Raw genomic sequence first — 72,089 nt, forward strand, 5'->3', positions numbered from 1 at the left:
GTCGTGTACAGCGAAGCCCCTCTCTGATTGGTTGAGCGAAGCCCCTCTCTGATTGGTTTAACTCCTCACGCGCCAAGAAAGAGGCGAGTGTAATCGGAGGAGAGCGAAAATGTAATGTGATTGATTGATTGATTGAAAACTTTATTAACAGATTGCAGAATGGATACAGTACAGTACAGCTCAATACATACAATTGTTAAGGGGATGCAGACCAGAGAAAGACTTTCGTCTTGTTTCCATCAGGGTCCCCCATTTTCAATTCATCATAACATATTACATACATGACATACAGATAGACAGTACTGCTACATCTATACATTTATGACATACCAGATTTGCAAATACAGTACTGTTTGTGGTACGAAAAGAGTCCAGAAAAGAGAGTATATACATTTGACGTAGAAACTGTACATTGGAGGAGGTTGGGTAGGTGGGGGGGGGGACTGTACATTGGAGGTGGTTGGGTGGGTGGGGGGGGGGGATGTTATGTTCGAATCAATGTATATATTGAATGTAGAATACATATTTATCAAAACAACTACCAGATTAACTCATAACGTTATTAAGATTCACTCATAACGTTATATAATATAACGTTATATAATGTTATTTCGCGTTTTATTCATAACGTTATTTCGCGTGACAACACAGCCCAGCTGTCAGAAACTGTACATTGAGGGGGTTTGAATCAAAGCCCTGTCGAAAGTATTCAAGCTCTAATGTCTTTAACTATATGTTTACACTCCCCACTTACTGTACCATGTTCTACATATAGAACCTCATCTCATGCACCTTGTTGAGTATCCTGTTTCTTTTTCCTCATTATTATATTCAGAGTTAATTATATTGTTTACACTGTCTTTCTTCTATTATTACCCAGCCCATTTGATGTTCCCAAACATTTTGGGAACATCATATTCAGAAAGTATCACAGAGACTTCTATTCACCAAGGAATTAGTTATTATTAGTAAGACACAACATTTCAATCAAACATATAATAAAATGTGTTTCATCATACCAACTGATCCTGGTGTGACAATACCAAAATATAACATTGAGATGAACCCAGTTAATGCCTTAACTAGACAGTTACAATGTAACATTTAGATTAACACAGTTAATGCGACAGTTACAATATAACATTTAGATTAATTAACCCAGTTAATGCCTTAAGAGAGAGAGAGGCATGTAGTTTGCAAGAATTAATCTGGATACCAAAATCAGGACTGCTTGTTAATCTTTTCTTAACATGAAACGTCATTTGGACATTCTTCATTGCTAACTTAAAGGAAGTTCATTCCTATGCATTGCTACTTTTTGCTTGCCAATGAACACCTGTCTCAGCTTGCCAGCAAGCTGATGAACGTACGGTTATGTATATAACCATAGTTATATGAGTATAGTGACGCTCTGCGTCTATTGCAATACTCTTCATATCCAGTATTGATACTGAATAAATTCTCACATGCACCTTTACATACCATCATCTGTCTGGCCACACCCCCATCCGCTCCCTACATAAGCAGGGGTGTGGCCATACCATCAGCTCCTTCCCAAGTCTTTCACCACAAGGCAAGACCACGGGGTCCTCAGTGAGTCCGACGCAGAGTGTCACTATACTCATATAACTATGGTTATATACATAACTGTACGTTATACATCGTATAGCTCCGCTCTGCGTCTATTGCAACACAGGAACTGAGCAGACCGGAGCCCGACAAATGCACTCGCTGATGCCCCCCACAACCATCAGAACCCGGGGAGGACCCGAGCCCCCCGAACCCCCCTAGCGGAGGACGGGAGGGCGTCGGATCCGACTGCGCGAAGAGGAGACTTCAGCAACTCAACGCACAGGGTGAGCAGACCGTGGGGCGTACCCACGACTACACAAACGCGCAACCCGCATGCCACTAGGGAACGAACGGAAATGAACAAACCCCCGTTATCACCCCTAACATCACGGGGTCAAGAGCAAAAGCCCAACCCCGTGGCAAGGCCGTAGCAGCGGAGCGCGAAGGAGGACCCAGACCCAGGAAGGGACTGGACCCCCCTGGAAAAATTGGGCCTGGAGAGGCCAATGATGCCACAGCATCGAGACCTCACCAGGCGGTCACTAGTGACACCGCCCCCCACATCGCCAGTGTATTCGGACAGGGCCCATCCAAGAGCAGGCCCTTCCCCCCTATAGCACGCCGCCTAGCTCACTGAACCTGGTATACCCAGGCAGTCACCCATCCAAGTACAAACCAGGCCTGAACCTACACAGCTTCCGAAATCGAACGAGACCGGGCGTGTTCAGGTTGGTATGGCTGTAAGCTCGAAGCACTCAAGAGGCTACACCCACAGCGGGAGCAGGCAGCGCACCGGGGAGACGACCCCCAAAAGAGGTCGACCCCTCAATCCAGGCAACAGGCCACTCGACCTGAGCCTGGAGCACTGCGGACTAGACAGGCGCCAAAGGGGTCTGCTGAAACAGCACCCCGGCGGAAGGGGCGTATGCTGGCATTGTTGTGCACCATGTCACAGCCTCCACAAAAACCCCTCGACTCTCTAGAGGGGCCAAGGCAGAGAAGGCTGACATGATTGGCAGACGTCATGAAAAGTGCGGGGGCACACTCACAGGTAGACAGGGCCAAACCCGGCCTACCCCGAGAGTTGACTCCGCTACCAACACACCAGGGAACCAACCACCCCCTTGGTTCTAACATGAGGTGGTTGTTCCTATAACCCCTCAAGAAAAAAACTCCAAAACACAACTGCGGGTATACACTGGCTATACCGCAGTACAAGTGTTTCAGTTTTCAAAAAGGGGTTAACCCAGGCCAACGGGTCGACGGAAATAATGTCGAACCCGGGCCCGGCGGACCGGGACGTACACAGGGCTGCCAGAGGAGTTCTATAAGAATGACCTCAACAGCCCCCTCCCAGCCATGCTTAAGGAGGAGAAGAGAGGGGCATAAAGAATGGAGAAGGACCAGGCTCCCTTAGCGCAGCGCAAGGTACAACACAACATGGACCAAGCAACAATGAGGGGTAATATGTAGTAACACAACCACGAATATCTCCATAACGTCAAATAGCCCATGTGCTGCACACAGCAGCATCACACCTGGACAAGAGGCAGGGGAACTATGTGAGAATGCTGTTCATCGACTACAGCTCAGCATTCAATACCATAGTCCCCTCCAAACTCATAGCCAAGCTCAGGGACCTGGGCTTGAACTATGACCTCTGCCAGTGGGTCCTGGACTTCCTGACGGGCAGACCCCAGGTGGTAAGAGCAGGCAACTGCACCTCCTCATCCATCACGCTCAACATAGGGGCCCCCCAGGGCTGTGTTCTGAGCCCCCTCCTCTACTCCCTGTACACACATGACTGCGTGGCACAGCGGAACAACAACACAATCATCAAATTTGCTGATGACACAGTAGTGGTGGGCCTGATCTCTGCCAACGACGAGAGGGCCTACCTGGAAGAGGTAGAGAATCTGTCACAGTGGTGTCAGGAGAACTGCCTCTCCCTGAACGTCAGCAAAACAAAAGAGATGATTGTGGACTTCAGGAGGTCGGGGGTCAAGGACTACAGCCCCCTCAGCATCGACGGGGCACCGGTTGAGAGAGTGAACAGTTTCAAGTACCTCGGAGCCCACATATCCGAGGACTTGACATGGACCACACACATTGACAGTGTTGTGAAGAAGGCACAACAACGCCTCTACTTCCTCAGGCGCCTAAGGAAGTTCCAAGTCAGTCAGAAGATCCTTAGGAACTTCTACTCATGTACAATAGAGAGCATCCTGACTGGCAACATCACCTCCTGGTTTGGGAATAGCACTGCACAAGACCGTAGCAGACTACAAAGAGTGACACGTTCAGCCGAACGCACAATTGGAGGGGGGCTTCCCACCCTCCAGAACATTTACAACAAGCGGTGCAGGGGGAAGGCTAAGATAATTATTAAGGACTCGAGCCACCCGAACAACTGCCTCTTTGAACTGCTGCGGTCAGGCAAGCGATACCGGAGTCTTAAGGCGAGCACAGAAAGACTCAGAAGAAGCTTCTATCCCCAGGCCATCAGGCTGCTAAACGAACAATAAACACTATGCAACAACCATCAAATGCACACAGCACACACACCCACACGCACACACTCACTTAAACCACACAAACACACTTTATATTTATTGATAAAGGATTTGCACTACAACTCGTACACCTACTGTAAATTGTACCTAAATTGCACCTCATCCCATTTCTGCCTTGCACTATATAGTATTGTATATTAGTACACTGCATAGTATTGTATATTATATGGTAACTCAGTTACGTCTATTCTGCATCGAACATTGTACATATATCTATACTGAACACTGTGACCTCATTTTTTTTTTTACTTCTAATTTACATGCTATACTATGTTATTTTATTTCATACTTATATTGTCTTGCACAGTCTCTGGAGCGTAACAGTAAGAAGCATTTTGTATAAAAGTATTCTGTACTTCTGTATGACAACTATTAAAGAAACTTGAAACTTGAACTTGAACCCTGCAACACCCGGGCCGACCCGGCATTTTTCCCCCCGAAAAAAGCACAAGTCCCTCAGGGTACCAGAACAGCAGATCTGCGTCCCCGGCGGACAACGGGTTAACTGACCTGGACCGGTGCGACCAGAATCAGTCACGCCGCCATCCCCAACCCTAGGAGGGGGGTAGGTACGCGTGTCGATCCAAAGCATCATAGAGGGCGCCACCCAGACGGTCCCTTTCGTACCGCGCCTGGTGGCCCACCCCAAGGGCGTGAGACCCCTCTACCTATGCTTTGATCTATTCCGTTAACATCCCCCAGATATGAAAAAGAATTCGTCGAGACAACACTGGCGCTCGGAAGAGACAAACTCCATCCCAGTTGCCCCATAAAAACGCTGTTTTAATGATGAGCAACCAAGGCGCGCAAGCCCATGCGTGATTCCTATCAGAAGCACCCAGGGCCAGCACTATGTACACGTCGAGACCCAAAACACATCAATGGATAGTCTAACAAGACACCAGATACCGTTCCTCCAAGCCGCCTGGGAGAACGACAAGAAGCCGTTTTTTTATTTTTTATTTTCTACAGAAAAGAGAAAAAAATACGGAATACGGACATGGGTCCCATGCGACGCGGCTGAGGGAAAAACAACACCCCGTCAACCATACTTCATAAGAGGGGACGGGGAGCGATGTACCCTATGACGGGGGGAAACCCATGATTCAACAGACCTTTAAGGCGAGGAGTCAGGAATCCCTAAACAATACCCCGTCAACCTACTCCATAAGGAGGGAACGGGAACCCCCAGAGAAACTTCCCACGTGAGCAACAACTTGAAAAGTTAATGTAACATTGAGCCACGTGACCAAAAGGCTCAAGCTACATATATATCGAGCGTAGCAGAACTCTTAAGTTCCTACGCCCCGCAACACCAACTTGACAATAACAGTGAACCACACATGGGGCCTGTAAAGAACTCACAGAAGTCAGCGACCAATAGAAACGTGCTAGTGACGTATTCTATGGCGGGGGGAATCCCATGACTCAACCGACCATGATAGGTGAGGAGTCAGGGAATCCCCCCCCCGTGCCGTACTGACCAATCAGCGCGGCAGGACCGAATGAAAGAGGGCCAAGCCCCCGACCAATCAGAAAAGAGGGAAGGAGGGGTTTATCCGGTTACCCCCTCACGAACCCATACCCCGTATACGATAATAATAAACAGCCATGATGATACCTTATGTAGCCAGCATGCTAATGAAACAGCGTGTATCCTAACAGGATAAGCTAACCCAACGCACGCTAGCCACAGACGACAACACGTCTGCGAACAGGGTTTATAACAAGGCCAAGGTTTATGTGTAAACACGACATACGTGTTTTATGTTTCAAGAAACACAGAAGATCGAGAGAGAGAGAGAGAGAGAGGTCTATAAGACTGTAGTACAACTACACACACGAGTACTTCTGTAGGCCAACACTACAGTGTTGTGGCTCAATGCCACTGTTTCAATGTAACAGAACACACAACTAAACCTCTACCCTTATAGGAAGAAACATAATTCTTCAGGACGAGGAAAGAAAAAACCTTTCGATGAGTGTTAGCTACAGGCCTTGCTAAGCACACATATATATGTAGCGACCAGCTAAAGACTAAAAGTCTAGCTCTCCTATCAACCCCACAACTAGGCGAAGGTTCTACACATCGTATCCCCAACATATGTAGTGAATAAACACACAGTTTGTAACAAAAAATACAGTCCCTCCTAGGAGGGACTTTTTATTGTCAACAAAATCATAGTCGGGCCGGGGAAGGGAACAGGGGTAAACAGGGGAGGGAAAGTCACATCAGCGGTGCCTGCCACGAGCAGCTTGCTGCATGCCACCACGGGGAGCTTTAGCCCCGGAGGGACGGTACTGGGGTGCCTGGCCTCGACGATCCCTACCATCACCTCCGGGCGTGGGTTGGCAGGCTGCGGTGGTTGAGGCACCCTCTCTCCTCCTGGCCTTCTTGGCCGAAGGACCAGCAGTGGCGGTGGTAGTGGCGGTGGCAACGGTCACGGGTCCCCGACGACGTGGCCTCCGTCGAACTCCACCGGCGACATCGGGTGGGGGGAAATGGGGCTGGAGCACTGCACGCTCCTCCTCCATATCCCTGCAGGCTGCCGTCATGAGCTGCATCGCCGACCCGAAGAGCCCAGCATCGGAGAGGGGGGCCGTGAGCAGGGGAAGCCTCTTTTTGTCCGGTACTCGCGCCTGCTCCAGCCAAAGATGGCGCTGGGACAGAGTGGCCAGGGCGCGTATCTTCCCGGCGGCTATTGCCTGCAGCTGAATCAGATGCAGGATGGCTCCAGCCGCCTGGGCGTGCAGGACTTGTTGTTGGTCGTCCAGCACCGTACCGCCCGTCATCATCCCGGACATAAAACACGCTAGCTGCGCAATGTTGGATGTCGCAGCTAGGGTTTGAGTCCCGGCGATAAACGACTGTTCACTCCAGTTGGCCAACTGCCTAGCCGATTTCCCGTGGGGAACCGGCTTCCGCAACGGCTCCCAGACCACCTCAGGACAAAGGAGAGACGCCATCGGTCTATCAAGCCGAGGCACCCCTTCCTTCATTCCCTCGACCAAACCCGCCACCCGCGTGACTTGCACGTAGGCGGGGGTAAGACCAGTGATGTGGGAGACCACCTGTCCCTGACGCACGTAGGCCTCCATTGAGGGGAAGAATGGGCAGACAACGCCCGTCTCCCTCACAGGACGACGTTGCCATAGATGACCTATCAAGTCATGGGGACAGGGGCAGGCAGTGGCTGCGGCAGTGGCACGCCATTAGCAACGGCTGCTGCCGCCATGAGCTCAGGGAACAAGGCACGTAATTCCCCATGCACACCTTCCTCCACTAAGCTCGCGTCCCTCACATACGAGAGGCTACCACTCACTGTAGTGCCACCATCCGATGTGGCTGATAGCAGGGCATCTCGTCGGAGGTTCTAACCCAACACCAGAATACGAGGGACCCCAAGGAGACATACCACCCCCTACCACACCCTGAGGGGGAGAGTGATGCGTCCCCACCGGGGCTTCAAATAAGAGCGCCTCTGCTCCCACCATGAAATCCTCCGTTTCCATCGGCCACGGAGAAGCAGAAGCTCCCTCATCTGGCTCCAGCAGCTCACCAAAACCAGGCCGTTCGCCCCTGCAAGCCACCCTCCTACGACGGTCTCAGATCCTCTGCTACCAGAGGAGCCGTCTGCCCGTCGGCCGACGGCCCCCCGGCGGCGGAGGAACCAGAGCAGGAACCAGGCCATCTCACAGCTCCAGCTCACCAGCTCCTCGGAGAGGCAAGCTATCCACCGGACACCGATCGGGCGTGACTGACTGCCACGACCGCGGAGTCAATCCCGCCCCAAGACGCACGGCGGAGGCGGCAATGGAGAACCGCTGGTGAAGGGTGACGTTGCTAGTGCTACCCCCCGAAGAAAACATTATAACTTAGCTTGTTTCTACTTAAAATTGTGAGAGAGAGAAAAAAACAAGAGATAATGTTAACGCAGCTCCAACTTTCTTCAAAACAATCCAGCAAACTTCAAAGTGGTGTAAACAGGCACTTAACGTGGTGAAAATTGAAGAAGGAGCTGATGGTATGGCCACACCCCTGCTTATGTAGGTAGCGGATGGGGGTGTGGCCAGACAGATGATGGTATGTAAAGGTACATGTGGAAATTTATTTCAGTTCAATACTGGAAATGAAGAGTATTGCACTATGACGCTGAGCAGAGCTATACGATATATAACGGTAATGTTCGAAAAGGAGTAGGATGAAGTGTAAACTTATGTATTCCTTCCTACCCCCTTCACACTCTTATTACTATTATTATCTTATGCAACTCATATTAACACATTTTCATACAACCCAAATGTCCACACTATGAAAAGAAAATATCAGTAATGATAATCCCGCCTAGCACTAGAACCTGGACAGGGACGCCAGGGCTCAAGCGGTCGACACAACGCCTCCTCATCCATATACCTCTGAGATGTAATCCTTTTATATGTTTTTTTTAAGTCATTTATATTTGTGCTTTGTTTTAATTCCACACACAAACCATTCCACCGATTCACTCCACAAACTGAAATGCACATACTCTTCATTGTTGAATGAACAGCCTGTTTCTTGAAGTTAGACTCTCCTCTTAAATTGTAACCCCCCCTCTCTATCACAGAACATGTTTGGGATGTTACCTGGAAGTGAGTTGTTTCGTGCTCTAAACATGATTTGTGCAGTCTTAAATTCAGCCAGGTCCCCCGAGTTTCATGGCATGTGATTTTAAAAACAGTGTGTTTGTGGGGCGCCCCAGTGGCGAACCACATAGCACGCTCAGCCGCGACACGGGCGACCCGGGTTCGATTCCCGAACCCGTCATTATTTCCCGAATGTCTTCCCCCCACTCTGTCTCCCATTCCTCCTCTGTCTCTCCCTACTGGACTGCCCAGTAGAAATAAAGCGATAAAACGCCAAAAAAAAAATCTTTAAAACAGTGTGTTTGTGTGTTCCAGATATCCTACCTTATTGATAATCCTAATTGCTCTGCATAGTGGTTTTAAGTTGCTTTTATAAGTGTTACCCCAAATCTCCACAAAGTAGTTCAGATATGGTAGTACTAGTGAGCAATATATTATGTACAGTCATTTAAGATGTGTTTTGTTTTCCCTAATACTGCAGTGCTCCTTGCATTTTTTTTTTATGTGAGGTTTCCAGCAGATTTTGTGGTTCAGTATCACACCTAGACATTTATTTTCATACACTCTTTCAATGTTTACATCATCTATAGTCATTTGTACTTGCGTGTCTTTTACATTTTTTTTTTTACAATTACCAAATAACGTAGTTTGGTTTTACTAAAATTGTATTTATTAATTTACTCATTTCTGTGGTGGTGACCTCCAGAAGCTCTTGCAAATTTTCCACAGAACAAAACACATTGGTATCGTCTGCAAATAAAACAAATTTCTAAATATTTGATACATCATTGATGTATAAAATAAACGATAAAGGTCCTAACACTGACCCCTGTGGGACTCCACAGGTGATCGGCATGTGATGATTTATGGTCACCCATCTACACAAACTGTTGCCTATTCTTTTTTTTTTGTATTTTATTTTTTTATTATTTTTTAAACAAACACATAAACAAACATGACAACACAAGATAAGATATACAAGCATTAATTAACAGTGCACATCCAATGAAATCACCATTTAGTTAATTGTTTTATACAGGATATACCCCTAATACCTGCTATCTAATACCCTACACACATATGCTCTAGCTCGTACCCCCCCCTCCCGGACCCCCCATTGGATAATCCATCCATTATCACTCGCTCCTAACCAGACACTACCATTATATGCTAGCTTTTATTCTCTCCACCACTTCTAACCACATTGTCATTTTGGATTCATTGAGACCCAAAATTCTTGTTGTAGATATTTCTAGATAAATCACATCGAGATATGTAAGAATCCAGACCTTCCGGTTGAAACCATCGTGATGCTATCAGCTTTTTAGCCACTGTGATACCAGATAAAACCAATCTATAGGTACTGCATACTCAAAAACATCATTCAGCAGTAATACAGAGGGGTGTACAGGTATATTCAGAGTTAAGAGATTTGATAATTGCTGGGTCACTTCTTTCCAGAATATCTTAACTGGTGGTCAGTCCCAGTACATGTGCATAAATGTCCCCTCGTCCCCATTTGTACATAAGGAGCATTTGGAGTCTTGTTAAAGACCCATTCTGTTCAGTCTTATAGGAGTCAAGTATGTCCTATGAATATAGTTAAGATTGATTTGTTGATGGTCCAGGTTCCTTGATGCAAGTCGAACATTTGCCCAGGCTTCTTGCCAATCAAAATCTATTTCCAGGTCTGGTATATCCCTCCTCCAGACTGATTCTAAGTGGAGGGTTTCATACGAGGACGTTAGTAATTGATGATAAAAATCTGATACAAAACCTCTCGATGTCTCTCTTTCATAGAAGAATTTGTGGTATCTGTGGTGTACAATTGGTATCTTTAATGGAACACTGTGAGCCTTCAAACATAACAATAACTGTGCGTAAAGATAATATGTGGAACCGGTGAGATTACATTTTTTGTGTATTTCCTCATAACTACAAAAGCCCTGTTTGTTGAAAACATCTCCTAATGTGTGTATGCCCTGCTTTTCCCATCTAGGGAATCTTATATGTCGTTTTCCAATCAGGAGTGCATTGTTATTGAATAAGGGAGTATGATTATGCCATTTATGTGAGTTAGAATATATTTTTTTGTGTTTCACGCCATATCCGGATCACATGAGTAATAATGGGGCCAAATTTCAGTTTGCATTGCTTAATTGATAATTTGGTGTATACTATGCAGACCAGGCTGCAGAAACAAATTAGTGGGGGGGCATAAAATGTTCTCGGGGGGGCACAATGGTTTTTCAACACAGGTTCCCTTTTATACGTTTCAGCTGGGACAACGGCGCTGTGGCTTGCTTGGCGTTGCCCACGGTGCTGAACTAAACAGCAGAGAGGCCATTGAAAAATCTAATTTCTCTATCTTAAGAACATTCACTTATACAAAAACAGACTGAACGGATATATATAACAGACCTGCTGGGGCAGCGGACTGAGAGCAGGGGACACAGACAGGCTGGATAAGATGGTCAGGAAGGCTAGTAGCGTGGTTGGGGTGGAGCTGGACTCTAGCGAGGGTGGCGGAGAGGAGGAGCCTTGCTAAGCTCCAGGCCATCAGGGAAAACCCCTCCCATGCACTATACACAGACTTGGCTGACAGGAGGAGCATGTTCAGTGCTAGGCTCACACTACCTAAATGCAGCACTGAACGGCACAGGAAGTCCTTCATTCCGACAGCCATCAGACTATACAATGCATCACTGTGCCTCACTGCATCACTGAGCACAGAGTGACAGTTACCATCTTCCTGGACTCTTACTTTTTAAACAGCACTGTGCAATATTACACCTACTGTAGACTTCAGTATATTTTTACTGTATTTATTTACTGTATCTTTTATTCTATTTTTATTCTATTCTTAGGCCATTTGTTTTGTTATTCTTATTCGTGACTTGTTCTGTCTAAATGTTTAATGTTGAGTGATTTGGAGTGTCAAATTTCCCTCAGGATAATACATTTCTATTCTATTCTATTCTATATCTTTGAAAAGTCTCCATTTATTCAACACTTCTGAATTCACTGACAAACTGAACTGAACTGACAAAAATAAAGTGCATAAAAAAGCAAACAAAATTCCTCCACAGGCTACTCACCATCATTAGTAGAGCGGCAAGCGGCGTTTGGGGACAGAGTGAAATCTTCTTAAAACACTGCCCCTCCACTCATTCCTGAACTTTTTTGTTAAGTCCTTCTCAAATGCCAACTGAATTAAATTGGCCTTGCGTCGATGAAGCATACTAAGGCGATGTTCTGTAAAGATGTTCTTGAGGGTAGAAAACGAATTCTCACAGAGTGCCGTGCTAGCTTCAGTAGTGTTGTTGTTGGAATCAGTGCCCACTAGGGCTAAGCATTTGGATAGTCTACTTTGATTGACAAAAAAAAAAAAAAATCTCAGGGTGGGCACAGCTGACTCAGTGGGCGGGCCAGGCCCCCCAATGCCCGCCCATGGCGCCGGGTCTGATACTATGTCCTGCAGTCTATGTGGTGCTACTATATTTACTTCTAAATTCCTCCAGGATACTGATGCTTGAGGATAAAACCAGGTTGTCAGTGGTCTTAAAGTGTACGCCTTAAAATAGTGGAAAAAATCTGGAAATGCCATACCTCCGTCGGCTTTGTTTCTCTGTGCGGTGGATCTTTTTATACGTGGTGGTTTGTTATTCCAAATAAATTTGTATGTTGCCTATTCTGTATATCTATTCAACCAGTTTAACGCCACCCCCCCCCCCCCCTATACCATACATTTCAATTTTTTTCAGTAATATGTCATTATTTATGGTATCGAATGCTGTTGGTGATTTCTTCTGTTAACTCCATTAATGCCATTGCTGTTGATCTGTTAGCTCTGAAACCGTACTGACTATCTGTTAAAATGTTGTGCTTATTAATGAAGTCATCTAACCTTGAAATGTACAGTTTTTTCAATATTTTGGAGAACTGGTAAAGTAAGGATACTGGCCTATAATTGGTGAAGTGGTGTTTCTCTCCAGCTTTATATAACGGAATAACTTTTCCAATAAAAAATTTCGGAGGAAATTAACCGGTTGTGAAGGATAGATTACAGATGTAGGTTAGTGGGTTTATAATGCTGTCGATTACTTTCTTGATTAGTGTCATATCAATTCCATTCCAATCGGTAGATGTTTTATTCTTACACTTGCTAACAATATCTATGATTTCCTTTCCTTCTACAGTTTTCAGATTAATTGAGTTGAGATTTCTTGCAATATTCTCCTCAGCATTCCTGCCATCTTTTGTGTGTGTGACATTGATTTTCTCTGCCAAGTTCGACCCTATATTAACAAAAGTTGTTAAAACCCACATCATTCCTATTATTTAATGTCCTATCGTCGTCAGTAAAATATTCAGGGTAACTTGTAGTTGGAACTATTTCTAATAATACTGTGTAATATCTTCCATATTCCTTTAATATTGTTTTTGCTATTCTCTAATAATTTGGTATAGTATTCCTTCTTGCTTATCCTCATAATATTAGTTAGTTTATTTTTGTATTTCTTATATTTATGTTCTATTTCTGTCAAATCATTTCTGAATGCATTTATGGATTCATCTGTTCTTATTCTCCTGCGATTGATTATATGGTCCTCTCTCCTTCCCACAATTACAGTCATAGATCACAAAAACTGGCAGGTGGTCACTGATGTCATTCAAGAGCAGTCCACTCACCAACTGTTTTCCATGTAATTTGTGAATATATTAAAGTGGCACAATGTGCCGTTATCCTGCTTGGTTTTGTGATGGATATAAACTCAGACCATACATTGTGTTGATAAATTCATCTGTCATTCTGTGTTTGTTAGGACTTAATAAGTCAATGTTAAAATCCCCGCAGATGAATGTAACCTTCTGAGTCTTGGAAAATAACACCTCCATGCAGTCCTTGAATGTTTCAATGCTGGAATCTGGAGCTCTGTATACACAACTGACAATCAAGTTTTCTTTGCTTTTCCGTGCAGATCTCTACTGTTATACAGTCCATCAAGTTGTCAATGGTAGTTGACATGCATTCTACAATCTTTTATTTGAGGCAATTTTTAATATATAGGGCTACACCCCCACCTCTTTTTCCAATCCTGTTAATATAATTTAGTTCATATCCAGTCAATTCAAAAGCCCATGTCCCTGTGTCTCAGCCCATGTCCCCGTGTTTCGAGGCAAAATAATATATATATTCTTAACTTGTCTCTTTCGTCTCCCGTTCATGAATGAAGTGGATTTAATAGGGAACCCCGATGAGTGATTGTCTTTTCCACCTAGTCGACGTATTGCATGATCTATAGATGTTTATATACCACTTTAAACCCAGTACTAAATAATATTTTACTTACTGGTTTCTTATACTATGGGTCAGGATTGGAACCAAAATAGGTTGCTGGCCACCTTCTGGTGGGTCCCCACACCGCGTCTCTACAAATCGTAGCTCCAGTTCTGCAGACCCCTCTCTGATTGGTTGAGCTCCATTTCTGCAGCCCCCTCTCTGATTGGTTGAGCGAAGCCCCTCTCTGATTGGTTGAGCGAAGCCCCTCTCTAAGGTACGCGAGGGAGGTGCGCGTAAGGTTATCGAGGTGCTCTCGTCAAGAAAAGAAAAAGATGTCGCAAATGTAATGCCGCAAATATAATGTTATGTTATGTTGGCTCGCTGCGGGGAGGCCGAAGAAAAGTGTGGTGAGCACAGACCATCGCTATAGTTTCCCAACAGGAGTAAAGTCTGGAACGCACCACAGCCTGTCACAAGCAGTAGAGATGTGTCGTAGCAATCCGAAGTGACATTGACCACCAATATAGCATGTACATAAAGACCCAGTGCCTCATCCGGAGCTAACAGTGTATTGCACTATCACAGGACCTAGCATGTCCTACCATGCTCTGTAAATAACTTATGTACATATACCGATATGCCCTACTCTGTTTACTTGTTTTATTGCACAGTGTAGTTCTATTGGATTCTATTATATGTTATTACTATTGTATTATGCACATCGTTGCGGGCAAGACCACCCGCATTTCATTGTAAACTTGTATGCAAATAAACAACTTGTGACAAATAAAACTCTTGACTTGACTTGACCACCAGCCTCTCTCTCTTAAGGCATTAACTGGGTTAATTAATCTAAATGTTATATAGTTAACTGTCTAGTTAGGCATTAACTGTGTTAATCTAAATGTTATATTGTAACTGTCTAGTTAGGCATTAACTGTGTTAATCTAAATGTTACATTGTAACTGTCTAGTTAAGGCATTAACTGGGTTAAGTGGGGAGTGCGTCATGGTACAGTTTCAGTAAGTGGGGAGTGTAAACAAGTTGAACGCGTCACGTGAAATAACGTTATGTGAATAAACCTATAACGTTACAATGTACAGTTTCTGACAGCTGGCTGTGTTGTGAAATGTGCATAACGTTATGAATAAACCGCGAAGTCACGCGAAATAACGTTATAAACGCGAATCTGGTAGTACATTTATTTTTATCTTCTTGAGATAATAACATTACATCCGCCTTTTACCGCATGACGAGCTAAACCAATCAGAGAGGGGCTTCGCTCAACCAATCAAAGAGGGGGCTGCAGAAATGGAGCTCAACCAATCAGAGAGGGGTCTGCAGAACTGGAGCTACGATTTGTAGAGACGCCCCCACACCATAGCAGTAATATATTTGTGATGATCATATATATATATATATATTAAGGCTGTCATATATATATATATATACATACAAACAAACTAATTTGGGTTCCTGACTTGAGAAGTTTAAGAAACCATGCTTTACATTGTAATTACGGACAAAATAGGCAGCATTCCACATTCTCCTACAGTCAGAATTATGATGTTGCTGTTATGGTTTGAAACCGACCCCAAACGCAAACGGCACAGAGAGAGTTGTTTCAGAGTTAGCCAAAATCAAGGGCCTGTTTATTTACTGAGTAACAAGAAGGAATTAAGTGGTGAACAGAACAAACTGGGAAACAGGCATGTGAGGAATGTTTGCTGCTCTGCAGCTTCTCCCAGAAGGTGATGTTGTGGAATTTGTCCGTGACGTCTGAGCCGCTCTGCAGATCCTCCCAGCATATACTCCGGATGGAGGCGGAGAGGGAGAGAGAGAATCCGAGTTAGCTCAGCGCACAATTGAAACTGACAGGTGACTGGTGAGGTGAATTGTCCAAACAAATAATCCAAGTGACAGATCTTCGGTGTGAAACACACAGTGAGCAGTGTCCAGCCAAGTGACAGATCTTCGGTGTGAAACACACAGTGAGCAGTGTCCAGAGTGAAAACAATTAGGTAATCCAAACGTGTAATTCCAACAGACAAAAAGGTGAGAACAGTATGAACAAAAACAGGATCTCTTCGGTGCTTTACAAACACACAAAACGATAGATCCAAAAGACTGTTTACAAAAACTCACCAGAGCGCAACGCGTAAAGCGGGCAGATCAAATGAGGTGGCCGCTTCGTAACGGGGAAGCAGGTTCTCCAAACAGAATATTTCTCGAGAGTCCTGGGAAGCAAACAGAACAGGGAAAGCAGCGACGGGAAGGAACAGGCAAATGCAGGGAATGTTTCAAAACGATCCAACATCGATACTAGGGGAATCAGAGTCTATAAAGCCTCTTGGGGCGCTGATTAGAACACACATCAGGTGCATGATGGTAATTGATACTTGACTTAGAAGTGTGTGTTCGGCACGGACCAATCAACACAGAATCCTCACAGTACCTTAAAGGAACGGAGCGAGGCAGGGAATGCAATAAATCAACAAAGTACCTTAAAGGAACGGAGTGAGTGGGTGGGGAGCGGACCAATCATCACAGTACTTTAAGAAGCCCGTGGTGGGGAAAGAACCAAACCTCACAGTTGCCAGGCCGATACGTTTTCTTTTTCTTTCCCGTAATTGTGAATTCTGAGTAACATATGAGTAACAAATCTGTTTAATGTCCCAGGAGAGAAGAGTGTCTGTACAGATGGAGGTCGAAGGCATCCCAACTAGCTACTGCTTCGGTCAACCTCAACAAATTAAACCGTATTCCTTTTTTTAATGCTAGAAACAACAATAAAGCAATCTACTTCTCTCTTATTTTCCTATGTGCGGTGTCTTAATATGATACCCCCTTGCTTTGTTCTTCACAGGGCTTAGGCCAGTGGAGCACGGCCCAGTTCCAGAACTCTGACCAGCAGCAGAAGTTCCTATACGGTTGATGGGCGGCTTCAAGAAGGCTCAGCCCACGGGGCTAAATGAAGGGAAAGCGAACATGGCTCTGGGACAGTTTGAGAGTGCCCAGTCGCGACGCATGGACTTCAGCGGCAGGGGGGCGGGACTTGGATTCACTGCACCGTCCAATAAGAAGTCCTCTATTGATGTTGACGCGCGGCGATTGGTCCGCTTTGATGAGTGATTGAAGCGTGGGGTCCTGACTTGAACAGATATGTGTGTATTGTCATGGGATTCACGTTTATGTAGACTTTTATACTTGTGTACGTATGTGGGGGCTCAAGATACACTACACGACCAAGGTACCCGTCAAAATACTTCCCAAAGGGCAGTGAATACCACGATCACAACACCAGAGGGAGCTCCACAAATCATGTTAAACCCAGATTCGGCTCAAACAAGGGTGTTACAAAGGGTCAGATTAAACCGAATATATATATTTATTGCCTGAGATCCCATGTATAATATTTGTATATCGTTTGATATCCCTTGTATATTCTTTGTACATATACACGGAATATCCCTTTACCTGGTACAGGACAGACCATAATATTCGTTCTCCTATTGGAGGCGATCCCCTAGGCGCCACGGCCATAGCCCCAATGCCGAGTTCAAAGCCACCGCCAAGGCTTGTCTCAACATGCCCAGTTTTGCGCAGGAATACGAGACAGAAATGAGGTTGGCGCTAGATTATTCACCGTACGTATAAATACGTCGCAGGTGGATACAGCAGTAGTCTTGTCTTATCCTAAAACGTTCGTTCAACGTATCGTTCGTTCCTTACTAGTAAAGCCTTCATCACGAGTCAACGACCAAGTGAAGTGAGCAACCTTGCGTCTAAATAGAGCAATTATAACCGCATGCGAATAGGATAGTAAAAGTGTCAGAGCTTAGTGAAATAACGTCAAGTTCGACCTAGTTAAATGTGAAGTACCGTGCACAGGAGAATCTACACCGGTGAATGCAGAGCCTTTTCCGGCTGGATTATATTGATTTTGGTACCGTGGTTGCTGGAGCAGATAACCGTCTACCCGCTGCTGTGTGGGATTTACCCGTGAGGAGCATCACTCGAGCCCGTCTCTAGGAGAGGCTGGCTGGCTTTCACCTATGCTGTCGCGCATACTTGGATTATAGCTGCTGCTTTCGTCTGCCGATCAAGGGAGTAATGTACCGCCTCCCGTAGCTGGAGCTTATTGATTCCCCGTTGATCCAGACTTTTGCATTCGAACATTCCTCCCCCCTGCTGGCTTACAACCGGAGGGAACCCCCTTAGTATCTCCAGCTGACCTACTAGTGTACCATATATAATTCTTATGCTACCGGTGGTATTAATTATCTCCTGCGTAATATGCTCATGGACTTACGCTCTTGACCTATTCATGCACATTCTTCACCTTACAAGCGCAACTCTCAATCTTGATAAGTAATGTAAGATAATCTTCGTGCTCTTCTAATAAATATTCTTCTAAACAGTATTTCTTGTGAAGCCGTGTTATTGTGGGGGTGTTCATCACATATACCTGTGTACTGTATGGCCAGTAGTAATGTACATAACGCAGTAGTGGTTTAATGATACTTATTCAATACAGTCAGGGAATTGTACCCCTCAGTTACAATTGGTCCTTCGAGCCGGAGGGTAATTAGCGTAATATTAATATAATATTAATATTGACATGGCCAGCGGTGAACACTCCACAAACGGCTCTCCTAAGCTAGAACGCCCAACGCGCAGACGGCAGCCACCTTCTTACCTAGAGGACTACGCTGCCAGTCTACTACCTAGCTTTATAAAGAAGTTAAATACGGATAAAATAAATAAAGCGGATAGTCAAAGCATGTCAAACCCTACCGACCAGACGACCCTGCCAGTAGAGACCCCAGTGGGTTCTAACGAAACTGACCAAGCCCACGGGGGGGACCAGGGGGGACATGACATGACTACACCCCCAGACAACGACCACGGGACGGTCCCCGGAGAGCTCCAGGATAAAGAAAGCGCTCCAGGGACAGAACCCGACCCACTACCAGAAGAGAAGCGCGCCCAGGAGACGGACCTCGAGGCGCACCCAGAGAACAGATCTCCAACGAGCACTGCCAGAAGCCGATCACCTCCGTCGGTGTCTTCCCCCAGCGAAGCGGACAAGATGCTGGCGCAGGCATTCATCGCCACCCTGGCAGCATCCACCGAACGCGATCGACTTCAAGCGCAACAGATGAGCGAGCTCGAACAAGCTGCAGACCAACGAGAGCGCCTTCACGCGCAACTCCAAGCGCAAGCCCTCAGTGAACGCGAACATTCTGCAACCGAGCGAGAGCGCTTCCAGGCGCAACAAAGGAGTGAAGACGACCGCATAAGACTGGAGACCAGACGCCTTCAGACGGAAGAGAACATTGAAAGAAGCCGCGCCGATGCACAGCACGCCGCCGCCAATGCACAGCGCGACGCCGCAAATGCACAGCTCCACGCCGCCCATGCCAGCGCCAATGCACAGCGCGATGCCGCCAATGCCCACCGCGAAGCAGAGCGCGACGCCGCCCATGCCCAGCGCGAAGCAGAGCGCGACCGGCAGCAGGCGAAGATGGTAGAACAATTGATCGCCATGGCGACACCCCCTCTCTCCGCACGGAGCTCCCGGAGATCATCACGACAAGGGTCTAGGGCACATTCCCCTACCCGACCAAGCGACCCGGGACCCCGCCAACAGGAGGATCCTGTCCACGTCTCCGAACCCCCTCCCCGGCCGGTCCATACGAGACCCAGCAACCGGGAAGAACCGGACCACGCCGAGAGACTGAACAGAAGACTCCAGGACCTAGCAGAGGAAGAGGAAGAGGAAGAGGAGGAATGTCAAGCCGACCAGCAGCAACGTACTCTGGACCAGGAGGCCCAGTACAGCCCCGACCAGCAGCAACGTACTCTGGACCAGGAGGCCCAGTACAGCCCAGACATCAGCCCCGAGGCACTGCGCTACAAACCCCCGACTCAACTCACGGGTGAGTTTGACGCACCGTCAGCACCGAGGAACAGCACCTGGGTACCCGACCCCTGGTACCCACCAATTACCAGCCCACGACGACACGTACGGGGAGACTCGCCCAGGAGGCCTCTCCCCCAACGCTCACCGATGTGCCAGCCATCCATGGCATCGTACCTTGGCACACCGACGTTCCCGGACTTCACACACGAGAACAGAGCACAGTACACAGAGCTACGAATGTGCTTAGAGACAATGATGTCCGATGTCCCCGATGAGACGTACAAGTATGCTATCCTACTCAAGCACCTGAAGGTGCCCAGAGCGCATAATATAGCGCTGGCATATTCCAACTCAAGTACCCCATACACCGCGGCTCTAGTAGCCCTCGACCAACGTTATGGACGCATATGGGACTACGTGATACAAGAGATAAGAGACATCGACCGTCTCCCCCCAGCCAGAGACAACAGAGCATTAGATGACCTCTCTATCAAGGTACAGTCCCTGGTAGGGATGCTGGGGTCCCAAAAGGAAAAAGGGATATACGAACTGTACGCTAACTCTAATGTAGAAAGGATATTAGAGAAGCTCCCTCCCGCCCGACAAGAGCGTTTTCGGCGGCAGAGAGACCACCGTGACCCCAACGGCCCAGAGGCATCCCTCCTAGACTTATCTGATTTCCTCGCCAGGGAGGTCAGCTGCCTACGACTGGACACGTTCGTATGGAGTGGACCAAGCCCAAGACCAGGACCTCGGGGATCAAATGATAACCGCCGGTCGGTGACCGTTATGCACCAAGCCGAATCAGTACCGCAGCACAAGAACCACAACACCCCCTCGACGAAAGAGGAGTGGAAGATTGAATGCCAGTACTGTGAAGGGGAACATCGGCTGTATCAATGCGACACTTTCGGGAAGCTGACCACGGACGAGGTGAGTCAGTGGATCAAGGACCACCGCCGCTGCTTCCGCTGCGCGCGCAGCCATATGGCAGCTGAGTGCCGTTTGAAGAAGAAGTGCAGCAGCGCCCACCTGGAGGTCCTGCATGACATCAACAGGCGTCCGCCAGGACAACAAAGTGGGCCCGTCGCGGTAATGTACCAGGCCGAGGCGGTGGCACCAGTACAGAAGATCCACCAGACCGCCCCCCTGGTGTCCCGACTGCTACAGCAGACACTGGGAGTCACGGTGCTACTCGGACGACCGCGAGTCGGCACCACTCCAGAAGATCCAAAGCAACCGACTAACAGGAGTGCTCCACATTGACCAGCATAGCGGGACCCCCCGAGTGCTCATCAAAGTGGTCAGAGTGCTCCTGAGCTACGAGGACAAGGTCCTGGACACTTACGCCGTCCTGGACGATGGGTCTGAAAAGACTCTCCTCCTCGCTTCCGCCGCAGCCCAGTTGGGCCTACGGGGTGCCAAAGGTACCATGACCATACGCACCATCAGAAGGGACCAGAAGACCATAAAAGGTGAAAAGGTCTCCTTCAAGATAGCAGCGGTGGACCAGCCCGAGAAGCAGTATAGTATTACCAACGTCTTCACCAGCCACGACATAGGCCTATCACAGTACACCTACCCCATCCCACAGCTGATGGCGAAGTATGTGCACCTACGTCAACTACCTATACCGCTTATCGACGGCGCCACACCGACCCTGCCCATCGGCTCCGACCACGCGGACCTCATTCTCCCAATTGAGGCGGCCCACATCGGACCCAAAGGATGCCCAGTCGCAGTTCAGACCCGACTGGGGTGGACGCTCCAGGGCCCCCTCTACGGACTTGACAGTCAACCCACGTCTACACGCTGCCTACACACAAAGGCGAGCGACACCGGCCACTCCCAGCCCGTTGAGAGGCTATTGACATTAAGCGAGAGGCCTGTGAGAGAACCGTGGGCACAAGAGGGAGTTCGGAACTCCACCCCCCTCAGCTGCGCTCCAGACGTAGCTGACCTCGAACCCAGCACCCCAAGCGACTCCTTGATGGGGCGGCCGGAACCGGCCCCTCCTCAGACGGGGTACAGAGCAAACAAGAGAAACAGACGGAGGAGGTGGAGGCGCAGCCAAGCACCGATCAAAGCAGTCTCAGGCCCGCTTCCTCCTAATCCCCCTACCATCCCTTCCAGCCCGTCAGAAGCGGGTCAAGGACGGGGACAACTTAAAAGTGGACACAGTCGTCGTGATCATAGACCAGTCACTACCCCGAGCTGCGTGGCCGGCCGGCCGCATAAGCAAAGTGATCACTGGTGCCGACGGAAAGGTCAGAGCGGCAGAAGTGCTCGTCCAGGGGCGGACATACACCCGACCCGTGGCGAGGCTGATAGAGTTGCCAAGGCTCCCCGACTCTCCTAATGACGACCATGACCCACTGACTTTGTGAATTGCCCTACTCCTCACAATGGACATTGAGTAGTGGACAAGACGGTTAATCTGTCTCTGCTTATCTAATTAGGTGCGGACTAATTAGGAGGCGGCTGTTACAAAGGGTCAGATTAAACCGAATATATATATTTATTGCCTGAGATCCCATGTATAATATTTGTATATCGTTTGATATCCCTTGTATATTCTTTGTACATATACACGGAATATCCCTTTATCTGGTACAGGACAGACCATAATATTCGTTCTCCTATTGGAAGCGATCCCCTAGGCGCCACGGCCATACCCCCAATGCCGAGTTCAAAGCCACCGCCAAGGCTTGTCTCAACATGCCCAGTTTTGCGCAGGAATACGAGACAGAAATGAGGTTGGCACTAGATTATTCACCGTACGTATAAATACGTTGCAGGTGGATACAGCAGTAGTCTTGTCTTATCCTAAAACGTTCGTTCAACGTATCGTTCGTTCCTTACTAGTAAAGCCTTCATCACGAGTCAACGACCAAGTGAAGTGAGCAACCTTGCGTCTAAATAGAGCAATTATAACCGCGTGCGAATAGGATAGTAAAAGTGTCAGAGCTTAGTGAAATAACGTCAAGTTCGACCTAGTTAAATGTGAAGTACCGTGCACAGGAGAATCTACACCGGTGAATGCAGAGCCTTTTCCGGCTGGATTATATTGATTTTGGTACCGTGGTTGCTGGAGCAGATAACCGTCTACCCGCTGCTGTGTGGGATTTACCCGTGAGGAGCATCACTCGAGCCCGTCTCTAGGAGAGGCTGGCTGGCTTTCACCTATGCTGTCGCGCATACTTGGATTATAGCTGCTGCTTTCGTCTGCCGATCAAGGGAGTAATGTACCGCCTCCCGTAGCTGGAGCTTATTGATTCCCCGTTGATCCAGACTTTTGCATTCGAACATTCCTCCCCCCTGCTGGCTTACAACCGGAGGGAACCCCCTTAGTATCTCCAGCTGACCTACTAGTGTACCATATATAATTCTTATGCTACCGGTGGTATTAATTATCTCCTGCGTAATATGCTCATGGACTTACGCTCTTGACCTATTCATGCACATTCTTCGCCTTACAAGCGCAACTCTCAATCTTGATAAGTAATGTAAGATAATCTTCGTGCTCTTCTAATAAATATTCTTCTAAACAGTATTTCTTGTGAAGCCGTGTTATTGTGGGGGTGTTCATCACATATACCTGTGTACTGTATGGCCAGTAGTAATGTACATAACGCAGTAGTGGTTTAATGATACCATACTTATTCAATACAGTCAGGGAATTGTACCCCTCAGTTACAAAGGGACTAAACACGTTTCGCAATTATGCCACATCAATGTGGAACCAACGCCCTACCCACAGCTGTAAAGGAATGTGAATCACTACCCACTTTCAAAACCACTCTCAAAGAACACTTACGGGAGACTGCTATTCGAAACTGGCCCCTGTAAATGTCCTAACCCAACCCCCTCCAATGTACAGTAAATGACCAAGTATGGTTTTGTCAATATTCCAATGTACAGTTTTGCTTGTACAGTTGTACAGTGTTCCCCACACACCCCTCCTACCCAACCCCCCCCCCCTCCAATGTACAGCCCCCCCTACCCACCCAACCCAACCCCATCCCACCTACCCAACCTCCCCCAATGTACAGTTTTTACGTCAAATGTATATACTCTTTTCTGGACTCTTTTTGTATCACAAACAGTACTGTATTTGCAAATCTGGTATGAATTGAAAATGGGGGACCCTGATGTAAACAAGACGAAAGTCTTTCTCTGGTCTGCATCCCCTTAACAATTGTGTGTATTGAGCTGTACTGTATTGTACCCATTCTGCAATCTGTTAATAAAGTTTTCAATCAATCAATCAATCAATCAATCAATCAATCAATCAATCAGGAGGTAGAGTTGTCGTCTGGTAATTGGGATGGTTCCCTGTTAGATTCCAGCACTTCCCGGCAGCGCGTCGGTGTCCTTGAGCAAGACACTTAACCCCTTTACTGCTCTTGATGAACAGGTTGGCACCTTTCGTGATTGCCTCCGTTGTGTGGATGTGAGGCATGAGTAGTAAAGCGCTTTGGATAAAAGTGTTCTTTCTAGTAGTTTCTCAGGGATATGTATGTATGTGCTGGTGATGTTGAAAGTCCTTTTTATTTGCTCGCTGGAGTGCCCAGATGGAAAAACCACACATTTATTTCTGAATGTTCACACTGAAATTCCTGCCTATGACACTTGTATCACCTAAGCCACAGAATACCAGTCACACGTGTAGTAAATGTCATAGCAAAGTTGACGTGAAAATCAACTTGGAAGAAATTGGCTGGTTTTACCCAAAAGCCATGATGGAGGTTCCCTGTTTGATTCCCACTCCTCCCGGGCAGCGTGTCGAAGTGTCCTTGAGCAAGACACTTAACCCCTAACTGCTCCCGATGAGCAGGTTGGCACCTTACATGGTTGCCTCCGCTGTCGGTGTGTGAATGTGAGGAACAAAATGTAAAGAAACTATTTTTAGACAACATAGATGGTGTACTTTTAACACATGGACACCATATCTTGCTAATGATGACCAATGGAAATGTCTTATTACTCAATTCATTATATGCAGTAACACATGTTGAGTTCTTTCTCATTTTAGGGGGGAAAATCATGCTAATTAAGGATTCAAATGTGTTTTTTCCCGTGTCGATGTGTCCTTGAGCAAGACACTTAACCCCAAATTGCTTCCGATGAGCAGGTTGGCACCTTGCATGGTTGCCTCCGCCATCGGTGTGTGAGTGAATGGGTAAAATGTGAGGAACAAGTTGTAAAGCGTTTTGCTATATAAATGCAGCCATTATGATCAAATACGTTTGAGATGCAAATTTGCATGTTGCAACACTTCCCCATGACCATGTCACTAAGCATAGACTGTAAAAATGTAGACAAATGAGGTGTTCATAAATTCAATGTGATGAATAACTAAATACCAGTAGTTGGTCATTTACAGAGGGTTCGAAAAAAGTATTCTCAAAAATACTTTAGGGCAAAAGAGAGAGAATAGGGAGCGACCACCTGTCAGATTATGCAAAACACGCCCTCTGACATTTGGAGCCCTCTGATTGGTCGAGAGGTTTAAGGGGGCGGGACTTAGGGGTATGTCATACCTTATAAGGGTATATAGCAACGTTTGATGCCACGCCCACTTTTTGAGATGATTTATGACCCCCCTAGGGCTTCTCTGATTGGTCGAGAGGTTTAAGAGTTAAGTGTGTGAGAGTTAAGTTACAGAATATAGTTTTACAAGGTTGAATACATTTTGTGTATTCCAAATGCCAAATGTCAAATACATTTAGTGTATTTCTTCAGAAAGTGCATTTATTCCAAGTGGTGTTTGTGTGTTTTCTTCCAAGTGGTTGATCAATACCCTCTCACTAGCCTCTCGATCAGTTTGCAGTGTCTGAAGAAAGAATTCGTCCCCTTGCTCTGCTGCTGCTGCTGTTCATCGTTCAGTAGACTGGTTCTGACCGTGTCACGACTATGATAAGTGCAAGGTGTCGAGCCGTAAACGGAATATTTCACCCTCTATCTAACTGTAGCTTCTCTGAAGTGACAGCCCCCTGCGTTGTCGTGAAGGCGGTGGTGTGTGTGTGTGTGTGTTCGCTAGAGCGATTGAAAAAACACCAACAGTTTTTTTTTAGAAGGAGTGGGCTTTCCAAAGATAGCGAATGGGGTTGCTCCAAAACTAGAGTATTCACCATCTGCCAAAAGCCGATTTACGACCCGGCGACTTCCACCTTGCACTCACCCAAGGTGTGTGTCTAGCTATGCGTGTAAGTGTCTGTCTGTTTTCGAGGATAACCCCCTCCAACGCGCGCTGTATAGAACCATAGCCAAGACCATCACTAATAAATATGTAAATATGTAAAGTATAAATATTTCTCATAAACAAAATAAGACTACACACTAGTCTCTCATTGACTCTCATTCACCAACTAATTCTAAAATTCTAATTGAGCTATGCAATACAAGTCATGCAGCTCTATTTTGAGTAAGCTGTATTTTTTTTAAGTCTTGTTTGGATGCATTTGACCAGAATGCAGGACAGTAGTCCAGATGTGACAAAACTAGTGATTGTAAGACATGCTTGGTAGATGTGTCTGTTAAAAAATAGACATTCCATCTAATAATTGAAATACTTCTGCTCATTTTTTGTTACAATATTGTTAATGAGAGCTCAATGTAAACTCTCTGAGCAGGCTTTGAACAAAATAATTATATAAAAAAGTTATACGTGATAGTGTCCTGAAAAATATAAAGTGTTGAAAAGATCCATCTATATGGGTCAGTGTCTCTGTTCGAGGGGGTGTGTGTGTAGGGGCCCTGTTAGGTGTCAAAGTATAAAGAAATCTACGTTTTCAAGCAGGTAGGCCTAAAAAAAGAGGAAGTATGATTACTGTAACTGAGGGGTACAATTCCCTGACTGTATTGATAAGTATGGTATCATTAAACCACTACCGTCTTATGTACATTCCTACTGGCCATACAGTACACAGGTATCTAATGATGAACACTTCCCACAATGACTCGGTTCCACACCAAACTGGATTTAAGTATTTATTAGCAGCAATAATAGTACATAATATACTTTACTTTACTTTGGATGCGCTTATAAGGCAAAGGAATGTGCGTAGGCAAATCAATAACGAATGTCCATTCTCATATTACGCAGGAGATAATAATACAACCTGAATCTTAGGAATTATATCTATGGTACTCTGGTAATATAGCGGGAGATACTGGTAGGGTCCCTCCGGTCGTAAGCCAGCAAGGGGAGAGGATTTGTCGGTAGTAGAGTCTGGGTCAACGACGATAAAGAGACTCCAAGTACAGGAGATGGTGCAATAATCTCTTGATCCGCAGACGAATACAGCTGTTCTCCGTAGCATGCAGCTCGGCATGGAAGAAAGCTAGCCGGCCTCAGGCTTCTGAGAGGCGGGCTCGACGTGGCTCCTCACAGGGTAAATCCCACACAATTGTGGGTGTCGGCGATTCTCCGCTCCATCAATTACAGGACCAAAAGCAAATATAATCCAGCCGAAAAGGGCTATGCAGTCGTCGGTAGGTTATCCAGTGTACATGATCCACACGGTCCTCGTCTAGGGCCCCTCGGGTGAAAGCGCCATGGTAAGCAGCTCAGCCTGGATAAGCACTCTAGCTGGTACGAGGAAACGTTGGTGATGCTGGTCACTGTAGAACGGTAGCCGCACGATACACTATACACAAATAGACTATTACTGAATTAATAGAATAGTTCGAACTCGACGGTACAGCGTTAAACTCTGACACTTCAGTTATTAATTCGCACGCGGTCTCAATGCTCTATTTGGGGCCAAACAGGCCATACTTCACCGCACGTTGTATCGTGGGTGAGGCTTCAACTTATTGGGTAACTCTACTTCTGTATTCACCTGCGCCGTATTTATACGTCAGGTGAACAAACTAGTACCAGCTTTATTCCTGTCTCATATCCTTGCGCCGAACCGTTCATGTCCAGGCAAGTCCCCGGCGGTGACTTTGAACCCGACCTTGGAGGTATGGCCATGGCGCCTGGTGGACCGCTGTCCAATAGGAGAATGAAATATTATGGTCTGTACTAGGTTAAAGGGATATTCCGTGTATATGTACAAGGAATACACAAGGGATATCAAACGATATACAAATATTATGCAATATATATCAATCAATAAATATATATATTCGGTTTAATCTGATCCTTCGTAACAGCCGCCTCCTAATTAGTCCCACCTAATTAGATAAGCAGAGACAGATTAACCGCACTGTCCGCTACTCAATGTCTGTTGGGAGGGTAGGACAGTTCACAAAGTCAGGGGGTCATGGTCGTCATCAATAGTGTCGGGGAGCCTTGGCAACTCTATTAGCCTCGCCACGGGCCGAGTGTATATCCGCCCTTGGACGAGCACTTCTGCTGCTCTGACCTTTCCGTCGGCACCGGTAATCACTTTGCTTACGCGGCCGGCCGGCCACATAGCTCGGGGTAGTGACTGGTCGATAATAATTTATAATAATAATTAATAATTTAGGACCTGCTCCGAGGTCATCATTTGGCACACATGCGAACCATGCATACAATGCGTATCTGCGATTAACCCATAATAATGCGATAATCATGACGACTGTTCCTTCTGTCAAATTGTCTCTCTCTTTCACCCATTTCTGGCGGGTCTGTAGAGACGGTAGATAGTGGAGTAGGAAACTGTTCCAAAACTTGTCAGCCAATACTTGACTGTACCTCCACATTCTTCGGCCGTTCGCTTCTTCAGGCCTGTACACTGTCTGTGGTAGCGCGGGGTCCAGCCGCCCCATCAAGAGAGTGTTGGGGGTGACTGGGTCGACATCTGCTACATCACTTGAGACGTAACCGAGGGGCTTTGAGTTCAATACTCCCTCGATCTCCGTGAGGACTGTCGTTAGGACTTCTTCTGCCACGGTCTGGGCCCCAAGCACGGCGTACAGGGCTGTCTTTATTGAACGTACTTCGCGTTCCCAAGTTCCACCGAAGTGAGGTGCATTCGGGGGATTAAACTGGAAATCAATCTGATATGGAGCAAGGTGGGTCTTAAGTTCTGGGCCCATAGCTTGGAAGCTCTCTCTCAGCTCTCTTTCTCCGCCTTTGAAGTTTGTCCCGTGATCAGACAATAATATAGACGGTTTCCCTTTCCGCGATGTGAATCTTCGGAAGGCCATAAGGAATGAGTCTGTGCTCATGGTTGGAAGGAGTTCTATGTGCATCGCTCGGGTGGTCATGCATTTGAATACAATACCCCACCGCTTCTCGGTCCCTCTTCCTTTCTTTACATACAGCGGGCCGAAACAGTCCATACCGGTGGAGTGAAAAGGCTTGTCGCCGAGTCGGAGGCGACAGGGGGGTAGGTCAGCCATCCGGGGTATACTGGGCTGTGCTCGCCATTTACGACAGTCTAGACAAGTCCGCTGGAAAACGTCGTACTGCTTCTCTCCCTTGCAGTATCCAATAACGACGTCTGATCTCCGCGAAGACTCTCTCTGCCCCGGCGTGATGCACGTCCTCGTCGTATTTCTTTATGATAAGCTCTGTGACCTTGTGTCGGCTGTTTAAGACTATCGGGTACATCTGGTACATCCGGTAAGTCTGGAGCTCTCCTCAGACGACCACCCACTCTGATGAGATTATGGGCGTCGCTCTCGGGGGCTAGGTGGAGCAATCTGCTGTCTGACGGGACGGGCTTTGCTCCCTGTAGACAGTCTAGCTCGTCGGGGAACGAGTCTCTCTGGGCTCGCTGTAGGAGAAGAAGTTCTGCTTCTTCGCAGTTAGCTGCAGTAATGTCAGTAGTGGGCTGAACCTCGGGGTGGTGCCACAGGAATGTCTTTAGCTGCGCACTCTCAAGGGTGAGGCAGTCGTCTATGTTGGGGTCTGTGGGGACGAGTGTGTGTGTCAACCCACAGAACATAGATTTCTTGTTCTCTGCCTCCTCTTTACTCGCCTCCCGTGGGGTGGGTGTAGGCCACTCTTCTTCCGGGAGCTTGAGGAACTCTGGCCCGTCACTATATAGATTGTGACGGGTGAGGTCATCCAGGGACATTCCCCGGGTGATGACGTCAGCTGGGTTATGTTTTGTGTCTACATACCTCCAGCTTGCTGCTTCTGTTAAATCTTGGATCTCTGTGATTCTGACTCCCACGAAGACCTTGTATCTACACAAATCAGACCGGATCCATGTGAGTACGGTCGTGGAGTCTGACCACAAGATTGTTCTCTGCACCGGGATGGTGAGTTCGCGTTGGATTAACGTGGCGAGTTGCGCTCCTGCTAGGGCTGCGCAGAGCTCTAGACGCGGGATAGATTGTTGCTTGCGTGGGGCTATTCTTGAGCGAGCCAGGATGAAAGCAGTATGTATTTCTCCTCCCTCCTCTCGGGCACGCAAGTAGGCCACCGAACCGTAGGCTACTTCGGAGGCGTCGCTGAAGACGTGCAGGTCCATCTGGCACGTCTCCGGCCTCACTGTGGGTGGGAAGTAGCTGCGGCGTATGTTGACACCTGGGAGTGAGCTGAGTTCTGTCTCCCACTCTCTCCATGTGGAGGCAAGGTGTTCGGGTATGGGGTCGTCCCAGCCCTGGTCCTTGTCCCATAACGCTCTTACAATCATCTTTGCCCTGGTGGTGTAAGGTAGAATACATCCCAACGGGTCATATTGTCTGGCGAGTGTTCTGTATACACTCCGTCTTGTGGTCGGTAGTGCAGTCGACCTTCCCTGCTCCTTGGTCAGGGGTGTGTGTTTATAATGGAGCGAGTCTGTTTTGAAGCGCCAGACTAGTCCTAATGTCATTTCTTGGGCTTCTCCTGGGATGGTCGCCATCCAGGTCTCGCTGCTTGCTGCCTTGTCCTCTGGGGAGAGGCTGCGCAATACTTGAGGGTCGCTGCTGGCCCACTGCCGGAGATCAAAGCCGCCTTTGATCAGGGAGGCGCGGAGCTTGAGTAGGAGGGCCTCGGCTTCTTCTGGCGTCGAGACGCTTTGCAGACAGTTGTCCACGTAGAAACTATTTCCTACACTTTGTCGGACCTCTTCATCAGCTGCTGGGTCCTCTGCGACGTGTTTTTGCAGTGCATACGTAGCACAGCATGGGCTGCATGTGGTTCCGAAAGGGAGGACTTCCCATTGATAGATGGCTGGTTGCTCGTCCCCGATCCTCTCTCTCCATAGGAACCGCAGCAGGGGCTTGTCCTCTTCCACTAGTCGCACCTGCAGGAACATCCCTTTGATGTCGCCGCTGATGGCCACCTTGTCTTGGCGGAAACGTAGTAACACGCCTAGTAGAGAGGGGCCGAGTGTTGGGCCGGGCAAGAGCTCTTTATTCAGATTTTGTGATCCGATCTGGTAGCTGCAGTTGAACACAATACGATCCTTGCCGTTGTGGTGGACTTTGTGGTGCGGCACGTACCATGATTCGGTCGTCTGATCGGCCTCTTTAATGTCAATTTTCTTTATGTGTCCCGCTGTGATTAGCTTGTCAATCTCAGCGTGGTACACAGTCTCTTGAGCGGGGTCTCTGGCTAGGCGCCGCTCTGTGTTCAATAGATACCGCTCCGTCGCTTCTTTGGGGGCGTGGAAGGTAGGCATACCCTCTCGCCTCAGGAGTGGAGTTGCGTATCTCATCACTCTGTTGACTTTGACTCTCTTTGTCCCCCGCTCGAGGAGGGCTATAGCATAAATGTCTTCCTTGGAACTAATGTCTTTCTTTTCGTTCTTATAGGGCATTGTCTCTAGTGTCCATAGCCTCTCGACATGCTGTAGGAGGGTAGTGTCTTCTTCTGTCACTCTGGAGTGGAGGCAGCTAGTGGCTGCTGTTCGGTTAGGAGACCTAGCGAGGGGGCCTTGTAGTGTCCATCCTAGGCGGGTCTCGACTGCTGCAGGACAGCCTCTGGGCCCTGTGTGGACCCGGTCCATCGGGACGATGAGGTGTGCATGGTCGGAGCCTATCAGCAGGGTCGGGGTGGCACCGTCTATGGTAGTTGACGCAGGTGCACATATTTATCCATCAGCTTGGCGATGGGGTAGGTGTACTGCGACAGGCCTATGTCTTGGCTGGTGAAAGCGTTAGTGATCCTATACCGTCTCTCTGGCTGCCCGCTTGCTGCGATAGTGAAGGAGACATTCTCGCCCTTTATCGTCTTTAGGTCTCTTCTTATTGTCCGAATCGTCATCGTTTCTTCGCTCCCCCGCAGCCCCAGCTGGGCCGCAGCGGACGCGAGGAGAAGGGTCTTCTCTGACCCGTCGTCAAGGACGGCGTAGGTGTCCATGACCTTGTCTTGGTAACTCAATGTTACGCGGACCACCTTTAAGAGCACCCGGGCGCCCCCGCTGCTGGCGGGGTCAATGTACATAACACTTGCCTTTGTGCTGCTTGAGGGTGCAGGCTTTCTTCTGTTACTGTCATGTAGGACGTTTAAGTGGGCTCCGTCACACCGACTACACCTCTTCTTTAAGCGGCAATCGGCTGCCATGTGACTGCGCGCACATCGGTAACAGCGTCGGTTGGACTTTATCCATTGACTCACCTCGTCGGCGGTCATCTTCTTGAACGTGTCACAGTGTGACAGCCAGTGTTCCTTTTCGCAGTACGGGCACACCATCTTCCACTTCTCTTTCATCGAGGGGGTACTGTGGTTCTTGTTGCTCGGTACTGATTCTGCTTGGTGCATGACGGTCACCAATCTGCGGCCATCGTTTGCTCTCCTAGGTCCCTCTCTGGAGCTTGGTGTGCTCCGCACGAACGTATCCAACCGTAGGCTGTTGACTTCTCTCGCCAGGAAGTCGGCTAGGTCTAGGAGGGATGGCTCGGGACCGTTAGGATCACGGTGGTCTCTTTGCCGCCTGAAGCGCTCTTGTCGGGCGGGCGGAAGCTTCTCTAAAATCCTCTCGACATTAGAGTTTGCGTGCAGTTCGTACATACCCTTTTCCTTTTGCGCCCCCAGCATCCCTACCAGGGATTGTACCTTGATAGACAGGTCATCTAGTGAGCGATTGTCTGTGGCTGGGGGTAGACGGTCAATATTCCTTATCTCTTGTATTACGTAGTCCCATATGCGTCCATATCTTTGGTCGAGTGCTGCTAGAGCCGCGGTGTATGGGGTAGTAGAGGTGGAATATGCCAGCGCTATATTGTGCGCTCGGGGCACCTTGAGGTGCTTGAGTAGGATAGCATATTTGTACGGTTCATCAGCTACATCGGACATCATTGTCTCTAAGCACATTCGTAGCTCTGTGTACTGTGCTCTGTTCTCGTGTGTGAAGTCCGGGAACGTCGGTGTGCCAAGGTACGATGCCATGGATGGCTGGCACATCGGTGAGCGTTGGAGGAGAGGCCTCCTAGGCGAGTCTCCTCTTACGTGTCGTGGTGGGCTGGTACCTGCTGGGTACCAAGGCCCGCGTACCCAGGTGCTGTTCCTCGGGGCTGGTCGTGCGTCAAGCTCACCCGTGAATTGAGTCGGGGGTCTGTAGCGCAGAGCCGCGGGGGTAAAGCCTGGGCTGTACTGGACCTCCTGGTCCTGTGGAGTACTGTGATGCTGTTGGGCTTGACTCTCCTCCTCTCCCTCTTCTTCTTCCTCTGGCAGGTCATCTAGATCCTGTAGTCGTCTATTTAGCCTCTCCGCGGTATAGACCGGTTCTTCCCTGTAGCTGGGTCTCGCTTGGACCGGTCGGGGAAGGGGTTCGGAGAGGGGTATAGGCTCTCTCTGGTGGTCGGGCTCAGGGTCGCTTGATCGGGTAGGGGAGGGTGCCCTTGACCCTTGTCTTGACGAGGCCCTGGAGCCCCGTGCGGAGGGAGGGGGGGTTGCCCTGGTAATCAGCTGCTCCATTATCTGCGCTTGTAATCGGTCGCGCTCGGCTTCGCGCTTGGTGAGAGCGAGGTCGCGCTCTGCTTCTCTTTGGGCACCGGCAGCGGTGCGGTCTCTTCCCATATTCTCTTCCGTCTGGAGGCGTCTAATCTCTAGACGTATACGGTCTTCTTCACTCCGTTGCTGCGCTTGAAGGCGTTCTCTTTCCATGGAAGAATGTTCGCGCTCACTAAGCGTCTGTGCTTGGAGTCGATCGCGCTCGGTTGAGGCTGCCAGGCTGGCGAGGAAGGCCTGCGCCAGCATCTTGTCCGCCTCGCTGGGGGAAGACGCTGGTTGAGGTGATCCGCTCCTGGTAGTACTCGTTGGAGATCCGTTCTCCTGTGGCGAATCGAGGAGATCCATCTCCGGCGTGCTCGTCCCTTCTTGTGGTGGGTCGAGTTCCATCCCTGGAGGGCTTTCTTTATCCTGGAGCTCTCCGGGGACTACTTCTTCGGTCTTGGCGGGGGGTAAAGTCATGTCAGGTCCCTCCTGGTCCCCACCGTGAGCTTGGTCAGTTACGTTAGAACCCACTAGGGTCTCTACTGGCGGGGTAGCCTGGTCGGTAGGGTCGGACATAATTTTACTATCTACTTTTTCCGCATTTACCGTCTGTAGAAAGCTAGGTAGTATACTGGCAACGTAATCCTCTAAGTACTGAGGTGTCTGCCGTCTACGCTGCGGGCGATCTATTTTAGGAGAACCGTTTTGTGGAGTGTTCATCATTGGCCATGTCAATATTAATACCACTATATTAATATTATGCTAATTACCCTCCGGCTCGAAGGACCAATTGTAACTGAGGGGTACAATTCCCTGACTGTATTGATAAGTATGGTATCATTAAACCACTACCGTCTTATGTACATTCCTACTGGCCATACAGTACACAGGTATCTAATGATGAACACTTCCCACAATGACTCGGTTCCACACCAAACTGGATTTAAGTATTTATTAGCAGCAATAATAGTACATAATATACTTTACTTTACATTGGATGCGCTTATAAGGCAAAGGAATGTGCGTAGGCAAATCAATAACGAATGTCCATTCTCATATTACGCAGGAGATAATAATACAACCTGAATCTTAGGAATTATATCTATGGTACTCTGGTAATATAGCGGGAGATACTGGTAGGGTCCCTCCGGTCGTAAGCCAGCAAGGGGAGAGGATTTGTCGGTAGTAGAGTCTGGGTCAACGACGATAAAGAGACTCCAAGTACAGGAGACGGTGCAATAATCTCTTGATCCGCAGACAAATACAGCTGTTCTCCGTAGCATGCAGCTCGGCATGGAAGAAAGCTAGCCGGCCTCAGGCTTCTGAGAGGCGGGCTCGACGTGGCTCCTCACAGGGTAAATCCCACACAATTGTGGGTGTCGGCGATTCTCCGCTCCATCAATTACAGGACCAAAAGCAAATATAATCCAGCCGAAAAGGGCTATGCAGTCGTCGGTAGGTTATCCAGTGTACATGATCCATACGGTCCTCGTCTAGGGCCCCTCGGGTGAAAGCGCCATGGTAAGCAGCCCAGCCTGGATAAGCACTCTAGCTGGTACGAGGAAACGTTGGTGATGCTGGTCACTGTAGAACGGTAGCCGCACGATACACTATACACAAATAGACTATTACTGAATTAATAGAATAGTTCGAACTCGACGGTACAGCGTTAAACTCTGACACTTCAGTTATTAATTCGCACGTGGTCTCAATGCTCTATTTGGGGCCAAACAGGCCATACTTCACCGCACGTTGTATCGTGGGTGAGGCTTCAACTTATTGGGTAACTCTACTTCTGTATTCACCTGCGCCGTATTTATACGTCAGGTGAACAAACTAGTACCAGCTTTATTCCTGTCTCATATCCTTGCGCCGAACCGTTCATGTCCAGGCAAGTCCCCGGCGGTGACTTTGAACCCAACCTTGGAGGTATGGCCATGGCGCCTGGTGGACCGCTGTCCAATAGGAGAATGAAATATTATGGTCTGTACTAGGCTAAAGGGATATTCCGTGTATATGTACAAGGAATACACAAGGGATATCAAACGATATACAAATATTATGCAATATATATCAATCAATAAATATATATATTCGGTTTAATCTGATCCTTCGTAACAATTACCCTTATAAGTATTACTGCATTTAGCTTCAGTCACATGTATCTTTGGAAAACACACAGGCTACATAATGGATTCAGAGAACGGTATGTCTTAATGTAGCGTATTTTTTAATCCTGATAGCGCAATTATAACTCAAGATTATTTTTATTTTATTTATTTTACCTTTATTTTACCAGGTAGTCACTTGAGATCAAAGATCTCTTTTTCGAGCAAGACCTGGCCAAAATGGCAGCAAAAACAAAAAACAAACATACAAAAAATACATAAAAGGCAAAGTGGGGCAAGGGGATACATTTGAGCTGCAGCAAATCAGATTGAATGGGATTGGGGGGAGATTGGAGGGCAGGGTAAAAAGGTAGAAAGAGGATGGAAGGTGAGGCCCTGCAGGAGGTTGCTGGGGAGAGAAGGTCAGGTTAAAAACATAAAATATAACAGCACATTATGCAGTGAAGCAGCGACATTCTCCCATCTCATTCTTTAAAATGCCCTTAATTTGAACTTTAAAATCAGATATGGTAGTGAGGGCCTGCAGTTTCAATGTTTTTTGAAGTCCATTCCAGGCAGAGGGAGCAGAGAACATGAAGGCCCTTTTCCCAAACTCTGTGCGGGTTCTGGGTACTGAGGCATATAAATAGTCCTGGGATCGTAAGCTGTAAAATGGGTTTGATGTGATGGTGAGGTATGAACCGAGGTAAAAAGGGAGCTGACCAATAATTGCTTTATAAATGAAGGTGTACCAATGAAGCAGTCTACGGGCAGTCAAGGACGGCCAGTTAACTTTAGCATACAGAGTGCAATGATGGGTAAGTGATCTATATCCAGAAATAAATCTTAATACACCATGGTAAGCAGTGTCCAACATGTGTAGTGAGGTGGAACAGGCATTCATGTATAAAACATCACCATAATCTAATACTGGTAAAAAAGTGGCAGCAACTAGTTGCTTCTTTGCATTAAAAGAAAAGCACGATTTGTTTCTGAAAAAGAAACCCAACCTCACTTTTAGCCTCTTGACCAGGCTTTCAACGTGTGGTTTAAAAGACAAGCTGTCATCAAGTAAAAAGCCAAGGTATTTAAAAGTCGACACAATCTTGAGAAGTGCCACAGAACAAGTGACACTTTTTGACAATGACATCCTGGGTCGTTCCTATATGACCAGTATAAATCTTTAAACTGAACTCTGGAAAGACAGCTCTATGATGGCTCTACTTATAAAAAAATGGAACTGAGCCTTTAAATGTCTCCATAGAAGGGGCCTGTCTGTGAAAAGCTGTGAAAAGGGAGTGAACCAGCGGAATGTGGGCCTCTGGAGAGGAGAGAGACAGAGACAGAGGAGAAAGAGCTGTGTAATGTTAACCCTTTCAGACGGGAAGGGTTGCTGGTTGAAAACCAGGGAGTCTTGAATCTATAGAGGGAGATCTTAAAAAAGAAACTATATAACAATTAAATGTTTAATGTGTACAGTAAAAGTTTTCATAAATGGCATGCTTATAATTAATAGGAATTAACTGTCATTAGAGAATAATACTAAAAGAATGATGGGTAAAAACTGCTTTCTGGAGGAGATCTTTTAGGAAGCTTGATAAGAAATCCTAGGGATGGCTTCGTGCCCGGTACCATGTCACGTGATCCCCACAGACAAAGCAGTTGTCTGTTCTGAAGGGATAAGGGACTTTCTGTTACTTAAAAACCACTAGGTAACGAGAAGTAACGTTAGTACCAAGAAGGAGGAGCTCATACGAATTACGTATTGTACTCTGGTTTGCTAAACAAAAGTGACAGCCTGTGACTTGACTGTGTTTAGACCAATCGGAAATATTGTAAGATGGATATAAAAGGGACGGTTGCCCTTTCAAGAGTGGGTTTTTTACACGGAGCTGGAGAGAGAAGAAGAATGGTGCCTACAGACTTTTTTGAGAGATGAGAAGAATGCTGCCAGACACGGGGCACAAGCCGTGCAGAGATGAGATGTTTTGTTCTGTGCATATTTTAACTGAAAGGGACACTTTTCCACTTCAGTCTCTTCTTGTAACTAGCTCCCTAGCCCAGAGACACTGTTTGTAAGGTGGGGAGACTGGATGTGAAGCGAAGTCAAAACGACCGTTCACAGAAAAGCGAGGGCTCCCTAGCCCAAAGACACTGTTTGTAAGGAGGAGAGACTGGATGTGAAGCGCAGTCAAAAAGACCGTTCACAGGACTGCAAGCTAACTAGCTCACCATCGGCTAACAAGCCAACGCTAGCTCAGGAGGAGCTAGCCCAGGAGAGGCTAGCTCAGGAGGAGCTGGCACGCCCAAAGCTAGCTCAGGAGGAGCTAGCACGAGAGAAGCTAGCTCAGGAGGAGCTGGCACGCCCAAAGCTAGCTCAGGAGGAGCTAGCACGAGAGAAGCTAGCTCAGGAGGAGCTGGCACGCCCAAAGCTAGCTCAGGAGGAGCTAGCACAAGAGAAGCTAGCTCAGGAGGAGCTAGCACGAGAGAAGCTAGCTCAGGAGGAGCTAGCCCAAGAGAAGCTAGCTCAGGAGGAGCTAGCACGAGAGAAGCTAGCTCAGGAGGAGCTAGCCCAGGAGATGCTAGCTCGGGAGGAGTTGGCACGCCAGAAGCTAGCTCAGGAGGAGCTAGCACAAGGGAAGCTAGCTCAGGAGGAGCTAGCACGAGAGAAGCTAGCTCAGGAGGAGCTAGCCCAGGAGATGCTAGCTCGGGAGGAGCTGGCACGCCAGAAGCTAGCTCAGGAGGAGCTAGCACAAGAGAAGCTAGCTCAGGAGGAGCTAGCACAAGAGAAGCTAGCTCAGGAGGAGCTAGCACAAGAGAAGCTAGCCCAGGAGAAGCTGGCACGGGTAGCTCAGGAGAGGCTGGCGCGGCAGATGCTAGCTCAGGAGAAGTTGGCACGGGTAGCTCAGAAGAAACTGGTGCAGCAGGTGCTAGCTCATGAGAAGCTGGCGCAGCAGATGCTCGCTCAGGAGATACAAGCACACAAGACGCTAGCTCGCATGTTGAGACATCTCAAAGGACTAGAGATCCCCGAAAGGGCCTCAATGGACCAACTGATGGAAAGAGAAGTAAGGACCCCCGGTCAAGATCCAGGGCATAAGATGGTGGAGAAACTAATCCCACAGGTGCGAGGCGGGAGCATGTCTCTCAATGATGCAGCAGGATCAGTCATGAATGGAACACCTATGCAAGGATCATGCTTACTGCTTGAAAAGCTATTCAGAGGAGTCCCAGGGGGTAACCCACTGGCAGCCCGATGCGCAGCATGGTCACAAGACCAGTTACGTATCGAATGTATGCTGTATGACCAAGCCAAAATGCTATCTGACAAAAGGGAGGCCTCCCAGGAGTTCCCCCCGAAAACAACCAAGGACAGAACAGGGAAAAGGAAGTACCAATACCTACCTGCAGACGAGTGGGCCGCACTAACCCCAGAACAGCAAGCAGAGGTGAGGACAACAAGGGAGGAATTTAGATCCCGGAAGAAGAATTACATATACCTACCTCCAGACGAGTGGGCCGCACTAACCCCAGAACAGCAAGCAGAGGTGAGGACAACAAGGGAGGAATTCAAAGCCCGGAAGGAGAATCAATAGTATCCTTACCCTCTGGGGCCCTGACACAAGTGACTCAAGCAAGTGCAAGCTGCACTTGACATACAGCTCATCTGTCAAGAGGAATAATATAAAGTGTTATTGTCATTTAGGAAGAAACATGACATAGAATACTACATGCATTTTGTGTATATTCTAAGTATAATATGTAAAGATGTCCGTCCTTGCTCTAAACCCAGAGTAAAGTAAAGTGAATTTGTAATCTATTTCATTCGGAAGGGATTTCCTGACAGCAACCATTTGGTGGGTTAGCACCCTACCAGCCATATCAGCTGCATGAGATGTACACTCACCGGCGCCTATGGGTAAAAAATTGAGACTCTGCAAACTCTCATCAAGCTTAGCACCTTGACGCGGGGGGACAGAGCGAGCATCAGGGTCTCTGTATCCGACGGGCCTATCAGATTTGTGGGGACTTGGAAGCCTCAGCATACAGGACGCTGTGGTGCTTGGGCGGCCAAGTCACTGGTCTATAGGTCTGTCAAAACGGATTGGAGGTTCCGGGGCTAAGAACATAAGTTCAAGTGAGTTGGGCTTTATACTATTTAAATAGGTATCAAAAGCCGAAAGAATATGAACCGAAATGACTGCTGTCAGGTGCCTCTGGAGTAGAATTAATTACAAATTTGAAAAAAAACAAAACGTAGAAGGTTCTACTTAAAGAAAGAATCACGCTTAAAGTATATTTTTGTGATTACGGTAAAAAGGTTTACTCATGACTAAAAAGTTACGTAATGTTTTCTTACAGTCAAAAACGTAGAAGGTTCTACTTAAAGAAAGAATCACGCTTAAAGTATATTTTTGTGATTACGGTAAAAAGGTTTACTCATGACTAAAAAGTTACGTAATGTTTTCTTACAGTCAAAAACGTAGAAGGTTCTACTTAAAGAAAGAATCACGCTTAAAGTATATTTTTGTGATTACGGTAAAAAGGTTTACTCATGACTAAAAAGTTACATAATGTTTTCTTACAGTCAAAAACGTAGAAGGTTCTACTTAAAGAAAGAATCACGCTTAAAGTATATTTTTGTGATTACGGTAAAAAGGTTTACTCATGACTAAAAAGTTACGTAATGTTTTCTTACAGTCAAAAACGTAGAAGGTTCTACTTAAAGAAAGAATCACGCTTAAAGTATATTTTTGTGATTACGGTAAAAAGGTTTACTCATGACTAAAAAGTTACGTAATGTTTTCTTACAGTCAAAAACGTAGAAGGTTCTACTTAAAGAAAGAATCACGCTTAAAGTATATTTTTGTGATTACGGTAAAAAGGTTTACTCATGACTAAAAAGTTACGTAATGTTTTCTTACAGTCAAAAACATAGAAGGTTCTACTTAAAGAAAGAATCACGCTTAAAGTATATTTTTGTGATTACGGTAAAAAGGTTTACTCATGACTAAAAAGTTACGTAATGTTTTCTTACAGTCAAAAACGTAGAAGGTTCTACTTAAAGAAAGAATCACGCTTAAAGTATATTTTTGTGATTACGGTAAAAAGGTTTACTCATGACTAAAAAGTTACGTAATGTTTTCTTACAGTCAAAAACGTAGAAGGTTCTACTTAAAGAAAGAATCACGCTTAAAGTATATTTTTGTGATTACGGTAAAAAGGTTTACTCATGACTTGAAGTAACTGAATGATTACTTAAAGTCAGAACTTAAGTAGAAAAAACTCTACTTTGCGAATAGCAGGCTGAAATAGCCATTGCGAATAGCAGGCTGAAATAGCCATTGCGAATAGCAGGCTGAAATAGCCATTGCGAATAGCAGGCTGAAATAGCCATTGCGAATAGCAGGCTGAAATAGCCATTGCGAATAGCAGGCTGAAATAGCCATTGCGAATAGCAGGCTGAAATAGCCATTGCGAATAGCAGGCTGAAATAGCCATTGCGAATAGGAGCGAATAGCAGGCTGGAATAGCCATTGCGAATAGGAGCGAATAGCAGGCTGAAATAGCCATTGCGAGCAGGAGCGAATAGCAGGCTAACTAGCCATTGCTAACAGGACGAGGCTACTCACATGATCAGACAGGTATATGATAACCTTGGACATGCCGGAAGTAGGAGGATGTTGGTATACCTGAGAACTAACAACATTCTCATACATAAAGCCAAACAAAGAGCGATAACAGTCCGAAAGGCCTGTGAACAATGTGCGCTGGTAAAGGTGCGCTGGTAAAGGGACAAAACCTGAACCAGTGCCGCATTCTTAGACAGGGGGGGGGGTCCCCCGGAGTCAGCGGACGACGCAGCGAATGGCAAGAAGGAATATACTGACTCAGGTCAGAAATCGGAAATGGAGGAAGACCGGGATAGGTCAAGCTCCAGAGCATCCTCAAGGTCCTCATCTAGACCTCCCAGACCTCCCAGACCTCCCAGACCTCCCAGACCTCCCAGACCTCCCAGACCTCCTAGACCTCCCAGACCGGACAGAGAGACATCGGCCTGGACCCAGGTTACAGGGCGACGAGAGCCCTGAATGGACCTGAAAGAGAGAAAAGAAATGAGTCCTCTGTGGACTGTATCTGTGATGTCCTGCGAGGCCTACGGACAGGGTCACAAGACCAGGCCAACCACACTTCAATAGAGGACTGCTGCTACAATTCTCGGGGATCCGTGGGGGTCGCCCGAGAAGTGACAAATCAACCTACCTCAAACTATGGGAGAGGTCCAAGAGGTCAGAGGGGGCGACCCCAAGATGACCAAGGTGACCAAGATGACCAAGGTGCCCAAGATGACCAAGATGACCAAGATGACCAAGGTGACCAAGATGACCAAGGTGACCAAGATGACCAAGACGACAACAGCCTGGGTGCATCGGCCGGGAACAACAGATGCAAGTCTTCCCGCCGGATACCAAGCAACAACGTGACCCCTATCCTGTCGAGCCGTCCAGCCAGGGAACAACAGATGCAAGTCTTCCCGCCGGCTACCAGGGTAACAAGGTACCGAGATGGCAGAGGGGGTGTGGAGAGTCACAGCCACGTGACCCCACAATCGCCATCTCGTCCCCCAGTACAGACGCTATTAAGACAATGGAAAATGACCGCCCAGAATGACAGAGTGGGTGAGAAGTGCCACAGAACAAGTGACACTTTTTGACAATGACATCCTGAGTCGTTCCAATATAGCCGTATATACCTATTTTTCACATGTAATTATATGCTTCATTATTCAGTTGATGATGGACAATGACCGCCCAGAATGACAGAGTGGGTGAGAAGTGCCACAGAACAAGTGACACTTTTTGACAATGACATCCTGGGTCGTTCCTATATGACCAGTATAAATCTTTAAACTGAACTCTGGAAAGACAGCTCTATGATGGCTCTACTTATAAAAAAATGGAACTGAGCCTTTAAATGTCTCCATAGAAGGGGCCTGTCTGTGAAAAGCTGTGAAAAGGGAGTGAACCAGCGGAATGTGGGCCTCTGGAGAGGAGAGAGACAGAGACAGAGGAGAAAGAGCTGTGTAATGTTAACCCTTTCAGACGGGAAGGGTTGCTGGTTGAAAACCAGGGAGTCTTGAATCTATAGAGGGAGATCTTAAAAAAGAAACTATATAACAATTAAATGTTTAATGTGTACAGTAAAAGTTTTCATAAATGGCATGCTTATAATTAATAGGAATTAACTGTCATTAGAGAATAATACTAAAAGAATGATGGGTAAAAACTGCTTTCTGGAGGAGATCTTTTAGGAAGCTTGATAAGAAATCCTAGGGATGGCTTCGTGCCCGGTACCATGTCACGTGATCCCCACAGACAAAGCAGTTGTCTGTTCTGAAGGGATAAGGGACTTTCTGTTACTTAAAAACCACTAGGTAACGAGAAGTAACGTTAGTACCAAGAAGGAGGAGCTCATACGAATTACGTATTGTACTCTGGTTTGCTAAACAAAAGTGACAGCCTGTGACTTGACTGTGTTTAGACCAATCGGAAATATTGTAAGATGGATATAAAAGGGACGGTTGCCCTTTCAAGAGTGGGTTTTTTACACGGAGCTGGAGAGAGAAGAAGAATGGTGCCTACAGACTTTTTTGAGAGATGAGAAGAATGCTGCCAGACACGGGGCACAAGCCGTGCAGAGATGAGATGTTTTGTTCTGTGCATATTTTAACTGAAAGGGACACTTTTCCACTTCAGTCTCTTCTTGTAACTAGCTTTTTCTAATTAAAATTACCTCTTTATAAATATCCTTTGTATCTTTTCTTCACTCTCAGACGGCCGGGTAAGCATTGAAATGTGTTCTGCATTTGTAACTTCACCCCATGCATTTTTGATTAATGATAAAAACTTTAGAAGTGTGGCGTTATCAAGTAAAGTAAAAGGAGACATATGATTATGCATTAAGGACTAAAGGTGGATTCTGATAAACCTGGTTTTGTCAAGTAATGCCATATAGTGATAAGATGTGTAAGTGGTTTTATCCCTAGCTATAATGGGGATATAACTATAACTATAGGCTTTATCCCTACGGAGTAAAAGGAGACTTATGATTATGCATTAAGGACTAAAGGTGCATTCTGTATAATGGGATTATCAAGTAAAGCCATATAGTGAGAATACGTGTACATAGGATAGGGAAAATGGACCTCATCTAAGTGAAGAGAGTCCTTCCAAGTGCAAATAGAATAAAAATATACCCCGCAACTCCATTTAATCAACTGTATTACTGGAGGGGACGGGGGGTTCCTGTGTGTGAGCCGAGGTCTGCTGAGTTTAAGCCCTGAACGTTATAGACAAATTGAGTCCTAGATGTCTCACGCTTCGCGGGACGCTGCTTGAAGCTGGGATTCGGACTAAAGAGTTATGGGATAATCAATCTGACCTCGGTTTACGACCGGTGCTCAACAAATCTGAATAGGAATGCCTTGTGATGTGTGTATAGAGGCAAGACAAGGCATTTTTGTTTTGGATTTAGTAAAAATCATAATTTTTGTTTTTTCCGGATTTAAAACAAGCTTTAGTTGCTGAAGTTGGGATTCTATTTCTTTAAACGTATTTTGCAAACTTTCCAGAGCTTTTGTCAAAGTATTAGCACAACAGTAAATGACAGTGTCATCAGCATAAAAATGAAAGTTTGCATTTGGAACATTTTTGCCTAGATTATTGATATAGATTGTAAATAACAATGGTCCTAGGCTAAAGGGATATTCCGTGTATATGTACAAGGAATACACAAGGGATATCAAACGATATACAAATATTATGCAATATATATCAATCAATAAATATATATATTCGGTTTAATCTGATCCTTCGTAACAATTACCCTTATAAGTATTACTGCATTTAGCTTCAGTCACATGTATCTTTGGAAAACACACAGGCTACATAATGGATTCAGAGAACGGTATGTCTTAATGTAGCGTATTTTTTAATCCTGATAGCGCAATTATAACTCAAGATTATTTTTTAAACATCGTTCTCTAACTTGCAGCAAACCAGGGGGAATACTCAGACAGACTAATACCCTATGGTAAGTACGATTAAGGATTAGTATACTATCTTCAAAATATCTGGGTGTTTTTGATGTCTAATATAACGATGTGACTTATTTTTCTTCTTTTTTTCTTTTCTAAAACAGGAGAAGATCGGGAAGAGAATGGTGATACGTGCATCTGGGGTTCATTTGCAAACAGTGTGTTTTTTTTATACAATTATATAGCAAGGTATATTACTGTAATCTGTACTTGAAATAATCCCGTAACATGTTTTTTTTTTAAACTTTTACACACGGAAGCGCGTGGGTCGATATAGACGAAGCGGTGTGGGAGGTGGAGCTGGAGGTGGAGGAAGAGGAGGAGGAGGAAGAGGAGGAGGAGGAGGTGGTGGAGAAGGTGGAGGTGGTGGAGAAGGTGGAGGTGGAGGAAGAGGTGAACACAGCAGCCGTCTGGAACCCTGCTACACTCGCAGGACTGGACCATTTAGATCGACAAGACATAGGTTATATATTAGAAATCTTACGAAGCGATGCAGCTGGCACCCCGCAAGATTTTATTGATGAATGGGACGTCGATGCACTTGCCCAGATTACCGGCTTCGAAAATACAGGTGTGTATGTACATGTCTGTATGTGTATGTACATGTCTGTGTGTCTGTGTGTGTGTGTGTGTGTCTGTGTGTCTGTGTGTCTGTGTGTGTGTGTGTGTGTGTGTGTGTGTGTGTGTGTGTCTGTCTTAAGAATATAGTATTCTAAAACTTTTTTTTCTACACAGCCTGCACTAAAGATGAAGATGATTGGACCCCCGCTGCGCTGCAGGAGTTGAATCTCATTGACCAACAAGCCGTAGAGCAACAAGCCATCGAGGACATCGTCACCCTCCACAACCCAGAGGCCTACGTTCAACAGCACCCCAGGACTTGTGAAGCGCCATACTCCATGAAATACAAACGTACAGTACTATCATGCCATGCTAGACTCCACGGGGCTATACCCTATGACAATGTGTATCAGAAATGCAGATATCTTAGATTGTAACTAATTAACTTGTGGGGGAGTCGTTTCTTTTTTTATTTTAAATAACTAATCATGGATAATAATTTAAACGGTGTCGATATACTGGACTGCTCAATGCCTGATATAGACGACCTTGAAGCCTTTGCGTTCTCTAATAACTCTAACGCCTGGTTATCCGACATAGATCTAGAAAATCTAGAAATCACCATTCCCAACGTAGAGCCTCCTGATTATCGTCATACAATAGATATGATTAAAACGCTTAGAGCCGAAGTTGATGGCTATCTGAATACCGATGAACCTAACCCCATGCTATACAACATAGAACTAGAAAATCTAGAAAGCACCAGTGTCGATGCTGACCCTGTAGATTATAGTCATTCAATAGAGCTGCTTAAGACTCTTGCATGTTTGAATACCCAATCGTCGGTCGAAAACGAGGCCTTGCTCGCAGCTATAAGTGAGGCACAGGATAGTATTCTAGCGCTACGCTCAGATACATCGCTCGAAAATTATTCCTTATCAAGCGCTATACTTGAGACACATGCTAATATTCGAATGCTATGCACAAATAGCTACGATGATAATGACGACGAGCCTGAAGATTCTGCGGGTTGGGATGAGACCTTAACTGAATTAGATGAAATACGTGCAGCGATGGCGAGTCCCTTAGCATCAACCTCTAATGATACACGCATACCAAACACCCTCTTGACAACCCCCTCAAACGCAGAGAATCCTACTATGCAAACTGGTAGAGGTTGCGTTACAATACATCGTCGTGGACGTTATAATAACATAGAGCTGAGAGAACCTTTTAACTTAAAACGCGCGGTGGGTCCACCTGACTTCGAGGCATTCCATAATATTATTATGAACACCATGGACCGCGTTCTAACTAGAATCGAGAGCGAGACAACAGACGGAGATATCATACAGGTATCGTTAATAGGTGACACTATGCAAGAAGTGGTTTATAGAAACCTCACTAAAGGTCGTGAAGGTCTTGAGGCTTTCTACCTGATACTCGATCAGATAGTGCAATCAAATCATGCATTACTCGCAGATCCAACCTTACAACTGATGGCACAGATCGTACAAGTGCCTAGGGGTGAAGGGCTCAGAAGAAAAATTTACAGTTTACTAGACAGCGAGATCCTAGCCAAGAAACGTTGTTACTTAAACATCATAATAAATCCCGATGATCAACAGTGTTTTGCCACGAACGTTGCGTTACTCCTAGATCCTTCTATAAATCAAGATATTGCCTACCAGAGAGGTAATGATTTACATACACTTGCAGATCATCCTGAAGGAGGTGTGAGTTTCACCGATATACAACGCTTCGAGAGGGTTTTAAATCGTTCAATAATCATATTCTTTCGAGATGATAAAGGTTTCTCGCATTATAATTCAGGGTTTGAAGGAGCGGAGCCCGCTCTCCATCTTCTCTTACATTCCGAGCATTACTACGGAATAACAAGACTGCAGGCTTTTCTAGGCACATCGTACGTGTGTCCGGGGTGTTATGCGGGGTACACGAGAAAAGGTGGACACACATGTAAGACTACTTGTTCCATATGTCACCACGCTGATTGCCATACTAAGCCAAAAGCGCTACGGAAATGTAAAGATTGCAATAGGATTTGTCAATCATCTTTCTGTTATGACCAACATAAAGCAAGTCGTGCGACCGCGCTAAAACAGCGATCTGTTTGCGAGGCTAATAAAAAATGTGAAAAATGTGGTGAGATCGTCTACATCGCGGCCTCGAAACCAAAAGAACACGTGTGCAGGACGGCTACCTGTTACACATGTAAGGACCCTTTACCTAACGAGATGGCCAAACGTGATCATAAATGTTATTTCAAAACATTACCCGTCGAGACGAAGGCCCCTCCCAGCCTAGTGTTTTATGATATTGAATCTTTTGTGGACTGCAATAATATTCATGTGCCGTATCTCATTTGCAGTCAAATTAATAATCGTAAGGATTCGTGGAGAGGGGCTGACTGCGTTAAGCAGTTTCTTAAACATTTTCGAAAACGTCGCTATGCACGTCACACCTTCATAGCCCATAATAGTCGCGGTTTCGATAGCTATCTAGTCTTAAATCCGATGGTTAAAGATGGATTAACCCCCGATCTAATCACACAAGGTAGTAAAATCCTATGTTTAAACGATAAAACATTTCAACAACGTTATATAGACTCTGTATCCTTTCTACCAATGAAATTAAGCCAACTGCCCGCAGCGATGGGGTATACTGATCAAATGAAAGGCTATTTTCCCCATTCATTCAGCTCTCTAGACAACCTTAACTACATAGGTCGCTATCCTGCACCCGAGTGCTATAACCCTGATGGAATGTCCACGGCAGAAAGAGCGAAATTCTTTCTTTGGTACGACAGCGTTAAGACAGGTGTTTTTAATTTTGCATCAGAGTCGCTACGTTACTGTACCAACGATGTGGATATACTCAGCCGAGGATGTCTGAAATTTCGGGAGGATTTCATTAAAGAAACATCGGTCGATCCGTTTCAGTCTATCACCATAGCATCGGCCTGCTTACGAGTTTTCAAAACACAATATCTAAAGCCAAACGTTTTAGCCCTACCAGATCCGTCCAATTATAAAAGTCAGAAATGTTACTCTAGTGCAGCCATACAATGGCTCGAATACATGTCTAAAAAACATGGTATTTCCATAAAACATGCTTTGAATGGTGGCGAGACACATGTAGGCCCGTACTATCTAGATGGATATCATGACAACGGCGTAGAGAGACACGCTTTCGAATTTTACGGCTGCTTTTTTCACGGGTGTACAAAATGTTACAAGGCCCACGATCTGAATCCTTTGACCCGTAAACTGTATGGAGAAATGTATACAGATAGTTTAGCTAAGATAGATGTTTTAAAAGCAACGTACGGTATCGACACAACAGTTATGTGGGAACATGACTGGAAAGTTTTGAAAGATACAGACGTACAACTTCAAGCTTTCCTTAAACAATACCCGTACAGTCTGACAGACGATGTTTTGATCCTAGAGAGGCTTTGTACGGAGGACGCACATCCGCTATTAGATTACGTTACACCACAACACCTAATGAGAAAATATTGTATAACGATGTGTGTTCTTTATATCCGCACGTTATGAGCAGTGCAGAGTATTTCTACCCTACGGGTCATCCCGTTATTATACGCAGTGATTTCAAGGACCTAAACACTTATTTTGGACTGATCAAAGCAACTGTGAATCCACCGAGGGGATTATACTTTCCGGTACTCCCCTATAGAGGAAACGGTAAACTCCTATTCCCCTTGTGCCGAACGTGTGCTCTCGCAAACAATCAGGAAAGTGATTGTCTGCACACGGATGTTGAACGATCGTTAACAGGTGTATGGATTACCCCAGAGTTAAACAAAGCTATAGAGCTAGGCTATCGCGTAGTTGAAATCCACCAAGTATGGGATTTCCCTGAACGTAGTAATGATATCTTTGGCTCGTACGTTAAAGCTTTCTTGAAAGGCAAGACAGAAGCGAGCGGCTACCCCTCTGACGTGGTCACCGAGGCCGAAAAAGATTGATACATAACCGAATACCATAGCCGCGAAGGGGTACTGCTAGATAAGGCCTCAATCATATCGAACCCCGCAAAAAGGTGTCTGTTCAAATTGATGTTGAATTCTTTTTGGGGTAAATTTGCTCAACGCTCTAATTTACCAAACACTGTGTTATTAAGAGACCTTGCAGAGTTCTTCAAACTTTTATTCTCTGAAGAATATGATGTCAAGTACTTTTCATTCCTTAATGATGACATAGCATTAGTACAGTGGGGTTATACGGAGCGGCATCTTCTCAGTCAAAGAGATACCAATATTTTCATAGCATCCTTTGTGACAGGCTACGGTCGTATGCATCTGTATAGCTATCTGCATAAACTTGGTGAAAATGTTTTATATCATGACACTGATAGTGTGATTTATAAGACAGATAAAGATGGTGAGAGTTTACCTTTAGGATCCTATCTAGGTGAACTGACTAGCGAGCTACGCCCGGACGAATCCATCATCGATTGGGTAACTTGTGGACCCAAATCATACGCCTATCGTACAAACCAAGATAATGTTGTCTTGAAAGCTAAGGGGATAACCCAGACTTATGATAGCTGCAGAACGGTTTCATTTGGGTCTATGTGTAATTTAGTTGAACATTATCTAAAACGTGACCCTTCAACCCCGACCACATCCTCTATGCACCCCAATTCAATATAAACAGATGTAAAAAAGATTTAACTCTTTCTAACGCCAACGTCTTGAAGAAGGTCAGAGTGGTTTACGATAAAAGACGATTATACTCTGACGGTACGACGAAACCTTTTGGGTATTGAGTGAAAAAATGGAGTTTACAGCTGAATATGATTTTGATCCTCGTTTAGAACTTCCCATGTCCACAATTATAGTGCGTCCTAGTGGCTGTGGGAAGACCTATCTTGTACAGAAAATATTAGAAAATTGTAATGAATCTTTGTCAAATGTACCAGATAATATTGTATGGATTTATGATTGCTATCAACCAATGTATGATGAACTGTTGAAGACAATAAAAATCACTTTTGTCAAAGGGTTGCCAGAATCATTTAACGACGAGACACTATTCCCTAGGAGTATGAATCACTTAATTATTCTCGATGATATGGTTTTTTCAGCTGGGGAACATCTTGAAGTGGCCAAACATTTTACCCAGTACAGACACCATCGCAAGATGAGTGTGATAATGCTTACACAGAATCTTTTTCAACAAGGTAAACATAACCGTACAATTAGTCTTAACGCAAGCTACTTGATTTTATTTAAAAACCCCAGAGATAGGTTACAACTTTCAGTATTAGCGGGCCAAATGTATCCGGGCGAGAGATCCTTCCTATTGGATAGTTTCAAAGAGGCTACTATCCTGCCCTATTCGTACCTATTAATAGATTTGCGACCACACTGTCCTGACCAGTTGCGACTTAGAACCGGCTTACTACCTCAAGAAGGACCCCCTGTCGTCTACATTAGAAAATAAGGATCATGTCTTTTCGTATACGGGGTCATATGAATGTATTGAAGGCTTTATATAACAGTCCTCCCCTCATTCGAAAGCAGATGTTAACTAGGGCTTCACCAGATCTGTTGAGATGTGTGTGTGAGATAGCATTAAATGTCCTGAAAGGTGTTATTCCTCTTAAAAAAGTCCACATACATAAACTGAGAAGAAAAAAGAAGATCCTAAAGCTTTTGGCTGATAACAAAGTTAATCTGTCGAAAAAGAGAAAAAAGCTTATGCAAACTGGGGATGGTTTTTTTCTACCGCTACTAAGTGTAGCCATTCCATTTTTAACGTCTTTATTCCTTAAAAAAACTAATAAGGACCAACATGCAGAAAATGATTCTAATTCCTAAGAACCAATGGAACCCTGTCTCTACAAACAGGATGACAACTCCTATTAATATCACCGAGAAAGCGTCTGATAAATTACATACAGGAATGTATAATATTCTGAACGATATTACAGACAAAGAGGAACAGGTCTTGCCTCCAATTGACACCAATGCATCACGATTACATAATCCAGCTGTCTATGCATCGGATTCGGATAAAGCTAAGAAAATGAATATTCTTTTACATCGTTATCTAAGTTTACTCAGACAAAAAGAACATGCTACCCCCAAAGTTTTACCTATGGCAGTACCGATAGAAGAGGCAGAGGTCAGAACCCCACAAGATATTGACCAATTAGTCTCTGCACTCCCCGTTAGAAGTCAAATAAAAGCACGTATGATTATGCAACAATTAAAAATTATACCCACGGAATCAGGCGGAAGGCGAGTTTATTTGCGACGGTATCCCCATAAAAGGCTCGCATATGCTTGATTACTTAAAAGCGTTAACTACTACCTCTAAACATTCTGCACCAGGTCCTGGTTATGATGTATTTCTACAAACCTTATCGGAGGTTAATATACCTCTATCATATATTGCAAATAAAGATGCACGTTCCTCTTTGAATGCTCTAAAGACCCGCACAAGATTTGCAGAAGGAGACATGAATTCGCCTTCTGAAAATCATTCCAGCCGTAGAAAAAGGAGACTTAATAATGAAACGGATACAGAATGGCTCTGTTTGTGAAATGCATTAATGTTTTGTATTTTTTTAAATAAAAAACAACAAAATGAAATACTTTCAACATGTGTGTTTTATAATTTTTTTTGTTACATACAATCATTTAACATTCTTAAACTACAGCACGCTTGTCTATGATTACCTCTGCATTTTAATATACATTTCTTATATTTCATGACAAATCTACTAACTAGGAGGTCGTTTCTCAAAGTATCTCCTGTATAATGTTTAAATATGATATCGTTCAGACTGTATCCTCTCGCTCTTTGACATAGAAAATATACACAATGATGTCCACAATAGGCTGAGAGTTCATTCTGCACTCTACGAGTTGAATAATAATAGGATTCTGTAACATTTTCTTGTAGAAATTCACTAATGTCTGACGGATATGCTTTAGAGTTCGGGCTGAGCCCGAAGGAATAAAAAAAAACACCCTCTCGTTCGTTATCAAGACTCACAGCGAGCCAATGCACACCTGGCTTATTGCTAGGATCTGTATTAACTATAAAATAAAAAGGTCTGGTCCGGGTATTCTGTAAATTGGTTTTTAGTTCATTACAAGCCCAAACACCTTGAAAACGTGACCCTAACAATGATGTACATAACGTGTGTAGTTCTACATTATTCATAGTTTAATAGTAATCTACCAAGACTTGTCGTCGGTCATTGATTTCGAGAATTGAGTCAAAACAGGCATATACGATTAGAGTTGCAGTGGTGTGTAGAGGCTCTTGAAATCTCATCTCCAGACGTAGATTCCCTGTAGCAGCAGGGGATGAGGCCAACCCTTCCTCATCAGGGTCTAGATTAAAATAATATAACCCATAGCCTGCTAGAAAGTCACTTCGATCGAAAATCAGAGCAGAATCCTTCAGATGACGCCCAGTGGCTGAAAATAAACTATAATATTCCCGCACAGCGTTTCCTTGTGTAAACTGGGGCTGATAGGCTTTTGATGGGATTTGACGACCGTCCTGGCTTAAGGTGGCATACTCTAAATTAAAATGTTGGAAATTGAATGGATTTCTAATAGGGGTACTGTAACTGAGGGGTACAATTCCCTGACTGTATTGAGAGTATGGTATTATTAAACCACTACTTAGTTATGTACTTTAATTACTGGCCATACAGTACATGGTATATCTGGTGAACACCCACACAAGAATACGGCTTAACAAAGAAAGTTATATTTAGAAGTATTTATTATTAGAGCAGCAACAATAGGTTACAATATTGAGAATTATGAATTGCGCTTATATGGTGAAGAACACTTAAGTAGGTCAAGAGCGTAAGTCCATGAGTATCATAAGATGGGTATAACTGACACCACCTGTAGCATAAGAATTACATAAGGCACACTCGTAGTCAGCTGGAGATACTAAGGGGGTTCCCTCCGGTTGTAAGCCAGCAGGGGAGAGGAATGTTCGAATGCAAAGTCTGGGTCAACGAGTAGGGTGACCAGATGCAAAAAGTCCAAAAGTGGGACAACAGTAAGATTTTGGTGGGACAAAGTGGGACAACAGTAAGATTTTGGTGGGACAAAGTGGGACAGATAGATAATGTAAATTTTTTTATTAGAATAACTGCCATGGTCTTCACTGAATAGATTTAAATCAAAGGTTAAAGGTTAAATCAAAATAAATACAAATTAAATACCACCTAACATCTGTTTTAAATATTCAAACGTCATCACTTGACAGGAATGTATTGTGTTTGATATTCCCTGTTAACACAGAACTAGGGAAAACAGTGTAGTATAATACAAAAATAATAATACAAATAAATTGTGTTTCTATATTAGAATAACTGCCATGGTCTTCACCGAATAGATTTAAATCAAAGGTTAAAGGTTACCACAGTCGGCTGACCTGTATGAATGGGAGTGTTGTACTGTGTGATAGACACTTGTTATCTCAGCTGCAGTGACCTTGTCCGTCTGGCTATCATTGTTTGGTTTAAAACGTATCCATAGATCTGGATGTTTCTTTTTGGTGAGCCACTTTCAAGTGAGACTCACGTCCACTGTGGCGCTTCAAGTTGTATTCTCCTCCATGCGCAATTGAAAACAAACTATGACACAAAACACAGAAAGCCTGCTGCGGATTGCCTGCCATCTGCCTCACCCAGTCATGTGTCGTTTGCCAGTCTTGGTTGTAACTGCAGGTCCGTTTCTTTTTACTGCTTTCCATCTTGAACTAGTTCGCTTGTAATGTTGTTGTGTTTTTTTTTACCAATCAGATTTGCGATATGAGGTAGCGTCACGACTCAGTCTCAGTCACATCACAAGCAGGCAAGCAGCACGCTAAAGTACTATAACCAATCAGAGCAATGTGTGTGGACAAGAGGCGGGTTGCTACGTTTACTGTCTGTAGGGAGGGGCTTTTAGACGCATGTTTTTTTTGGCTTCGAAAAGAGGGACATCCTCTCAATATGAGGGACGCGGGACATTTGGTCAAATGGTGGGACAGTACAACCAAAAGGGGGACACCTGGTCACCCTATCAACGAGGAATAAATAAGCTCCAGCTACGGGAGGCGGTACATATACTCCCCTCGATCGGCAGACAAAAGCAGCAGCTATAATCCAGTATGCGCGACAGCATGGATGAAAGCCAGCCAGCCTCTTCCTAGAGACGGGCTCGAGTGATGCTCCTCACGGGTAGATCCCACACAGCAGTGGGGTAGACGGTTCTCTGCTCCAGCAGCCACAGTACCGAAAGCAATATAATCCAGCCGGAAAAGGCTCTGCATTCGCCGGTGTAGATTCTCCGGTGCACTATACTTCACATTTAACTAGGTCGAACTTGACGTTATTTCACTAAACTCTGACACTTGTACTATCCTATTCGCACATATTATAAGTGCTCTATTTAGACGCAAAGTTGCTCACTTCACTTGGTCGTTGACTTGTGGTGAAGGCTTTACTTTGGGATAAGACGATACGTTACTTTGAACGAATGATGAACTGAATGAACTGATACTTTGAACGAAGTGCTGCTGTTTCCACCTGCGCCGTATTTATACGTAAGGTGAATAATCTAGTGCCAACCTCAGTTCTGTCTCGTATTACTGCGCAAACCTGGACATGTTGAGACATGTCTTGGCGGTGGCTTTGAACTCGCCATTGGGGGTATGGTCGTTGGCGCCTAGGGGTCGCTGTCCAATAGGAGAACGAATATTATGGTCTGGCTTGTACCTAGGTAAAGGGATATTCCGTGTATATATACAAAGAATATACAAGGGATATCAGACGATATACAAATATTATACAAGGGATATCAAGCAATAAATATATATATTTGGTTTAATCTGACCCTTTGTAACAGGTACCATTATAAGCTTTGTGTTCAACTAACCCGATTATGACGTATTTTGGTAGCAAACCCAGAAAGATGTTTTCGTGAGTTGAAACCCTCGAGTTAATAGGGATAGAGAATGTTTTTACATTAATACGAGCTAACGGATATAGTGCATTTCCCCTTTGTAAAGCAGTAGCGTGGCCTAACTGTACAGCTGGGGATACAACAACTTTTTTTACAAATAAGGTCGCATTAATAATATGTAGTCTGTACCCTCCATCGACCGCAGACATTATACAGAAATCGTCTTTAGCTCTAGTTAGTTTTATTTTTAAATCAACTTTATTTAATAATAGACGATCGCTAGAAAATATATCTGAATGGACTCCTCCCAGTAGATGAAACGTGCGCGATAGAGCGCATTCATGCCCCCTGGTTTTTAAGCCTTTATTTCTCCCGTCAGCTCCTAGACGGATATCTTCCATGGCCCCGCCTGTATCTTTAGCGAATAAACCAGCGGTAAATTGACTATTCAAACTATCGGGTGAATAATTCAGTAATGTTTCAATCATAGCTCTATAAGGATGCGTAGAACTAGATTGACTGATTAAACGATCCTGGACAGTTACATCTACTTGGCTAAAAAGGGTGTTTAACGGATAATTAATTATAGAGACATCCGCATTGGCTGCCAAATCAGTTCCATCGCCATTTGTGATCTTAGCCTTTAAATATAGTAACGTATTATTGAGGTCCAAGTATTGCTCACCTTCACCTGGTATATTAAATTCTATAGGGGAATCTCTAGTTAGAGCGGTTATGGGGGATATTTCAATATAATCACTTCGCTCGATCGATAGCTGTGTATAAGGGGCTGTAAAAATATCCAACTCCGATCTAGAGCACTCTTGAGAGCGTTGATGGATCATGTTTCACTTAGAATATATCCTTTACACGTTTCTTCGTCGGTCGTCTTCTCTGACTAAGACCTCTTCTTTTAACCGGCCTCTTCTTATAAGATCTCTTATTCTTTATAGCTGTCAATCTACAACCAGGAGGTATCCTTCTTTTCGATGACCTCACCCCCCTCAAAGGTCTCAAACCGAAACCGGAACCGCTCTGCTCACCCATCCTAGTGGTGACCTTTTGGATGACGTTGTCTAAAACCTCTTTGCCTATGTTTTTAGCAGCATTCTTGATGTGTGGTTTAGCTATGCTAATACCTGTTTTAAGAAAAGGCATAACAAATTTGAATAATCTGGAGAAGATAGACCCTACCCCACGACCGTATTGTACAGGGGCCCCTGCAAATCCAGCTAAGCCGTGTCCCACCTGATTTACATAATAACTAACGAACCGGTTAGGATGGATGTGTGGATCCATAATATCTTTTTTTTATTACACACTTATGTCCAAGGGTTTAAAATGTAATTTTACTATCACCTTCACGTATAATCGACTAACTGATTCGTATCTGTCTTGATTTCTATTTGAATAGTATTTATATCGGTTTTTGATACCCTAGAATAATGTACATGATCATAACGTATGTTTACAATGTCTCCGTATGATCCCTTGATCTGTACCGTGGATAATAGAGGAATGTATGAATCCCCTACGAGCTGGTGGTCTGAGAGATTAGAATATATGAATAGGTTATATACACCTGAACCTAAATCTGTAGGATATGGGGCTTCTATATTACCTAAATCATACCATTTATTGGATTTCAACCCTATAACGTGTGATAACCTTGGTGAGAATCTCACTTCGTAGACACCATTCCCTGTAAACACACATCTATTAGTGATCTCGTTATAAACGAGCCCCGCCTTTATATCACCTGTCATGCGTAAACTATCTGTGATTAGTTTTATTAAATGCTTAGTATTTTTATAGTAACCTCCGGAGCCTACCCTTATTTTTTCAACTAACATGTGCGGATGATGTTCTAGATGTCTGCATTCATAATATGCAGACTCTGGGGGTATATTATACCATGTATGTGGGTATGTTATTTCAGCCAGTCCCACTACCCAAGAACCTTTTAATTGGAGGGGCTTAGCCAGATTAATATTGAAACTAGAAGCCTTATTATCAGGGAACACTGACATACACGCGTTGGAAGGTAGCGTAACGTAGAACCCCTCCATCGTGTTAATATACGGAATTATGAGTACCGTCCTTAAAAAAGTATAGGATTATATATGAACCTTATTCATACAGCTCTGAGAGTACTCTTTAAGATGTAAGAATTAAATTTCACAGGCCATCCTATCCATTTTACCAGCGTATACATCTTGCCATTTATCCTTTTATTCTCAATAAATTTTTCTATCTTGTATGTTTTATTAGCCCCTTCCACAATCTTTTGCAACTCCAATTCGTAGAAAACTCCTTTTACAGTTTCACCATCTTGGTCTTTAATGACATACACAACAGGGACACGGGCTAAACGCTTCACTATAATAAATGTCTCGTACGTAAACGTCTGCTCATAGCGCTTGTCGAAGACAGACTTATATTGAGCTAGACGCACTGTAGTGCCTATATCAAATTTAAATCTAGTTTTTTTATACGTTAGAGGTACTGTCCCGTACAGGTTCTGAAATACCTGTAGTATGTTATCTTTAGTGACATCTGAAGGCTTCATTTTAATACTGGAATGAAACGTGTTATTATAACTCTGTACCATGTCCTGTAACATATCTATATAACGAAACGTGTTATTACCTGTAAAAAATCTCCACATCCTGTCCTTCAATGTACGGTTAAGTCGTTCGACAACGCTCGCTTTCAATTCACTTCCTGTTGCAAAGTGGTGTATGTTATGTAGTTGCATCAGTTTTTGGAAATGTTTATTAAAGAATTCTTTACCTTCGTCCGTTTGTACTTTAATAGGTTTTTGACTCTCCTCTAGGACACTATCGAAGGCTTTTGTAACAGCTAAACCTGTCTTATTTTTTAAAGGCCTTACATATACCATTTTAGAGAATACATCGATGACTGTCATCAGATATTTAAAACCATCGTTATATTGTGCCAAACTTTGCATATCGCATAAATCAATTTGAAATTGATAAAGAGGTCTCGGAACGAAAACTCTATTTCGCTTAAAATGTATTCTAGCCGGTTTATGTAGAGTGTAACTATCCTGTTTCGATAACCAGTTTTTAATAACATTTATCCCTACTTTATCTCCTATGGAAAGCTCTGCGGCCTTTCTAAGACGTTCGACACCCCCAAACGAACCTGGATTTGAAGGATCATAATATATTTTAGCTAGTATGCCATCCATATTTTCAAACTACCACACCCTTTGGATTATAATACATGAGTGAATAAGCAAGCAGGAGACATTTCTTTAAAAAAAAAAAGAAAACACGTAATAATTTTTTTTTTCAGAAATAAGGGTAGTTTTGGCACTGTGGACATGAATAACAGTACTGAATCGTAGACAGCCTCAGTATCAATCTCAGGGTAATCAATGTGTATCTCCTTAACCAAATCCTTAAGACATTCACTATTCTTAAATGATTGAAATTCGTAGAGGAGTCCCTCGCAGATTCCTTGCATTCTCAGCGGCGATGGTATGGCTAAACAGAGTCGACCCAGGAGCGCGCTGATGGTAGGAATCAGTTCACCACTCCACAACAAAGTCATTAGTGCTGGTTCGTTAATCATGTAATACAAGGCCGATTCAAACAAGCATTCATGATGACGTTGACTGGGGTGTTGTATGCTACAACCGTAGCAATGCTCGATGAGGTGTAGATCTACGCAGCACTTCAACACTTCGGCCATAAGTAGTTTAATGCAGGCGATCATTTGGTGATCTAGGAATCCAGCTCTTTCGTCCACGACAACGGGGAGTACTGTAAGTCATCTCCCTCTCTCGGTGGTAGGCAGGTCTTGAGGGAGACCAGACTCGGGTGTGTGCGAACGCCATTCGTCATTAGGCGGTGTGCCCTCATCCTCTCCATCGGCTATGGTATCTTGTGATGACTGATCAGGTGTTTCGCAGGTATTCATCGTTGGAAAAATGCAGAGTAGCGGTGAGTCGGGTACAGCAGAGTCCAGTTCGTATCCGTTGTTGAAGGAGGCCATGATTAGTCAAGTCAAGTCAAGTCAAGAGTTTTAAAGTCCATTGTAACTTTTTTTTCTTTTTAAAGGTTGTTTTACGGTTGACACTCCCATTCCATCACACCCTCACTAGGCCCACGGGTGTCGTCTTCCTCTGAGTCCTTGTATTGAAAGAGACGTCTCTTCAAATGATCCATATCCGCTTGCACTTTTAACATCTCGCTCGTGACAGCACCACAGGTGTGTAGACATTCTAATCAAGTATTCACCGACACAGTAAATAGAACACTCTCGGCTCCGAATGCATACCGTTTGAAAATGGTCATATCCCCTACCCCACTAACTCCGGGGGTGGTATGTATAGAAATACGAGCTGTGTAATATACAAAATAACCTTCTAAGTCACTGGAGCTTGTTAACAGTTTAATTAACTGTCCTTCCTTGAGTTTTCTGACGGCCAAACCGTCTAGCGCGTCAAAAGAATTCTTTTTTATCTGCCAGAACTCTCTTTCGCTTAAATAGATCTCAGGCCTTTCTCCGAGACCTTCGAACTCCGTTGGGCCCAGTTTGTATATCGCAACTCTGTCCAATCTTCCGTCATATTCCAGACATAATATTCCGTTGCTCGTTGGCCACACTTCATTATAAATCCCCCTTCCATATCTGTACGGGGCCCTCAATAAGGCCCTAATACGCGCTATTCTGTCAGATGTGTGTATAACAGGTGTACAAATATTGTCAGCCATTATGTTCTTGGATCTATCAGTCATAATCAGAAACATATATATAGCTTTTTTTTTTCTCCCTACATTACGCCCCCATTTATGTCATGGATAATATCACACACCTTCCACAAACTAAAACATACCCCCATAACGCCTCCTGTACACATACTAATGATGCTGGCCCTTATTAGTAACCTATTGAAACTCTCCATCGAAATAATACTGCTTTGATCATCCTCGGTGAAACCTACTGTAGTGGGGTTTTCTATTGCCTCTATCTGTACCGACATAGTTTATGTTTAGGTTTCAAGTTTCAAGTTTCTTTAATAGTTGTCATACAGAAGTACAAAATGCTTCTTACGCTCTATACAACGTACATTGGAGGGGGTTATCCTTGAAAACAGACACTTACACGCATAGCTAGACACACACCTTGGGTGAGTGCAAGGTGGAAGTCGCCGGGTCGTAAATCGGCTTTTGGCAGATGGTGAATACTCTAGTTTTGGAGCAACCCCATTAGCTATCTTTGGAAAGCCCACTCCTTCTAAAAAAAACAACTGTTGGTGTTTTTTCAATCGCTCTAGCGAACACACACACACACACACACACACCACCGCCTTCACGACAACGCAGGGGGCTGTCACTTCAGAGAAGCTACAGTTAGATAGAGGGTGAAATATTCCGTTTACGGCTCGACACCTTGCACTTATCATAGTCGTGACACGGTCAGAACAAGTCTACTGAACGATGAACAGCAGCAGCAGCAGAGCAAGGGGACGAATTCTTTCTTCAGACACTGCAAACTGATCGAGAGGCTAGTGAGAGGGTATTGATCAACCACTTGGAAGAAAACACACAAACACCACTTGGAATAAATGCACTTTCTGAAGAAATACACTAAATGTATTTGACATTTGGCATTTGGAATACACAAAATGTATTCAACCTTGTAAAACTATATTCTGTAACTTAACTCTCACACACAGTTTATTCTGAAGATACACACACAATCTTAATTCTGTAACTTAAACCACACACATTTATTCTTAAGATTGTTGTGAAACTATATTCTGAAGATACACACATTTATTGTGAAGATACACACAAAATACCTTCTGAAGATATATTCTTAAGACTTTTGGAATACACACAATCTGAAAATAAAACTTTTGAATCTTTTATTTTTTAAAAAATCTGAAAACTTTGCTATATACCCTTATACGGTATGACATACCCCTAAGTCTGCCCCCTTAAACCTCTCAACCAATCAGATGGCTCCAAATTTAAAAATGGGCGTGGCTACAATGGATGTTTTGCATAATCTGACAGGTGGTCGCTCCCTATTCTCTCTCTGGCAAAAACTTTGGATACCCCCTAAACAAAATGGAAATGTCAAATATATATATATACTGCTCACAAAAATAAAGGGAACACAAACAACACATCCTAGATCTCGATGAATGAAATATTCCAGTTGGAAATCTTTATTCATTACATAGTGGAATGTGTTGAGAACAAAATAACCTAAGAATGATCAATGGAAATCAAAATCGTGGCGTCGGTGGATGGAACGAGACATTGTATGTCATAAATGTTGATGGAGGACCCTTATGTAAACAAGACGAAAGTATTTTTCTGGTCTTCATCCTCTTAGCAGTTAGTATTGAGCTGTACTGTATTGTCCATTCTGCAATCTGTTAATAAAGTTTTCAATAAAACATGATGTCCCAGAGGTGCTCGATTGGATTCAGGTCTGGGGAACTGGCAGGCCAGTCCATAGCATCAATGCCTTCGTCATGCAGGAACTGCTGATACACTGCAGCCACATGAGGCAGAGCATCGTCATGCATGAGAAGGAACTGTATGCCTGGTATGTATGCAACAAATAAACCTCTTGAACCCGGGACCACCACCAGCATAATGGTCTGACAATGGGTCTGAGGATCTCATCCCGGTACCTGATGGCAGTCATGGTACCTCTGGCTAGCACATGGAGGTCTGTGCGGCCCTCCAAGGATATGCCTCCCCAGACCATCACTGACCCACCGCCAAACCAGTCATGCTGGAGGATGTTGCAGGCAGCAGAACATTCTCCACGGCGTCTCCAGACTCTCACGTCTGTCACATGTGCTCAGTGTGAACCTGCTCTCGTCTGTGAAGAGCACAGGGAGCCAATGGTGAATCTGCCAATCATGTTCTCTGTCAAATGCCAATGGTGAATCTGCCAATCATGTTCTCTGTCAAATGCCAATCGGGCTGCACGGTGTTGGGCTGTGAGCACAGGCCCCACTTGTGGACGTCGGGCCCTCATACCACCCTCATGGAGTCTGCTTCTCACAGTTTGAGCAGAAACATGCACATTAGACATTAGTGGCCTGCTGGAGGTCGTTTTGTAGGGCTCTGGCAGTGCTCCTCCTTGCATAAAGGACCAGATAGTGGTCCTGCTGCTGGGTTGTTGTCCTCCTACAGGCCCTCCATATCTTCTGGTATCTCCTCCATGCTCTTGACACTGTGCTGGGAGACACAGCAAACCTTTTTGCCATAGCACACATTTAAGTGCCATCCTGGATGAGCTGCACTACCTGAGCAACTTCTGTGGGTTGCAGACACCGCCTCATGCTACCTCTAGTGGTGAGGGCACTGGCAAAATGCAAAAGTAACCAAAAATCTTCCAGAAAGGATGAGGACAGGGAAATGGTCTGTGGCCACCACCTGCAAAACCATTCCATTATAAGTCAAGTCAAGTCAAGAGTCAAGAGTTTTAATTGTCACGGCATACAAGTATACAATGAAATGCGGGTGGTCTTGCCCGCAACGATGTGCAATACAGTGGTACAACATATAATAGAATCCAATCAAAAACAACATTGTGCAATAAACAGGTAACAGGTAACATGGTGTGACATCTCGGTATCTGTACATAGTTATTTACAGAGCATATAGGACATGCTAGGTAGCTTTGGTAGTGCAATACACTGTTCCTGTTATTCTAATTTAAAGTGGCCTTTCCTTTTGGCCATAAGTGTGCGTGTGTGCGGCATGAGTGTGTGCCCGCTCATGTTAAAGTGTTAAGTGGCTGCTAGTGTGTGAGCGTGCACAGCGTGCGTGTCGTGTGTGTGTTCATGTGTGCTTGTGTGTGGATAGTTCAGTGTTCTGTGGCACTCAATGTTCATTGTTCAGGGCTCTGATGGCCTGGGGGAAGAAGCTGAGCCTAAGCCGCTCTGTCCTAGTAGCTGGGGTTCGCAGGCGTCTGCCTGACCTCAGCAGCTGGAACAGGCTGTTATTGGGGTGGTGAGGGTCTTTCATTATCCTGCAGGCTCTGGATTTGCACCTCTTGTTGTATAGAACCTGCAGGGGAGGTAGTGCAATACCCGTGGTACGCTCGGCTGAGCGCATCACTCTCTGTAGGGCCTTCTTGTCCTGTGCCTTGCTGTTTCCATACCAGGCAGTGATGTTTCCGGTCAAGATGCTCTCTACAGCTCCTGAGTAGAAGGACTGGAGTATCTTCCCCGATACTCTGAACTTCCTTAACTGTCTCAGGTGGTAGAGGCGCTGTTTCGCCTTCTTTACTACTGTGTCTATGTGTGTTGACCATGTCAGATCCTCTGAGATGTGAACCCCCAGGTACTTAAAGCTGCTCACCCTGTCCACGGTAGCCCCGTTAATAATCAGTGGTGTGTGTGTCTCCTGCTGTCCTCTCCTATAATCCACGATCAGCTCCTTGGTTTTACCAATGTTCAGGAGCAGGCTGTTGTCCTGGCACCAGCGTTCCAGTACCTCAACCTCCTCCCGGTAGGCCTTCTCGTCGTTGTCCGAGATCAGCCCCACCACCACCGTGTCGTCTGCGAACTTCACTATGGAGTTGGAGCTGAACTTGGCCACACAATCGTGTGTGTAGAGTGAGTACAGCAGGGGGCTTAGAACACAGCCCTGGGGGGACCCGATGCTCAGGGTGATGGTGTTGGAGGTCTGACCCCCCACCCTGACCGCCTGGGGTCTTTTACTCAGAAAGTCCAGTACCCAGGCGCTCAGGGCGGAGCTCAGACCCAGCTCGATCAGCTTGTCCACCAGTCTAGTGGGGACTATGGTGTTGAACGCTGAGCTGTAGTCAATGAACAACAGTCTCACATAGCCCCCCTTCTGACGGTCAAGGTGGGAGAGGGTGCTGTGCAGTACCTGGGAGACCGCGTCGTCAGTGGACCTGTTTGTCCTGTATGCAAATTGCATAGGGTCCATATCACTGGGGAGGGAGGCACAAATGTGGTCCTTGACCAGCCTCTCAAAACATTTCATGACCACAGAGGTGAGTGCCACCGGTCTGTAGTCATTTGGACATGTTGGGGAGGGTTTCTTCGGTACAGGGATGATGGTAGACATCTTGAAGCAGGCAGGGACCACTGACTCCGCCAGGGATTGATTAAATATGGCGGTGAACACCGGGGCAAGCTGGTTGGCACAGGACTTAAGTATGCGTCCTGTTATACCATCTGGGCCAGCAGCCTTCCTGGTGTTCACCTGCATAAATGCTCTTCTCACACTGTGTACCGTCAATGAGAGAGCGTCCCCTCCCCCCCGCGGATGCCCCCCCCCCCTCCACAACAGCCGGCGCACCAGTGACGTCACTAGCCGTTCTATAAGGGTTGTCATACAAATTGCCTCTCATTTCCACTTGTCTGTTCCATTTGCACAACAGCAGGTGAAATTGATTCACAATCAGTGTTGCTTCCTAACTGGACAGGTTGATATCCCAGAAGTGTGATTGACTTGGAGTTACATTGTAATGATTATGTGTTCCCTTTATTTTTTTTGAGAAGTGTATATATATATATATATATATATATATATATATATATATACTGCCAATACATTTGACATGACGTCTTAAAAATGGCTGGTAATTTACAGAAGCTTTATATATATATATATATATATATATATATATATATATATATATATATATATATATATATATATATATATATATATATATATATATATATATATAAAGCTTCTGTAAATTACCAGCCATTTTTAAGACGTCATGTCAAATGTATTGGCAGTATCTTCATGTTAACGTCATACGTCAACATAATTATTGTTTTAACTATAGTTCTACGGTATTAACCACGACCACAACACCAGACAGTTCCACAAATCATGTTCAACCCAATTACTTAAATATTTTCTTCACAAACATAGCCACAACACTGGTAAATAAACGACCCTCCCACTTAGGGCATTTTGGGGTAGAACACATCATAGCCTACTACAATAACCTAGGGGTCCGCAAAGACGATTTCAAACTAGAAATGGTAACAACAGCTGAGGTACTCAAAAAACTGAGCGCCCTCCAACCTAACAAGGCCACTGGCCATGACAATATCCCCTCCAAATTCCTCAGAGACTCAGCAGCCGCCATCACCCCAGTCATCACACACATAATAAACCTCTCCATAAAACAGGGACACATACCCAAAGACTTCAAAATTGCGAGAGTAACCCCCCTGCACAAAAAGGGCAGCAAATTAGACCCAGGCAACTACCGCCCTGTTTCTATTCTTACCTCCATCTCGAAAGTCATGGAAATTTTTTTATACGAACAGGTCAAAAAGTACCTAGCGGAAAAAGATCTAATCTACGAATTCCAATCTGGCTTCAGAACATCCCACTCCACTGACGCATGCCTTCTCTATTTGAACGACCACATCAAACAAGAGGTGGACGCGGGCAAATACTGCGGCATGGTCATGCTGGACCTACAAAAGGCCTTCGACACTGTCAATCACACCATTCTGATTGACAAGCTAAAAGCAATTGGTTTTGATAGTCTATCAGTGAGCTGGATGCAATCCTACCTGGAGGGGAGAGAACAGTTGGTGGAGGTAAACGGTACCCTATCCCCCCCCCCTCCCAGTGAGCTGTGGTGTTCCACAAGGAAGCATACTAGGACCGCTACTGTTCCTAATTTATGCAAATTACATGTCGTCAGCTTGTGACTGCAACTTGTTCCTGTTCTCTGACAAGAACAAGTTACAGTTTGAAAAAACCCTCAGCTCTGAACTAGGCAGAATCTGCACCTGGCTCGCTGATAACAAACTATCATTACACCTGGGTAAAACAGAGTCCATTCTCTTCGGTTCAAATAACAAACTCAGCAAGACCGACGGCTTCTCAGTTACAGTGGGTGACAATATTGTCACAAGGAAAGATGAAATTACATACCTGGATTCCATCCTAGAGGCAAATCTTTCCTGTGACAAAATGGCATCCAATGTAATAAAAAAAGTCAACCAATGAACTAGATTCTTGTACCGGATCTCCTCTCTGGTAAACAAGAATACCCTGAAGACTCATTCAAGGGTACTACGACTATGCTTGCATCTCATGGTACCAAAGCACTTCAAAGGCGCTAAAAACTAAATTACAAACATCACAAAACAAACTGGTCAGACTACTGCTTGACCTTACTCCTAGAACCCACCTCACCCCTGCCCACTTTGACAACCTAGGATGGCTTAGAGTAGACGACAGAGTACAGCATCTTGCAATGGGCCTTGTCTACAAGATACACTACACCACTACACCATGTCCATGTCAAAATACTTTCCAAAGATCAGTGAATACCACGACCACAACACCAGAGGGAGCTCCACAAATCATCTTAAACCCAGATTCGGCTCAAACAAGGGACTAAACACGTTTTGCAATTATGCCACATCAATGTGGAACACCCTACCCACAGCTGTAAAGGAATGTGAATCACTATCCACTTTCAAAACCACTCTCAAAGAGCACCTACGGGAGACTGCAATTCGAAACTGGCCCCTGTAAATGTCCAAAATTGTAGTTTCCCCACCCCACCTACCCACCCAACCACCTCCAATGTACAGTTTCCCACCACACCTACCTAACCTCCTCCAATGTACAGTTTCTTCCCCCTCAAATGTATATACTCTTTTTAGACTCCTTTTGTACCCATAAACAGTACTGTATATTTGTAGATCTGGTATGTCATAAATGTCTAGATGCAACAGTACTGTCTACCTGTATGTCATGTTATGATGGATTGAAAATGGGGGACCCTGATGTAAACAAGACAAAAGTCTTTCTGTTCTGCATCCCCTTAACAATTGTGTGTATTGAGCTGTACTGTATTGTACCCATTCTGCAATGTTAATAAAAATTTCAATCAATCAATCAATCTTAATCTATCCACAAAGCACTGTATAAATTGTTATAATTTATTAGCAATGCTGGTGGAGCTCAATTGGGATTGTTAGCATGACTTGGGGGAAAACAAACAAACTAAATACATTTCAGTTCTTCTGTATAATTAATGTTGTTGTCCAAATTTTAGGATGTTTATGTTTTGAAGATGCTACATCTGGTTTTACAGAGACATGCTAATGGTCCCAATTGACTGGGCCCTTCTACTGGCCCATAATTTATCACAGTTTAGACCATGTACTGTATTACTGCATAATCCATATAATTTCATAATAGTACCCTGGCCTCACAATTCGTCATGTGAATTCACTGTGTGTACTTAATGTGTGCCTGCATGCTCATGCCTCTGTATGTATGTATGTGTGTGTCTTGTGTCTCCCAGGACATTTGCTCCCATGTGGGTGTCATCGGACAAGCTGGTGCTGTGTCACCTGGAGCTGATGAGGAAGATGAACGACCTCATCAGAGACATCAAGTATGGGGACGAGCAGGTCAAAGTTCACTGCAAGGTAAAACCACAAGCTCTCTGTGTCTGGGTTGGAGTAGGCCTGGGAGGTATACCCAATATGAAGGTATACTGTCATGGATCCATGCAATGCTATTTACTATACCGTCATCCATAAATATTGCACAGGGGAGCCACGCCGTTATTGGACTCTTTTTATTATTATTGATCAGGCATGGAACGTTTAGAACATTCTAATTTTACCAAAAGATACACTTCAAACTGGGTTTCTATGGTCTCCAACAGAAGAGGTGCAGACAAACGCCCTTTGATCTTCTGTCTCCGTCTCTCATCCTTCTTGTCACTCTGCTGGTTTCAGTTGTCCTGCACCAGTCAGGACAACTGAAATTTGCTAAATGTTCCTCTGCAAACTAAAAACACACATATTCAATCTGTATCTTGTGTAAAAAAGAAAAGATAAATTGTCTATGCACTCCAAGTGAAGCACTTGAGGTTAGCACTGTTAGATGAACTAGTGTTTACCAGAGATGTGCTTATTTTTCAGGAAATAACCGAAAAGCATAAAATCCGACCAACAAAGTTTGTTTATGTTTAGTTATTTGCACAATGAAACAAAATAATATTAATCAACAAATTAAACAAAATGTGGAGACGACATTAAAAAGAAACTGATTAAAGACTCTGAGGGGACTAATGGCTACACAGCATTTAAAATGATAACACGCATGATGAAAGAGCAAGCATATAATAAAGGATATTTAATAAACTACATAAAAAAGGAGGTACAGAAACTTTTTGATATGAAGGGAAATCAGTCGCAAAACCAAAATAAGTCTCAATAATATCAACTGTTGACTGTTGAGATGCTATTGTGGACACATCCTAGTCATTAGGTTGATATTAATGAACAAGAATCCAGAATTATATGCGTCCAAGATTACACAAGTTTTCAATGATCCTTTGTGCATGACAGAGCGGTTGAAACCCTCTGGTCAATAGGAAGGTGGTTAATATGAAACACAAAGTTACCCATTTAGCTTCCATACAGCGTATTTAGCTTTCTCCTTCTGCAGCTTTAAAAGCAGAATACAATTACAGCAGAACACTACACAAGCTATACATGGTTTCTGATGCTGTAAAAAGAGATTGTTTTTTTTCTCCAGTATGAGTTCTTCTACTGCTTCTTCAGATTTCCTTGATCACTTAACCCTTCCCCACAAAATTAACAACTAAATTATTTCTCTCCTGTACAAGTTCCCATGTGTCTCTTCAGATTTCCCTCCATACTGAACCCTTTCCCACAAACTAAACAACTAAATGGTTTCTCTCCAGTATGAGTTCTTATGTGCGTCTTCAGATGTCCTTGGTCACTGAACACTTTCTCACAAACTAAACAACGAAATGGTTTCTCTCCAGTATGAGTTCTCATGTGTCTCTTCAGATGTCCATCCCTACTGAACCTGTTCCCACAAACTAAACAACTAAACGGTTTCTCTCCAGTGTGAGTTCTAGTGTGTGCCTCCATATGTCCCCCCCCCCTACTGAACCTTTTCCCACAAATTGAACAAATAAATGGTTTCTCTCCAGTATGAGTTCTCATGTGTCTCTTCAGATGTCTTTTATCACTGAACCCTTTCCCACAAACTAAACAAACAAATGGTTTCTCTCCAGTATGAGTTCTCATGTGTGTCTCCAGATCTCTTTGATCACTGAACCTGTTCTCACAAACTAAACAACCAAATGGTTTCTTTCCAGTATGAGTTCTTCTCATGTGTCTCTTCAGATGTCCCCCCCTACTGAACATTTTCCCACAAATTGAACAACTAAATGGGTTCTCTTGTCTTTTCTGTATTTTGTTTCGTTTCAGAGTCATCAAACTTGATTGAAGTCCTCCACTCTCTTTCCAATCATCAATGCCACTAGTTCCAGAAGTCTCAGTTCCAGAAGCGTCTGAAGAGAGGAGCTGGCCATCTCTAGTTGGTTCTAAATCACCAGCTGGATCTAGGTTACTGAAAGGTTCTGATCCTCCACAGTCATCTCTGTCAGATACTGTTTTCACCTGTTCAGTTGAGGTGCTGGGTAAAGAGTGAGCTTCTCCGTTTTTCTCCCTTTGGGTGTGAAGAGGCTGGAAGGGCTGTGCATTCTCTTGGCCACATTTCACTGGGTATACTGTGATCTTGGAGCGACCAGCTTCTTCAAGCCCTTGAATTAGTACATTTTTTATTTGCACAATCGCTGGGTCCTGGGTTTGGCTGAGCTGTGAGGATTGGGTATTATCACCATTGTTTTCATATTTCACAGGGTGTACAATCATCTTGGAGCCATCAGCCTCTTCTAGATCTTGAAATAATTCCTCCTGTTCCTCCTTAATCTTTAGGGGCTCTGGGTCCTGGGTTTGGTTAAACCATAAGGACTGACGTTTTTCTTCATGATGACCACATTTTACAGAGACAGGACTAAATGTGAACTTTATGATATCAGCCTCCTCCAGACCTTGGAGCTGCTCTCCCTCCTGACTGGTCCAGAGTTCCTCCTCCTGTTCCTCTTTCATCTGTAGGGGCTCTGGGTCCTGGGTTTGGCTGAGCTGTGAGGACCTAGTCTTCTCCCCATCGTGTTGACATTCCACAGAGTTGGGAAATAATGTGAGCTCCATGATATCATTCTGCTCCAGACCTTGGAGGAGACTGGGGCTCCTCTCCTGCTGCTCAGGATAGACTTCCTCTTTACAGACAAGGATCTGCTGAGGGAGGGAATCTAGAGGAAGGAGCAAAAGAAAACATTATAACAGCTATAACAGCTTATTTATTAACCTCTTATGCCCTACACATTTTTAAGAGATTTGCCTAAAAACACATACCTAAGTAAATGGAGGATGTCTCCACTTCTACAAGGTCCATTTGCACGAAGGGACATCTATGGATCTCAGGGAATGTATTCCCAGTGTCAGAAATATTGTGTCCGTTACTAGGCTTGAGTAAATTGTAATGAACCAAAGGAGAATTTTTCTCATCTTTGACGGTGAATAACACCATGCTAACATTGACCAGACATGGAAAATTGCCACTGAGCTCATTCAGCAGCACCTTCTTGAGATCAAGTGTACAAAAACTCTAAGCAAATGAATAAAGGGCAGATGATTTACAGGGGGTTTTGTAGATACAGTACTGAATGTTGCCATCCGGACACATGCAATTTGAAATATGAATATAGAATATCAGGCCTATAAATTACCTTATTATGGTCAAGTCACATATATGGATTGGGCAAAATCTCCTCTTTCCAATGGCAGAGTTCAATCTGGATTTAGTACCACCAGGCGCCCCTGACAGGGCAGCAAAAACCGTGAATGAAATCTACTGCAACTAGTACAGTTACTTTTTTGTAATGTAAATAGCCATTTTCATCTGATTGAGCTGCTGTCTTTTTCTAGACGTTCACTGAAAGGTAAAGAAACAAACTACATTCTATTTTTTTTTATGACATTTGAAAACCCACCGAAAGCCCTGGGTCTCCTCGTTCATAGGACTACACACACTTATGACAGCTTACTTTACTTCCGTCGAATTCATCCGGTTTCCGTCGGGATGTGCCGAGATAATTATAAACTCAAATTGAGCTAATAACACTTAAAATCATTGGTAAACAAACGTAGTGCTGAAAATATACACTTTGCCTGCTGTTTTGACAGGGTTAGGGTCTTTACTCTTGGCTATATTTGAAAAAGAAACACAACATTAATTAATATGTTCTGTATTGATGGATTTATAGTGTGATATGAATCTCGGCCCTGTACCGGGCCTGTCGGGCTTAAGGACAATACACTGTCCTTAAGAGTTATTTATAACCTATTCAATACAGTCTACATTTATGTTTAGCTGATGCAAAGTGACTTACAATTGTGTACAACAAAGCAAGCAAAGGAATACACTACCAGCAGTGAAGAATAAGTGGTACTGTTAGTCTTAATAGTGCCAACCTCAAGCGCTTCACTTGGAATGCATAGCAAGCGTAGACAATTTAAAAAAAGATTCTACATGAGATACAGATCTAATAGGTGTATTTTCAGTTTAGTCACTAGTTCAGCCTGCACCAATAACACAGGACATGAATAAGGTATGGTATTTATTGGCAATACAAGAATG

Source organism: Notolepis coatsorum (genome assembly GCF_963971535.1).
Source record: "Notolepis coatsorum genome assembly, chromosome: 7".
NCBI classification, from domain to species: Eukaryota; Metazoa; Chordata; class Actinopteri; order Aulopiformes; family Paralepididae; genus Notolepis; species Notolepis coatsorum.